Source organism: Triticum aestivum, chromosome 6D, assembly GCF_018294505.1.
Source record: "Triticum aestivum cultivar Chinese Spring chromosome 6D, IWGSC CS RefSeq v2.1, whole genome shotgun sequence".
NCBI classification, from domain to species: Eukaryota; Viridiplantae; Streptophyta; class Magnoliopsida; order Poales; family Poaceae; genus Triticum; species Triticum aestivum.
Window position 1 is genome coordinate 468,083,547 of NC_057811.1, and position 72,089 is coordinate 468,155,635.

Genomic DNA, 72,089 nt, shown 5'->3' on the forward strand with positions numbered 1-72,089 from the left:
CTTCTCAAATTTCCATTTTTCTTCTTGGATGAAGGCAGTCAGCATAGACTTTGGCCAGGAGTCAGCTTGAAGTCAGGCATAGGAGTGTTTGGGTCCTTGTGCCAGAGATCAATGTAATCGAGGATCAACTTTGGATCCAAAAGCAGAGGCACATTTGTGCCCTTGGCTCTAGCGGCCCTGACTTGCCTATCTCTGATGATTTCAGCAAGTTCTTCATCATCAGCTTCGTCTTCTTCAGACGGCACTTGGAAGGCGACCTGCTTCTTGTGAGGACTTGGGCGAGAGCCTCGTCCAGCAGTGGTCTTTGTCTTCAGCAGAGAGGGTCCTGTTGAAGAATTTGGTGCAGCTGAGGAACTAGCTGAAGCTCCTGAGGCAATAGAGATGCCTGTAGTCCGTTGGCACGTGGCAGGATGCACAGGTGCTGAGGATTTGGTTGGAGCAGCCGAGGACTTTGGAGGGGCAGGAGCAGCATGAGGAATTTGCCGTGAGGACATTGACGGTGAAGCACTTGGCTTACGCGCAGGCTTCTTTGCCATGGATTTCTTCGGCTTGACAGCAGAGGCCTCAGCAGAGGCAGCAGCAGCAGCAGAGTCCTCGTTGAATTTCCTCACTGCATCTTTTGCTTGTTTGGCCAACTTGGCCTGGCGCTTGGCCCATTCTTCAGGATAATCTTCACCACGCTTAAGGCTGGTGAGATCAGCTTCTTGGCCAGGTGCCAACAGAGGTCTTGAGCATGGAGGATTGAGTGCGAATTTCTTCATGTACTTGGGAGTCACATATCTGTACTCCCTCCACTCTCTTGCCCATCTCCTCTCTATCTTCTGAATGCACACCTTGCGCTGATTTTTATCTTCCTCAGGGGGTGTGCAGTACCCAGCATAGATGTCCTCAGGGATTTCAAATGCAGTGTTGATCTCAGGCCTCTTTCCTCCTTTCTGTGGCTTCTTTCCATCAGCCATTTTCTTCAGATGAGGAATTTGAACAATTGAATTTCTGAAGAAGTATGCAACTTTTCTTCGAGGAACGCTGCAAATGAGTTAAGTTGATGAGAACCTAGTGATTCAGCAGCGGACATGAGTACCTGTGAACAGAGTATAGTTGCGAGGAATTTGGAGAGGTCATATGCGTTCTCAGAAGGTTTTTCAAAAAGAACAAGTTTGAGGAATTTGACCAGATGAGTCTTGAAGAATTTCACTAAGCGTTCTTAGTCTTAGGTTCCAGAGTTGTATAGATCAGAAATCCGCACAATTGAGGAATCTTGAAGAAAAATTATGCTTAGAGAAATGAATCAAGAACAGATGACATGTGAGGTGTTTAGTGTGTGAAGAATTTGAAGAATAAACACCTTTTGAAGATTTTGTAGAAATCATTTGAATCAAAGAGGGCAGTAAAAGTAACTTTTAATTACCCTGAACGAAGAACACGACGAACTGTGAGGTGGAGAAGTGAAGTTCGTCTGTGCAGATCTTCCACGCCCTAACTCGGCGGAGGAAGACGGCTACGGCGGCGGCGGAGTGAAGATTTCCGCGGCCGGCGCGAGTACGGCGGCGACGAGGTCGAGGCAGTGAAGCTCTTCCTCACCGGCGACGATGAAGTAGCGGCGGCGCTAGGGTTTGAGAAGCTCGAGCTGGAGAGAGGTCGAGCGGAGTAAAGGAAGTGAGGAAGGGGAGAGGGGGTATTTATAGCCACGGTGAAAAACTGTTCGCCCGAAGAAATTGGACGAACGTGCCCCTGACCCTTCTCATTCGCTTGACATGTGTCACCCACGTACTGAGAAGTGGAGATCGTGTTAGATCGTGGGTGAATAGATAAGTATTTCGTGGGATGCGGAACGGTTTGAGCGGCAAAGCCGAAAATTTGGATAAGATAAGTTAAAAGTTCCGTTCGCAAATTCTTCAGCTGACAAGGACACAGTGAAGATTTTGAACGAGTTTCAAATAGAACGCACATGAAGAATTTGTGAATAGATTGGGTTGAGTATAGCATAGAGGGGGAAGGGTCCGATCACATTCACTTAGCAGAAAAAGCAACTTGAAGAATTAGCAATAAGTGAATGTTGTAGAGGACATAAACTCATATATATATATAGCCAATGAAGAAAAACGACGGAAACAGTGAAGATTTGCAAAGTTGAAGAATTTGAACAACTGAGGAATTTCAAAACTGAGGAAAAACTCAAATTGAAGATTTTCAACTTTTGGTGGTGGCGTGACCCACCGTATAAGAATGATGATTTCAGACACCGCGTACAATTGTCGTAGGGTTCTGAGAATCAAATTCTTCGTTAATTTCTTCACACTTAGAGTGTTATTCTTCATTGATTGAAGAAAAACGTTTCTTCATGTGTTGCACATCTAAGTCATCAATTTTGCATAAGTGTTAGGATGAGTGTCCTTTTCAAAGAACATTCGAAGATTCTAGGATATTTAGCTCACACCGCAACTTGCTAAATCTCTTCTCATCCAAGGGCTTTGTGAAGATATCGGCTAGCTGTTCTTCAGTCTTCACATGCTCAATAGAAATGTCGCCCTTCAACACATGATCGCGAAGAAAATGATGACGAATCTGAATGTGCTTTGTCTTCGAGTGCTGAACTGGGTTGTGAGCAATCTTGATGGCACTCTCATTGTCACAGAAGAGAGGCACATTCTTCACGTTGACGCCGTAGTCCTTGAGAGTTTGCTTCATCCACAGCAATTGAGCACAGCAAGAACCAGCAGCAATGTACTCAGCTTCAGCAGTAGACAGTGATACGCAGTTCTGTTTCTTCGAGGACCAACAGACCAAAGATCGTCCGAGGAAATGACATGTACCAGATGTTGACTTGCGGTCCACACGATCACCAGCATAGTCAGAGTCAGAATATCCAATGAGATCAAAAGCCGAGCCCTTGGGGTACCATAATCCAAGTGTTGGTGTGTGAGCTAGATATCGAAGAATATGTTTCACAGCCTTATGGTGTGATTCCTTCGGTGTAGCTTGAAATCGGGCACACATGCAAACACTAAGCATAATATCTGGCCTAGATGCACATAAATACAATAAAGAACCAATCATGGAGCGGTATACCTTTTGATCGAAGTCAATACCATTTTCATCAGTGCACAGATGGCCATTTGTGGGCATCGGAATTTTGACGCCTTTGCAATCTTGCATGCCGAATTTCCTCAGTACATCCTTGAGGTATTTCTCCTGAGATATGAATATGCCATTGCGCTGTTGACGAATTTGAAGACCTAAGAAGAATTTCAACTCTCCCATCATAGACATTTGATATTCTTCACTCATCATATAGGCAAATTCATCACTATAACGTTGGTCAGTACAGCCAAAGATAATATCATCAACATATATTTGGCACACAAACAATTCACCATCATAAGATTTAGTGAAAAGAGTAGGGTCGAGTGAACCGGGTTTGAAGCCTTTCTTCATGAGGAATTCCTTCAAAGTATCATACCATGCCCGAGGGGCCTGCTTGAGGCCATAGAGGGCCTTATTGAGTCTGAAGACTTTGTCAGGATGCTTTGGATCTTCAAAACCTGGGGGTTGAGCAACATATACTTCTTCCTCAAGCTTACCATTGAGGAATGCACTTTTCACATCCATTTGATATAAAGTGATATCATGATGGTTAGCATAAGCAAGTAATATGCGAATAGCTTCAAGTCTAGCAACAGGTGCAAAAGTTTCATCGAAATCAATTCCTTCAACCTGTGTGTAGCCTTGAGCTACAAGCCGTGCCTTATTCCTCACCACAAGGCCATTTTCATCTTGCTTGTTGCGGTAGATCCACTTTGTGCCAATGATATTGTGCTTGCGAGGATCTGGACGTTTAACCAGTTCCCAGACGTTGTTGAGTTCGAATTGATGTAATTCTTCTTGCATGGCCTGAATCCACTCAGGCTCCAGAAATGCTTCATCTACCTTAGTGGGCTCTGTGATAGAGACAAAAGCATAGTGCCCACAAAAGTTAGATAAATGTGAAGCTTTTGAGCGTGTGAGAGGACCTGGTGCTTCAATGTCATCGATGATCTTTTCAACTTGCACTTCTTTTGCAACGCGAGGATGAGTTGGTTGTCGTCGAGGAATTTGATCAGCATTTTCTTCAGCACCATTTCTTCATTTCTTCAGGTGCATTAGCTCGACGTTCTTCACGTTCTGGAATGAATTCTTCAGCAGATTCTTCGGTAGGAATGACATCCTCAGTAGCCTTGAACTTGATAGTTTCCTCAGGTGCTGGTTCATCTATCACAGAGGGTAGGTGCTCTCTTTGCGAGCCATTAGTTTCATCGAACCGCACATCTACAGTTTCAACAACCTTGTGAAGAACGTTGTTGAAGACTCTGTAGGTGTGCGAGTCCTTTCCGTAACCAAGCATAAAACCTTCATGTGCTTTCGGTGCAAATTTAGCATTGTGATGAGGATCTCTAATCCAACATTTAGCACCGAAGACTTTGAAATAACTCACATTGGGTTTCTTGTCAGTGAGGAGTTCATAGGCAGTCTTCTTGAAGAATTTGTGAAGATATACCCTGTTGATGATGTGGCACGCAGTATAAATTGCCTCAATCCAGAAGTGACGAGGCGTCTTGTACTCATCAAGCATAGTGCGAGCCATCTCAACAAGAGTTCTGTTCTTGCGCTCCACGACGCCATTCTGCTGAGGAGTGTAAGGAGCAGATAACTCATGAGTAATACCAAGTTCATCAAGATAGTCATCAAGACCAGAATTCTTGAACTCAGTTCCATTGTCACTTCTGATGTGCTTGATCTTCACACCAAAGTTGGTTGAAGCCCTCGAGGAAAATCGTTTGAAGACTTCCTGCACTTCATGTTTGTAAGTAACAATGTGTACCCATGTGTATCGAGAGTAATCATCAACAATAACAAAGCCATAGAGAGATGCGTCATTTGTGACTGCTGAGTAATGGTTAGGACCGAAGAGATCCATATGAAGCAATTCAAATGGTCGAGTAGTGGTCATGATAGTCTTCGCTGGATGCTTAGCCTTGGTCATCTTTCCAGCTTCACAAGCTCCACACAAGTGATCCTTGAGGAATTTGACATTCTCAATGCCAATGACATGCTTCTTCTTCGCAAGCGTGTGCAAATTCCTCATGCCTGCATGACCAAGTCGTCGATGCCATAGCCAGCCTTCTGAAGCTTTTGCAAGTAGGCACACGGCTGGTTGCGGTCCTGTAGAGAAATCAACAATATACAAGTCTCCTCTCCTAAAGCCTTCGAAGACTTTGGAATTGTCAGCTTCCATAACCACAACACAACGATACTTGCCAAAGACAACAACCATATCAAGATCACAAAGCATTGAGACAGACATGAGGTTGTATCCTAAGGACTCGACAAGCATGACTTTGTCCATGTGTCGATCCTTTGTGATCGCAACCTTACCTAGACCCAATACCTGACTTTTGCCTTTGTCAGCGAAGATGATATGCTTCAGATGCGATGGTGATAAGGGAGCATCCATCAATAGATTCTTGTCACCAGTCATGTGATTTGTACATCCACTATCGAGGACCCACTCAGTGGCTTTGGGTTGATCATCCTGCAGATGAATTAGTGCAGCTTACGAACTTCATATACTTCATCAGTGAAGAATATGACATCACAATTCATCAGACCAATTTCATCAAGCAATGCAACAGTTAAAACAGTATGAGGACGTGAGAAATGAAAGTTCATTTCTTCATGATTAGCCTGCGTCCTTTCAGGCACTTTTCAGGTCTCCAGCAAATTCTTCAGACGTTTAAGTACGTCTGGAGACCTGACCCTGCATAAAAGATTAGTTCTTTTTCTTCACCACCCACATCTGAAGGGGTGGCAAAGAGTTCATCACTCTGCGAGCTCCATACGAGAAAGGTGGCATAGAAGCCAATCCATTTCGTTTCACATAAGAGGAGTTAGGGTAAGCATATGAATAAGCAGAGAAATTCTTCGAGGACTTATGAACATAATGATTAGAAGAATAATGCTCATATTCATAGCCCTTAGCTCTTCCCTGCGAAACAGAGTTGTTAGCACGATGATGTTCATATGAGGACTTTGATCCTTTTGAGGAATTTGATCCACGTGAGGAATTTGGTCCGTATGAGGACTTGGATCCATATGAAGAATTTGGTCCATATGAAGAATTTGATCTGGGGTTCCTATTCTTCACAGGTGGTGTCATGAGGACATTCACCTGAAGACTTTCAAGGCACCTTTTGGGAACCCAGATTTTCTTCATAGGAGAACCGTTCCTGCAGTTAGTGCCAACATATCTAGCAAATACTTCACCATTCTGATTTTTAAACAGTTTATAGTTGGAGTCAAATGACTCATCAGAAGAATGAGAAGATTCACATGTAAAGCCAGATAAATTAGATGGATCAACTGGAGGTCCCTTTGCAGCAACCCATGAGGTTTTGGGGTACTGCTCAGGCTTCCAATATGTACCATCAGCATTGAGTTTCCTCTCAAAGGCAATACCCTCTTTCCTAGGGTTCCTGTTGAGGATCTGCTTTTTAAGCACATCACAAAGAGTCTGATGCCCTTTGAGGCTTTTGTACATGCCTGTCATGTACAATTCCTTCAGCCCTGCATCGTCAGTGATACTAGCAATGTCCTCAGATGAGGAATTAGTGATAGCAGAGACAGTTGAAGAATTTGTAGCATTAGAAGCATTTGAACATTCAGGTGAAGAATTAGCAGATTCACGTTCAATGCATTTCAAACATGGAGGAACAAATTCTTCCTGAGCAGCGCTGATTTGTTGAGCAAGTAATGAATCGCGCTCCTTCTGAAGATCTTCATAACTCACTCTTAGCTTCTCAAGATCTTGCTTTCTTTGAAGAAATTCATAAGAAAGCTTCTCATGATCAGATAAGAGAGTGTTATGTTGATCTTGAAGGGTGTCATACTTAGTATGAAGTCTCTGAAGACTTTCAGCCAAAGCTTTTGACTGATCCATTTCTTCACCCAACATATCATCGCTCTTATTTAGCATGTATTGAACTTTTTCCAAAGCTCTTTGTTGTTTAGTGGCAAGGGAAGCAAGTTTGACATAGCTGGGTCCAAATTCATCACCAGATTCATCATCACTTGACTCGGATAGGTAGCATTCAGTTACCTCAGCACTTTTTGCCATAAGGCATGATGAAGAGGATGATGATTCTGGTTCGAATGTCATCGCTTTGAGAGATTCCTTGAAGTCCTCAAACCAAGGATCATGACGGGTTCGATGACCTTCATAGACCTCAGAGAGACGGTCCCAGATAAGCTTCGCATGATTGAGATGCATGATGTTCCTGAACTGATTTTGAGACAGACAGGAGCAGATGACGTCCTTCGCCGTGAGGTTGAGAAGAGTGTACTTGCGAATGTCATCAGCTTCCGCCGTCTTGCACAGATCGGTAAGACCAATCTCAGTGACGGTCCACAGTTCGCTGTTCATCGCCATGAGGCGCTTCTTCATCATGGCCTTCCACTTGGGATACTCGTGACCGTCAAAGATGGGGCATGTCACTTTCTTCATACCTGCGGTCGACATAACTAAAACTCCAGGCGGTTAAACCAAAATCACACAGAACAAGGGAGTACCTTGCTCTGATACCAATTGAAAGTGCGTTATATCGACTAGAGGGGGGTGAATAGGCGATTTTTATGAATTCTTCACTGAGGAATTTGCCAGTGAGGAAATTCCTTAGCGAAGAACTACTTGCAGCGGAATAAGTACTCAAAAGTATGCATAGCAGAACACAAGCATGGTCATCATGATGAAATGAAGACAAGCACAGAGTACAGAAAGCGTAAACACAGGATAGCACAGGATGAAGACAAACAGACTGAAGAAATTGAACTGAGGAAATTGAGAAAGTCTTCAGTCAAAGTCTTCAAACACAGATATGAACAAGTGCACAACACAGTTATGAGGAAATGAAAGAGTTGAGGAAATAGAACCAGTAGGCTTGGTGAAGACAATGATTTGGTAGACCAGTTCCAACTGCTGTCTCAGTTGTACATCTGGTTGGAGCGGCTAGGTATTTAAACCTGAGGACACACAGTCCCGGACACACAGTCCTCACCGTATTCTCCTTGAGCTAAGGTCACACAGACCTCGCCCAATCACTCGTGGTAAGTCTTCAGGTGACTTCCGAACCTTCACAAACTCGGTCACTCGGCGATCCACAATTTCCTCTTGGATGCTCTAGACCATGACGCCTAACCGTCTGGAAGAAGCACAGTCTTCAAAGGTAACAAGCGTCGGATCCACGCAGGATCAATCTCTTCAGTGATGCTCAATCACTTTGGGTTTGTAGGTGTTTGGGTTTGGGTTTTCCTCACTTGATGATTTTCGCTCAAAGTCCTCGGAGGATGGGATGCTCTCAAATGACAAGTGTCAGTTTCTCTCGGAGCAGCCAACCAGCTAGTGGTTGTAGGGGGCGGCTATTTATAGCCTAGGGAGCAGCCCGACATGATAAGACATAAATGCCCTTCAATGATATGACCGTTAGGTGGGTAGATATTTTGGGACAGCTGGCGCATAGCACAGCAACGGTCGGAAATTTGAGTATCAAATTCCTCAGGGCTATCATGTTCCTCACTGTGTAGGCAATCCGCACTGGCGAATTCCTAACTCCTCAGTCAGAACAAATTCCTCAGAGACCAGAAGAACTTCGTCTCTGTCACTGAAGAATATGACTGAACTGTATGAGATTTCCAATGGCTTCACTCGAAGGGATTGGTAGGTGTAGGATTTTGAGTTGAGCATCACATGGAAATTTTTCCTTAGTATTTCCTCGACCCCCTTTAACAGTACGGTGTTTCCTATGACTCAAGAAAGAGAAAATGAAACTACGAAAACAAAAGTCTTCACGCTTCATGTTCCTCAAATGAATACCAAGTCTTCAAGGTCACACCAATTTCTTCACTTTCAAAGTCTTCAGAAAGTCTTCAGAAATCCAAAGTCTTCATTCGAAGAACTTCATTTTTAGGGGTCGACTTTCTCTGTAAATATCAAACTCCTCATAGACTTATAGACCTGTGTACACTCATAAACACATTAGTTCCTTAACCTATAAGTCTTCAATACACCAAAATCACTAAGGGGCACTAGATGCACTTACACCTAGCCATAGACATGAGTTGTCATTTGATTAACGGGATCACATCATTAGAGAATGATGTGATTGACTTGACCCATTCCGTTAGCTTAGCATTTGATAGTTTAGTATATTGCTATTGTTTTCTTCATGACTTATACATGTTCCTATGACTATGAGATTATGCAACTCCCGAATACCGGAGGAACACTTTGTGTGCTACCAAACGTCACAACATAACTGGGTGATTATAAAGGTGCTCTACAGGTGTCTCCGATGGTACTTGTTGAGTTGGCATAGATCAAGATTAGGATTTGTCACTTCGATTGTCGGAGAGGTATCTCTGGGCCCTCTCGGTAATGCACATCACTATAATCCTTGCAAGCAATGTAACTAATGAGTTAGTTGCGGGATGATGCATTACGGAACGAGTAAAGAGACTTGACGGTAACGAGATTGAACTAGGTGTTGAGATACCGACAATCGAATCTCGGGCAAGTAACATACCGATGACAAAGGGAACAACGTATGTTGTTATGTGGTTTGACCGATAAAGATCTTCGTAGAATATGTAGGAACCAATATGAGCATCCAGGTTCCGCTATTGGTTATTGACCGGAGATGAGTCTCGGTCATGTCTGCATAGTTCTCGAACCCGTAGGGTCCACACACTTAACGTTCGGTGACGATTGGTAATATGAGTTTATGTGTTTTGATGAACCGAAGGTAGTTCGGAGTCCCGAATATGATCACGGACATGACGAGGAGTCTCGAAATGGTCGAGACATAAAGATCGATATATTGGATGACTATGTTTGGACTTCGGAAGGGTTCCGGGTAAGTTCGGACAAATACCGGAGTACCGGGGGGTTACCGGAACCCCCCAGGGAGTGCAATGGGCCTCATGAGCCTTGGTGGAGAAGAGGAGGGGCGGCCAGGGCAGGCTGCGCGCCCCCTCCCCCTCTAGTCTGAATTGGATAAGGAGGGGGGCGGCGCCCCCCTTTTTCCTTCCCCCTCTCTCCTCCTTCCTTCCTGTTTAATGAAAATGAGATGTAACTCAGTGAATGAATCAAGTGTAATCTTTCCATTGATCAATTGGATTTATATACAAGTTGAAGAGGCGCCTCGAGAGGGCACCAACATGGGGAAGAGGTGCCCATACGGACACAGACGTCTGTACGGGCAAAGGGACGCGACCATACGGACATATGCGTCCGTACGGTGCTTGGACACTATAGCCTATTTCTAACACTCCCCCTTGTACGACGCCGTCTTGTATAAAGAATCATCGATCTTCGAAAAGTCCATTGTTTATAATTGATCATCTTGTATGACTCCTCCAAAAACCCTGTGGGAAAAATATGAGGAGACTAGTGTGTATGATATGCTGCTAAAACTCCTTCAAACCCAGTGGGAAAAATAAGGAGAAAATGATGCAACATATATTGGTTGTTGCCTCTTTCAACTCAACATGAGAAAAAACCCATAGAGTTCAGAGGACAATAAATATGTCGTATATACTTTCCCAAAAACCCCGGTGGGGAAAACAGAAAGTATGACATATGATCTCATGTTGATATTACCTCATTAAAAACCTTTATGAGAACCTGTATAGTAAACTCATGAAGGGAAAAAGAGTATAATATGATGCGTTGAACAAGAACAATTTAGGAAGATACTCCCCCTGATTCTTGCATATTCCGAAGTCGTCATATACCAATTCCATGTACACATTCCTGGAATGTAAAAGTTGGTAGAGGCTTGGTGAACAAATCAGTTGCATGATTTGACTTGCAAGATATGCAATATAGTGATATTGCTTATTATGTAACATGTTTGCATCCAGGCAACACAAGAAACATTATCGTTGAGATAATGGTTGGTGGATGTAGCCATGAGGTCTGTTTCGAAGACTCTTCATGAGAGGGCTACCACACCTAATAGGAACACTAAGCTTGTCTACGATCTGACATAGTGGAGATCTGATCGATATATCCAATGATATCGGTGTTCACATTTTTGTGAAACTGAAAAACCAGGACAAGATGTTTGATGCCTTGGAGATATCGAAAGATATTCTTGAGTACCAACCCATTATGTTTGGTGGATCCAATGGCATTAAGGAACGTTGAGTCCCAATATTTCATTTCCATCATCTCTTGGTCTAAATAGATCTTTCTCTACGTATAGAGAATGAACCACCATGAGAGTTATGGATGTATAAGACTTGTCCACAATGAATTTCTCCAATATATTTTGGATATAGACAACATAGTGTACCAAAATGTATGAGTGAAGGTGCTCAAGTTGTAGTAATGAGCGGTATCTTGGTTTTACCCAAATCCTTCATTTAAACTCCGTCGTTTAGATGATTACATGTATCGTCATTGCAGGAGTAATCACTGTGTATGACAGGCAAACATGGATAACCATCATTGTAGGAGTAATCCTTGTGGAAAGGAACTCACTAAGTCGATTGTACCAAATGAACCGACAACAATAAGTCATATGGTGACTTACTGATTTTTACACAATGTATGTTGCATTTTGTATTTTAATTCAGAATTGAGATTCCATTGAAAATCAATCATATATGTCTGAATCTAGTGAGCCACATGGATATGTGATCACTACATCTATCAAATGCAGAGATAGATAGTTTTGTACTGCCAATGATATAACTTATCGGAATGAGATTCCACCTCTGGAGAATAGTTAGGTATCTGTGTAAACCCTTGTGCTACAATACTTGCTCTTTGTTTCACCACCTCGTTGTTCTCAATTCTGTTTCCAGAAGAAAACTGGTGTAGGTATTGGTTATGAATACCTTCCCATTATTGAGCAAGATCATTTCTACCTAGATTATATCCTTTGCTTGAGTTCAGTCCGAGTGTTGTTCACACTTTGCCATGGCCATGGTCTTTGGATCTGAATCATTTGAAAGGTTTTTGCAATCTAGTTGAGAAATGTATGTCGACAATTGTAGACTTCCGGCTATATGATTCTCCAGAATATATATATATCAATATATAGTTGATGGAAATATCGTTACCCATGATGACTGCTCGCGATTTCCCAATGCAATTGAGTCGGGTATTCCGATGTCCCGGTCATTGTGTGCACTATGACCTGGGTTGGTGGAGGTTTCCCGTCCACTTGGTGTATACTACCCATCAGTTGTCTGCCAACGTGAAGTTGACTTGCATTTATTGGTTCACAGGCCTTGATATCCTTACTTGCGAGAAGCTGAATCCTGATGTACTTCTGCCATAGATCTCCCCCTGTTGCTTTGAACGGGGAGTGGAGTGGATTTTGTTGGTACCTCCACTCTTTCAGGCGTACTTTTGCAGGATTGTAGGATTGTGTGACACCTTTATAGTTAGTAAATGAATCTGGCAGGTTATTTGCAGTATGTTGCAAATCTTCTGAACGCATGGTTCAGCTCTTTGAGTACGTGGATATGAGGCAGAAATGTGTTGAACATTCCACTAATTTCCTGGCATTCTTTATGGTACTTGAATTCTCCCCCTAATGCATGGAAATATTCCTCATTGCATTAACATACTAGCCTTGAATAACTCCCCATGTGAGGGGCTTGAGGTATTGACGGTAATACAATTATTCCTCACATAGATCCCAACTATATGTTGAGGGGCCAATGATGTATGTCGGGGTGATGATATCGGTGTGTAACCGAATTACCGCAGATAGGAAATACTTGGTAGATTTCCACGTATCAAAGATAGAGGGGAATAATATTATGCAGTTTGGTCATGAGCGTGTAAAACTGCATGACTCCAACGTAAAGTTGGTAAGTTGCAATTCCAAAGTAAAGATAATGCAATGAGCTTAACTCTTTGGATAAAGGATTCTACCAAACCATTTTGAGTCTAGACATTAGGGCAAATCGCTAAACTTCAATCCGAGGGCCATAGGAAGGCACTTAAGAAGAATTCTGCAATGTTATCCATTCGATTTGCTTGAAATTGATGTCAGGATAATGAGTCAATGGTTTCGTGTGGATAAACCACACTTGAGACCATCATATAGATGTGTCTTTTAGAACCATGGAACACCTGAATAGTCTAGTCAATGGATGGGATGAACCACTTACCTCAACTTGATGCATTCAAGGAGTCTGAGTGGTTCAGCGTAGACTTTAAGGTGCGTGAGCCTTAAAATTAGCTTCCCTGTGTCACATGTAGTGCACACAAAATCCAAATATTGTTAGAATTTAGCATCATAATAATCATAAACTATTGGAATTGCTGATAGTTCCAGTTTCAACCCAGTGTCTCGATGACCAAGGCGAGTATGCCAAGTTTTTCATGTACAAGACATTTCGGAAAACTATCTTGGGCGCAACATGTGCTACGGGTTTTGTAGTATGTGTAGTACAATGCAGATGATACATAGAGAATGTGCTTGCCATATCCGTTGCATATGGTAAAGAGAATGTATTCCTCTTTCTTGTCAGCATAAGTTTCGCTATGGAAACCATTTTGACGGATATCTCTATAGCTTAGTAGGGTACGAGTTAAACATGGAAAGCAATAAAACATCCCGACGTTACTCAAGTACCCACAGGGACAGTAAATATGACTCGAGTTGAGCCAACAAATACCTCATCGCATCTAGCGATTTTAGAAAATCTCTCCTTTCTCTCAACGAGAGTGGAAACATTTCACTTCCCTGAGTATAGAGTTCGTGGTGCATATGTCCACATGGCACAAATCATCTTTCATCAGATTGACCCCCGTAGAAATCTATATATAGACATGAACATTTTCAATATGAAAATCACTGTCAGATATATAGAATACATACAAATGTATTTGTACCAAAGTGCTGATACAACATATTGTGATATACAATATATGATGACAACAATACTTACGTTGTTGTTACAACATCGTAAATGGACATTAATTATATTGACGACTCAGGAGATTGAAATACTATTCATAGTCTTCAAACATGTCGGTTGAGGCATATTCAACCATCACATTCTCCGTGCTCGTAGGGTCCCGTCACAGCTGGTGATGTCGGATTGAAGGTTGAAGTAAGACTCAAACATTTGCCCTTGAGGTTCATTGTATCCCAGGAATTGTTGATACAGAATAACCAGATGCCAAGATCTGAATCTAATGCCTTATGATTTATAAGACACCATTTTTCTGTTAGCGGTGTGATCCTGACCAGAGGTGAATCCGGAATTGCACACATTATCCCACGAGACACAAGAGCGATCATGATGTCCATGGCCCAGATAGGGCAGTGGTGGCCATTGAGGGCGAATGCCTCAAATTCTATAGCCATATGTTACCTCTATGGGTAAACCAGAGATAATTAATTTACAACCAGTAAATTAAGGTCCATCATGGTTGATGTTGTAATGAACTTAGCAAAATCAATGGGTATTTCAAGAAGTTATCTTAAAACCATTAGTGTGAACCTCAAATTGCTAAATATGACACCTTGAAGATAATCTTCAAAATGGAGTAGATCTCGCAGCACTAGAGAGTATAATATGATGAAATCAGTAGATACTCACTCGTAATGCCTTATGTCATGATTTAGTAAAATGTGTGGGAGAGCACTTCGTAAAGCAATTATAATGTCAAAATGACAAAATATAGGCTTTAACAGTAGTCATTGATATTCTGCGAAGGCAGTAGATCTATATGACTACCTTGTGATCGCAAGCATCAATTTGAAGAAATCACTAAGAATTTTGCATATCAATTCTTGGTCGTATTAAGCCAAAAAGGCTCAAGATGAATTGATTTGTATTTGCAAGAAATTAAAATAAATCTCAATTGAAAATAGTGGATGTATAATTTCAACATGTAAAACATGGAAATATATTACATCATAGATAGATTCTGGAATACATATGGTACTCAACAGAAAAACACTACTAATGTAGTGAATAATAATGATGTTGTAAACTTGATGCTCAAGTGAAAAACTTGACTTGTATAGACCTCAAATTAAATGAAATGATTTTGTATCAAGTTGCAAGATAATTCAGCAGGGTGAATTAATATTTTGCGAGAGAAAATTAATCTCAATCGCAATGAGATTGTTTTGCGAGAGAAAAAGAAATATATTTCTCAATCGCAAATCGATATTGTTGTGCGAGAAAACTTAATCTCAATCGCAAAACAATGTCATTGTATCGGTAAAGAACATGTCTGGCATTAACAACCATGTATTTCCGGAATTTTAAAATGCAACAGAAAATGATTTAAATGCAGATCTGGCCTAAACATGACAAATGCTAATAAATAGCACTGAAAATACAAGCAATTAAGCAACTAATGCAAATTAAGGAGCTGTCGGTGCCTCGGGGACTCAACGACATGCAAATAGGCCACGTAGAGCAGCCCAGCCAAGACCAGCCTGGTCTAACTAAACGGATAAGGGAGAGTAGCCAGGAAGCGCGCCAGCAGCATCTCGCTGGCGCCTGAGGGTGTCGGTGCCGACCGCCGCAGGCGCGCGTGGAGACGGGCTGGGCGCCGCCGAGACGTGAGCGTTCGTGGCCATTGGTCGCCGCTTCAGTCGGCCGCCGGAAGTTCAGTCGCGCAGGGGCCGAGCCGCGCGCAGCCGCCGTGGATGCCTTAGGCGCTCGTGCCACAGGGCCGCGGGAAGCCGCGCTAGTGGAGCCGCTGCGTCGCGGCCGGCCCGCTGATGCGTCAAGTGCTCGAGGCCTCCTTGCTGGTGCATGGCTGAGGGCAGCCGATGCGTGCGCTCCAGTGGCGACTGGCGAGAGCCCAAGGTACTAATCATGATAGCGAGCATGTATATACTATATATAGGAAAAGAAGCACCTTAATCATGCAGCAATTAGATCAATTCTTTGGTGTCTGCGTGATGGGCACAGTTAGAATGCTGTCCAGGGTGATTGATTTGCCCATCGGACTTGTTCTTGTTGATCTTGTGTCGTCACCGATTATTTCTTCTCCTTCTATCCAAAAATTTCTTCCGGTTCCTGTTTCCGCAGAGATCAATCGATCTGGACATGCTCACAAGCGATTCCTTATGCATAATTGAGAATCAATTATTAGATCACAGGAAGGCAAAATTATATAGATCTCCTGATCGATGAAGTTCTCCTATGCAGGGATGTATCCATGCCCATGTGGAGCGGCGCGCTGTGCCGTGAGCGGCCATTACCGTGGCCGGCCGCATCTGGGGTAGAGCGGACGCAAGAGCCGTTCGTGGGGATAACGACAGGCCCGATGTCATCGCTTCGGAGGGCCGGCCAGGGGCATGGCCTCGAGCGCCGCCGATCTGCATGGATGCAAGACGAGGGCCGCGTCGACCACCAGGGAGCAGCGCTGAAGGAGTGGTCGTCGCCGTCGCTGCTCTTTGCGTCGTCTCCGGCCTTTGTTCTCCGTGTCGCGCCGTGAGGCCGATAGGATCGCTCCGCCGGGAGCGTGGTGATAACGTGTTTAATGAAAACGAGATGTAACTCAGTGAATGAATCAAGTGTAATCTTTCCATTGATCAATTGGATTTACCCAAATTCTTCCTGGTGCACGCGCCGCAAAACGGGCGGCCGGTCTTGCCCATAGTCTAGTTGCATACACATTGATGTTTAGTTGGCATGACACTAGTTGCACACACATATGCGCAATTGACGCAGTAATGTAGTCTAGTTGCAGACACATTGATGTTTAGTTGACAGGATTATTGGCACACACATATGCTCAGTTGGCTTGTAATGTAGTCTAGTTGCACACACATTGATATTTAGTTGGCAGGACACTAGTTGCACACACATATGCTCAGTTGGCGCGGCAATCTAGTCTAGTTGCACACACATTGATGTTTAATTGGCAGGACTATTGGCACACACATATGCTCAGTTGACACGGCAATGTAGTCTAGTTGCACACCCATTGATGTTTAGTTGGCAGAAAGACTAGTTCGTCGAAATATCCCCATGCGGGATCTACTTTTGAAGAGCACGTCGCGAGGGTTTCAACGGTGAAAACGGATCTGAATTTCGACACACGGTTTAGAAGATATGTCTTTTATAATTTTGAAAACCAAAAATTAATGCACGAGGGACAAACATGAGGAACATTAATACTGCGGCATGCAGTCATCCATCACGTGAGAAGAGACCACATAGGGGATGATTAATTAGCAGTGTTTTTTTAGCACTTTTGGATTACAGTAATTTTAGAATCGGGTTTCCTAATCGGGACGAAGGGACTGTAAGTTTCCTAAAAAGCAGGCCGCCCATAAGCACTAGCGGGCGCCCAGACGCCCGCTAGACGAGTCTTTGGATTTATATACAAGTTGAAGAGGCGCCTCGAGAGGGCACCAACATGGGGAAGAGGTGCCCGTACGGACACATACGTCTGTACGGGCAAAGGGACGCGACCATACGGACACATGTGTCCGTACGGCGGTTGGACACTATAGCCTATTTCTAACACTTCCCTTCTACTCCTACTCTTGGAAGGGGTGGAATCCTACTCCCGATGGGAGTAGGACTCCCCTTGGGGCGCGCCTAGGAGTCCGGCCCCCTTCCCCTCCTTCACTCCTTTATATACCGGGGAGGGGGGCACCCCATAGACACACAAGTTGATCATTGATCTTTTAGCCGTGTGCGGTGTCTCCCTTCATCATAATCCACCTCGGTCATATTGTAGCGTTGCTTAGGCGAAGCCCTGCGTCGGTAGCATCATCATCACCATCATCACGCCGTCGTGCTGACGGTACTCTTCCTCGAAGCTCTACTGGATCGTGAGTTCATGGGACATCACCGAGCTGAAAGTGTGCAGATCGCGGAGGTGCCGTACGTTCGGTACGAGGATCGGTCGATCGTGGAGACATACGACTACATCAACCGCGTTGTCATAACGCTTCCGCTTACGGTCTATGAGGGTACGTGGACGACACTCTCACCTCTCGTTGCTATGCATCACCATGATCTTGTGTGTGCGCAGGATTTTTTTTTGAAATTACTACGTTCCCCAACAGTGTGGGCAAATGAGGTCTTTGAAGTAAGGCAGATCCCACAAGCATTTCTTGTGAGTCCAGGCGTGTTCCGAATTATACCCCTTGAAATACCCTGGACGCTCTGGATCTGGCTCGAGAGCGTTTAACTGATCCAGGGTCTCTTGGCCTGTCAATGGAGGTGGTGCAGAGTTTTTGAAAACTCTACCTTTGATGAAGTTCTGCTTGTCTTTCCTGAACTTATGGCGAGGATCCAGGAACTGTCTTTGCAAGTCGAAGCAAGAAAACTTGCGACCGGCCTGAAGCCAACGAAACTGAAGAGCTCCCTTGCATGTGGATTAAAGCCAAGTTTTGAAACTTCAAACAACCAAACCGACTTGAGTCCGTTTCGGTGTTTCAAGTTTCAACACTTGGTTTTTAATCGTCATCGCAGAGGCTGCAAGACAAATTCGCATAGGTGTTCGACCGCCATCGACCCCGATAACTGTTGCTGTGGGACGGCAGACACCGGCGTCACTTGTGGGACGTGGATGTAGTGTTCGACACCGACGGCCGCATGTATCTCGCACCGACGATACTTGCTATTTAGGGCTCCATCGATATCGAGGAACCCCCTAACCCGCTCATCCCCGGGCGCCCTCTGGTATGGCGACGCATGGTCGACGGGTCAGCACTCGGACCGAGGGATTCTCGGCATGGGCAACGGCGTCGATACCGATGGGACCCACTGGCTCCACAATCTATCCCCTCGGCGACCGGCGATCCACAACCCTCTTCCTTTTTCCTCTTCTTCTACTTATTCTTCTTTTTTTCATCTTTCTTCTTCTTCTAATTATCTAAACCTAAACCTAGCACTAACCTAATCCTACCACTAACCTAAACCTATTAATAACACCTAATTAAACATAAGCAACAAAGAATAGTAGAAAAAAACAAAAAAAACTTCACCTTGGCTCCGGCTGTGGAGGAGGAGGCGGCGGGGTGGGGCGGGGTGCCGGGGCGGCGGGGCCAGCTGGGGTGGTGGGGGTCGGGGCCGGCAGCGGCGGCGCGGGTGAGGTGAGGGAAGAGAGAGGGAGAGGGGAGAGAGAGAGGGGTGGGGCGCGGGCACTCGCCCCTTTTTAGTTAGGTCACAGCTCTTTGCCGTCTACTAGCAGACGGCAAAGAGCTTAGCTAGTGGGGTGGGGCCGAGGGGAAACGGTCGTTAAAACGGCCGCTTTCTTTGTCGTCTGCTAGCAGACGGCAAAGAAAGTGGCCGTTAGGTCGTTCTCGTTAGTGGACCACCCATCCTCTACGCCGTCAGCTAGCAGACGGCAAAGAGCAGGCTGACGGCAAACAACCTCTTTGTCGTCCGCTCTTTCTTTACCGTCAGCTTTCTGTAAGCTGATGGCAAAGGCCTTCTTTGCTGTCAGCTAGCAGACGGCAAAGAGCTGGCTGTCGGCAAAGATCCTGATTCCTGTAGTGATGGAGGAGCATACTCTTGCCGCTCTCGGCGGGCGGCAGCTACTTCCTAAGAGTGTGCCGTGGTCCGACCATTGCAAAAACAAGGTGGATGGCCCATGGGTTTTTAAACAGTACATCTTGCTTCATTATGCACTTCATAATATGTCCAGTTTCAATATAATTCAGGTTATGCCATTGAACCGGTGAACTGGCGCATATGGTTCATGCAGTATGTTGCAGGTTTATAAATTACTAGGGGTTGGGGCACCACCTTGTGGCGCCTCCTAAGAGGAAGCTAGGCGGTGTCGGGTTGGCATCCGCCCCTTCCACTTGCCATGTTGGTATCTGGCAACACATGGACATGTCATCTAATGAAGAAGTTGGAGTACAAATTTCAAAAGTGCTAAATAAATGATACTCCAATAAAAGGAGATTAGGGCATATGAAACACAAAACACTAGAAGGCATGAGATAGAATAACACAGAGGGAGAGAGCCTACAGATACTCATGAAGCAATGAATCGATATATATGTTGCAAGTTTCTGCAGTGGTAAGAATTCAACATTCAATTGTGACATGAAGTGCTACATCAAAACAATAAGAACACATCGACTGGAAGTTTAAAGGGGCTTCAAGCTGAATGCTCAAATTGTAAAATCACCCAGTTCCACTGAGATCTTTGGCTACCAATTCTTGGGATGGTGGATTCGGAGACATGCCCTGCAAAGTACGAGAGGAAGACACTCTTCAGGATGTCTCCTCTGAACATAGAAACCACCATGGGTAGTCGTATCCGTAGTCGTCCGTGTCTTGCAAAAGCAATGTATGGTGCCTTTCTCAAGATCATGTGGCTCAAGTCCCAAGCTTGTGAGCTCACCTTACTACTTAAGGGGATTCAAACGCGGAAATTAATGAATGTACATGTAAACAGGAAATGAAACAGAAGTAACAAAGTATACTGCTGCATGTAAACAAGAACATAAACAGAACTAACATGCCCATCGGGCTATCTCGTGGAACATCTGACACAGCTTGGGACAATAATCATGTTAACTCAAGTGCCTCCAGCAATAAATTAAAAGGCTCCAAGCATAAATGAAGTGGCACATGAAACAGACATAAATATCGTGCTACTAAGAAAAAATAGATGATAAATTTATAAATAACTGAAATGAATATTATAAATTGTTTGGACCTAAGGCTCAATATTATACAAAACTGGACGCAAGCTCCAAACCTATCCTCGAGAAAAGACATCAAGCTAAGTAATTAAGCTAAGGATCATTCTTCAACAGAAGATCAGTGCAAGACCATAGCAGATTGGAAAATTGTACCATTGCTCCTTGTAACTCCTAAGCATGGGAACACACAAAGCTTCAGACCAGCACTGACATTGGAAACCATGTCAGAGAGCCCTAATCACAGGAATCAGTAAAATCAGCAAACAAACAGTTTATTAAGTTTGAGCCTTAGGAGTTAGTTGGAGGAATTAGTATAATCAGAAAGCAAACAATCTCATTATTAATGGCCAATCTTACAAATCTTATAAATTAAAGACCCTTTATACATCAAAGGTGAAAAGAACAATAAAATCAAGCAATTTCTTTATACCTCAACATAAAAATATCAACACAGATAGACAGTGTCCAGAATACATACCCTAGTTCATCTAATGGTTGATTATTTCCCTTTATAGTATAATAACAATGGCATAGACAATCAGCTGTAGGTAAATGTGCTACAATATGGTGTGATGCACTACTTATTTTTTATAACAAAGACACATGCTACTTATTGGATGACTGAATTTAAGTGTAGCATAATGAAATGGAGAATGAAGGTACGCACAACAAATCAAACAAAATATGTTTTCTTTCAGATTTGAACAATAGAAGGTAAAAAAAAGTTGGCATAAGATGTATTCACCGTGGTGATTCGGTGACCAAATGTGTCATTCTAATTATTGACTATTGCAAGCAGCTGAGCTTTGCTCCTAGTGGACTGTTTCATGTGATAACATAATCCAGTATAAGGGAAAACATTCAATAAAAGAAATATTTCACAATCCAGAACCAGAAACACTAGATACACACAACATCCAACCCACCCAAACTAATAACTACAGTCATAATCCATTAATCCATTTTCCTTCTATCTTTCCCCACCAAAATTCATAGGGTGACATCCCAAAAATGTCTAACACAAGCACTGCCCTTGAAGGAGGAGAGTAACTAAAAAAACCACCAGACTTATGATTTAGAACACATATACAGAGTTACCAAAGCACGTTGAAATATCAAGTTATCTAGGAACTGGTGAATTCCGCATGCCTCTACATATGTGTGCAAGCTCAAATATATACAGCTAACCATGCACATGACGTGCATAGAGAAACTAATATCAGGCATCGACCATACTTAAAATTGCATGGAAATATTTCATTAGGCAGGAGGAATATGGGAATACTCTGAAACAATTAATATTAAGCTTATATAATCATATCTATCTATTTTCTTTCAGGTTGGTTGTTGGTCTTTTGATCCGTGCAGGATCAAACCCCAACTTAAGAAAACACAACTTTCTTTCGTCGATGATTATGAACATGGGGATGTTGAGCACAAGTCATTTTCTGTCGGCGCAATCTCCTCTGGCCTCAACGCCTCCATGTCTGATTTGTACCATCGCATACTTGAAAACATCACATAAGCTTCTTATACATTTCTGTAAATCATATAACTCTTTTCTAATGCGACTCACCATTCCGATTTTCATGTGGGAGGATGCTGAGTACCACCACCAAGAGACCCCAAGAATCACGAGCTCACCTTCAAGTCTGGCTTGATATTCTTTGTTGCTTATTTGTGAATGACAGATCCAAATTTGACTCTTTCTTCCAGTTCTGCGAGGATAGGAGATGTTAGAGTACGTAATGAACCTAATGGCCTGGGCTGGCGGTATAGCCCGTAAGTCTTAGGGTTAACTAGAGATAAGGGTCGCTTGTTTAGGGGTCAAGTAAGCCTTGTTTGGGAGTCAAGTAAACCTCTCTATATAAAGAGAGGAGATGTATCAATCTAATCAAGCAAGAATTAAGAAGGAAATCCCATCCCTCTTGCCCGGCCGTGGGCAAAAAGCCCCCGGCCGGCCCTGTCGCGCCCTCCTTCTAGCAGCGCCATAACAATTTGGTATCAGCTAGCTTCGGTTCGATCATGCCTTCACCGCCGCCCAACCCGTCTCTTCCGCTGCCGGGATCCTCCGTCGCGCCAGCCTCCGCCGTCCTCACCCCGGAGGTGTCCGGGGCACTGAGGGAACTAACCCAGGCGGTCCAGGAGATCCGCCTGTTCTTGGCCGGGTCCTATGGGCCGCACCCGGCTGCGCCGCCCATCGCCGCCACCGCGCCGCTGTGGCTGCCGTGGCAGCCGCTGCACCAAGCGGCCTCCGCCGTGCTCGCCGGGCCGCTGCAGCTGCCATCCACCGCCCCGCCCTGGCTGCAGTGGCAGCCGCCGCTCCTGGCGGCCTTCGCCGCGCCTGGCGCTCCGCCGCAGCAGCCGCTGCCGCTGCCCCAGGGCGTCCCCGCCGCGCTCGCCGGGCCGCTGCAGCTACCATCCACTGCCACCATCGCCGCGCCCTGGCTACAGTGGCAGCCGCCGCCCCAGGCGGCCTCCGCCGCGCCCGGCGCTCCGCTGCAGCAGCCACCGCCGGTCAGCTCCGGCCCCGCATCGACCGCGCCGGCGGGAGTCCCGATCGACCAGATCAAGTTCCCGCCGTCGCCATTACCGCTTCCCCAGGGCGTCCCCATCCAGCAGATCAAGTTCCCGCCGTCACCGCTTCCGGCTTGGATTACTACCCGCCACGTGTCAGCGGCGGTGAGGCTGCAGGCTGCTGCGCGCGGCCTCCTAGCGCATCGGCGTGTGCGGGAGATGCGTGGTCTGCAGCTGCCGCTCCTCCCAGCTGTGCTTCGCTGTGCAAAGGACCTCGATTTCGTCCGCTGCGTCGGGGATCTTGGGCATGCTGTTTTTCCCGTGGGCAGCGACCTCAAAGTCTGCGACATCGGCGGTTGGGGGTGCGCAACCCTCCTCGTCATTCTCCATCGCAAGCCCTCCACTCTTCTCTGTGCGGTGCAGACCAACAGCCGTCCGGCGGGGAGAAGGCAGGGTGTCACCAACAGGAGCGCACCGCGTAGCACCACTGCATTCCGCCGCCGGCCGCCGCGAGGGCGCCTCTGCTGGTCGCTCTTGCGACCACTTCCCGGTGGCCATACACATGCACTCCTTTTGTCCAGATGGTGTCCATGGGATCCAGGTGGCTGTACACGTGCACGTCCGACGTGCGGATGCCGGATGGTGTCCACTTTATGTTCAGGGGTCCAAAATAAAGCGTCATAGTCCATTTCAGGTTGAGAGTAATAAAACAAGCCGAGATGTAAAAGGCTTGTTTTTAGGTGTTAGGTTTGTGTTGCGTCGAGTCATGGTTATAAGTTGGTTAGGTTGCAGCTCGAGGACAAGCTGCATGTCTAGGTGGGGTGTAGTGTTAGAGTACGTAATGGGCCTAATGGCCTGGGCTGGCGGTATAGCCCGTAAGTCTTAGGGTTAATTAGAGATAAGGGTCGCTTGCTTAGGGGTCAAGTAAGCCTTGCTTGGGAGTCAAGTAAACCTCTCTATATAAAGAGAGGAGATGTATCAATCTAATCAAGCAAGAATTAAGAAGGAAATCCCTTCCCTCTTGCCCGGCCGTGGGCAAAAAGGCCCCCGGCCGGCCCTCTCGCGCCCTCCTTCTAGCAGCGCCATAACAGGAAAAGAGGTTAGTTCCCTGTTTTTTGCCTTTTAGGTTGCCATAGTAAACATGCAGTTCTCCTATTCCGTAGATGATATCTATCCTTTCAGCTTACCTGGCGGAAACCACCAGGGCTTGTTTTTTTTATCTTACAACAAGCACCTCAGCTCATCACCGTTGTTGGTTCTCCCTCCTCCGTTGGTGGCGGGTTCTGTCATTGTACCTAGGCCTGTCTGATGCTCTCTGTGGCACAGGCTACACCCTTCTGTGCCTCTCGTGAGACCTCTGAACAATCTCTCAATTCACAAAAGGCTCAGCTGCAAATTCAAATGGACGAAAGAACATGAGCACATTACTTCTAAAGAATGAGCAGCTCAGCTGCAAAATCAAATATTTATGAGGGTAATCTAAAATACCTAGTTTAATCCAAATATATTGAAATACTATATAGGCTAGACAGGAAAAGATAATAGCCGTGAATGCATCATATAACAACTTCACCCTACCGAAGTGCAGAATCAAAAGATATTGACATACTATACAAGCTGAACAGTTAAAGATAGTAGTTGTGATTGGTACTGTTCGACAACTTCACCATTCTAAAGCGCAGAACCAAATAATAGAGATTTACTTCAAGTCCGTAAAAAACTAAAACAGGTTACTGCCAACACCGATTTAGTACACAAATAATTGCAATCCTTCAGCAGAGCCCACAATAAAGGTACACAAAGTTTCTGTAATAGCCACCTTTCAATTCAGTTAAATTTGTTCAATGGTAATCTTGACTATGATGTTTACATCTCTGCTGATTATATATAAAGGACAAACGCCGCCGCTGTTGATTATATATATATTGTAATTAAACGCAATGTATCATAGAAAAAGCAAGCCAGGGCCCTCTTCCTCTTGTTCTTATCCGCCATCATCTTGGAAACAGGCCTTGACTCCATTCTCCAAACGGAATACTGAAAAAAAATCATGGGCATAACATCTAAAAAAAATCATGGGCATAACCAAAGCAAACTAAATCTGTGAATGTGATTATGTGAATAAGCTGAATGAACATAACAAAAAATCAATCTAATTAACTGTTTGCAAGTGAATCACCAGCAATGTCTATTAACCAACTGAAATAACTGAATTAGGGGGGGCTCAGTGAACAGTTGGCTTGCAGGAATTTCATCAAACACATAAGTTGCAGAAAACATGGATCGGCTTAACGCTAGCACTCCTTATAGATTTGTGGGGGCTGATGAGGCTCCTCTGGCACTCACCTCTGATTCCCTCATAGGCATGACTTGCTGCTTCAAGTCCAAGTAGCTCCCAGATCCTGCATGTGCTGCTGCATCACAGGAGAAATGGAGAAGAGGCAAAGGGGAAAAGAAACAAATGGGATGCAGGGGGTCTGTTACCTGATGGTGATAAGGAGAGGGGGATTTGGCGGCAATGGGCGACGGAGAAGAGGCGAGGGCGACCATGGCAGCACCAGTCTCGTGCTCAATCCGTCATCTGGATGGGACAGCGCTGTGCTGCGGCTCAGGAGCGAGGGAGATGTTGCTTGCAGGGGCTCTACGTCTTAGTTCTCCCACGGACACCCGCTTCGCCTTGCTCGACCTCACGCGACAGCCGTGAACGTGGAGGATGGAGATGCGGTAGATGTTTTCCTCTCCTCAACCCCCGCCTCCTTCGATGAGAACCACCTCCACTGCATCTTCGCGTGCACAAAAAGAGATGAGAGGGGAATAGGAGCTGCTGGTGGAGTGGGAGCCGGATGCGGCGCTGGCGGCAGCAACCCTAGCCGCCACTGTGGGGAGGAAAAACGAAAAGGGGAAGAAGGATTCATGTGAGAACAGGAAAAGGATACGCTGATGTCTCTCTCTCTTGGGCAATGGCGAGTGGGCACGTGGATAGCCCCAGTTAGCGCCCCTTGTGCGTAGCTTATTGTTTTGGATAATTGAGATAGACGTTGAATATTTAGAGGCATCACGTGTTACTCTACAAAGTTGACCGTAGGAATATCCGGAAGCAAATCTTACCATGGGAACTAGGTCTTCTGGCTGCAGGAGATAGATTTTGAAGCGAGGGGGTGTTCTGTAGCGGCGTCCACTGTGAAGCAGGTGTCTCTAGTTGATCTGCTAACTTTGCCCTTTTTGTGGAAGCTTGCCTCGCCGCCGATGACACCCCCTTCAATGCAGCTGATCTTGCTAACATATTGACCCCTGGGGGCTCGCCACGAGAATAAACTCGTGGACTAGCTCTTTACAACAATGTAAACAACCATGGGTCAGAATTCTGTTAAGAATTATCATATAAGTAGACTAATCTTTATCATAGAAAGAAGACGAGTTGGATAACTAGTCTGAAAGATGAAGAGCATTTCCAACTTGTAGAGGAATACTACTAGTATATGCCAAGATTCAGATGTACTAAAGTGCACAATCTGATAGCAGGTTAAATGACTGGATATGTCAAATAAGTAAAGTAAAACATTGCCCTTTCGTACCTTGCAAGGTTTAGCTTCCTTTGCAGCAACCTCCTTTGCCTTGCGAACATTTTCCGCCTTCAATTTAGCATCATCCTCAATCAGATTTTTCCGCCTTGCAAGGCGGTGGTGTGGTGTCCATGGGGTAGGTGGACGGTTGCGCTAGGCCGGCCATGAGAAGGTGGACCGCAGCGCTAGGCGGCGGCTTACCCTAGCATACCGCGGCGGCGCTGCAGGATTGGAGGAACGAGGAAGGAAGAGGGGCACGATCGAACGATGTGGGCTCTGTGTCGTCCGTGGGTTATCCCACTTCTCATAGCCCAAGTTACGTGGCCGTCCACGAACATGAATTATGTGGGCTTTTAAGTGACCGCCGTGGACAGCCTGTGTCCACTTACAGCCTGAGCTAGGTGGCATCTTCTAGTTGGAGATCCCCGAAATCAGGGGGAGAGAAAAAAATTAACGTTAAGGGGTCCGTAATCAGCCCGTCTTTGTCCGTGTGTTTAGCATTTTCGGTAATTTACGCATGTCTTGATGGCCGATCGCCCATGTAATTTCCCAACGCCTAGCCGTACGTGTCGCGCAGAGTCGGGGCCGCCCGCTCTCTGCTGCTACATTGCTTCCGGCGCAGGCCGTTTACCTGCACTTTGCCAATTCGATGTACAGTACTTTTCCCCCGGCTTATTATTACGGGTCGCGCTCGCGTCCTACCTGGACCAACCAAGCTCGTATCCGTCCGGAGACAGTGGAAAACCGTACGCAGCCATGGGTATTGCCTGCCCGGCCAGGTGTCACCGAACTTCTCCCGGTTCCGAGACTTCCAGAATAATTCCCGGCCGAGTGACTGTGCCGTGACTCGATCGTGCCCTGGTGCTCTGGCAAGACAGAGTCCCTGAAGCGAGTGTCGTGTCTCTGGCAAGAGAGTAGAGAGACCAACCTTCGTTCCGAAGCGCCAAGTCCAACTATGCCTCCGACCTCCGACGGAGCCCGGCGCGATCGGGCATCCGTTCTGCTGACCTGCTCGACCGTCGTTGACGCTGACGCTCCAGAGCCTCTTCTGGTCAACAAATGCCCGTTGAATATTTGACGAGTTTGTTGTGGGTCGTTGTAGTGCCAAAAAGCAACTACGCAGATATTCAAAAAGTTCGTTAATTAAACTAGTAGTACTAGTATATTCCACCCTCAGCAACTCCACTTGGGATTGGGAGGTAGCTGTTTCAACGTTTGGAAAGGGCACTAATATTTTTCGCTCGTTGAGAAAAAGGGAGTAGCACAACTGATCAAAGAAAGAAGAAGAAACCCTAACAAGAAGCTGGCCAGCTGCGCGCGCGCCCACCGTTCTCCCAGGAAAAAAATCTGGTACGACCGGGTCGCACGAGGCCAAACGGGAGACCACCTCGCGCGCATGACATCTGGCGTACGAATCTCAACACAGCGTTCGCCTGACTTCCAGCCCACCACTTCCGTTTCCCACGCTCCACGCCCCACGCCCCGTCCTTTCAGCTTCTAATCTGTTTCATCTTCCAAAACAAAAAAACCCATCTCCGTCTCTTCCATCTCGCCGGCGACGGCGTGCCAAGATGGCGCAGCCCGACGAGGGCAACGAGGCACTGGATCGGGAGACCACCTCTCTGCCCACGGCTACTCCAATCAGGGTAAGTTCAATAATCAGTACACATGCCACACCAAGCACAATCCTCTCTTCCTGAAGCCTCTTTTGATTGATTCAATTACCTTGCAGCAATTTCCAACGATTTCGATAACTGGCCAGCCCTCGATGAGCAGCACACCGGCGGCCTCTGCATCAGAATCCTCTCTGCCCACAGCTACTCCAACCATGGTAAGTTCAGTAACCAGTACACATGCAACAGCTAGCACGATCCTCTCTTCCTGAAGCATCTCTTGATTGATTCAATTACCTTGCAGCAATTGCCAAGAACTGAGACTAATGGCCAGCCGAGAATGAGCAACACACCAGTGAATAATCAAGACATACAAGATGCAGATAATGTTCCAAGAGTTGGGAAGTGCTTTCAGTCTGAAGAAGAGGCGTACCAATTTTACAATTCTTATGCTCAAACCAAGGGATTTAGCATTAGGAAGTGCCGCTTGAAGTTTAAGGCAGATGGGACTTTAAGTTCCAGATATTTTGTTTGTAGCAAGGCAGGTGTGAAAAATGCTAATCCAACACATGTGGCCAAGAAAGAACAAGCTATTTCGAGGACTAATTGTATGGCTCGAGTTCAATTCAGCATCAATCAAGAGGGAATTTGGACTGCTCAGAAAGTTACGCTCGACCACAATCACCAGCTTGTAAGTCCAGATAAGAGGCACATGCTTAGATCGCAGCGTCAACTCTTACATGCCGATCGCCACATGATTAAGCAAATGAGGACATCGGGAATTAGACAAGCCGAAATTTATGATTTTTGCGAGCTTTGGTATGGTAAAGATGCTATACCCTTCTTGCAAATGGATTGCAACAATTATTTGCGAAGTGAGCGCTCAAAGTATATGGAAACCAAAGATGCACAAACATTAATGGAGTATCTAAAGAACAAGCAAGCTGAGGACCCTTCGTTTTTCTATGCCATGCAGTTAGATGATGATGATGGTACAATAATGAACATCTTTTGGACTGATGGACAAGCTATCATGGACTATTCTGTCTTTGGAGATGCCCTTTCCTTTGACACCACATTTTCAACAATGATGCCATTTAGAGCTCCTGAACGAATAAAAGGTTCAAAGCAAAAAAAGATCAAAAGATGTGCTAGAGGGAGCAAAGAAAGGCAAAAAAAAAAGGTACCTTTGCTTGTTCTGTGTGAATAAGTAGCAATGTTTCATTTCTATTTCTTATATCTACATACAATTTGCAGGAAAAGGTACAAACTATCCGGCAAAGGAGTCCGTGTTTGTGCCGTCCGTAGCTGGCCCTTCCGAATATGATTTTGGTGGTACTATAAATCCATCAATATCCATGGCATTTGGAGAGTATCCATCATTTTTAGGTCAACCTATCCAAGGAGAATTCACAAGACTATTGGTTGAAGCTCATGGAGATGGCACAACACCGCCGGCGCTCGTCAACTGGATTTCAGCGGTGGTGCTAGTACATCAAGGTTTCAGCCATGACGAGCCCGATCGTGCGTTGATGCATAATGTCTTGTTGGTTCCTCAATGCTAGTTAGCTGGGCATGTCAGCTATATGGTTTATGTATTTGGTTTACATAAAACTGGAGCTATCCTTTTATTTTGCTGCTATGTGTGTGTCACCTGACAATGCTGAACATCTGTTATCAAACATATATTCTATTAAACTGAAGTTATCATTTTCTTCTACTGCTATGTGCTAGTGTTTCACCTGAAGCTATCATTTTCTTCTGCTGCTATGTGTGGACAAGAACAACTATACATTGCAAATTCCACAAGCTTTCATTCACACAGAAATTCGTTTACAACATAGGCCAGTCTTGTAAGAGAATAAAATTCAGAAAGGAAAATACAGAATAGTTGCCTTTGTTCAGGCTTTTACAGCTCAAATCACACACAAAAATCTACAGGAACTTGTTAGTTGATGCTGTTTGGCGTGGCGCCGCGAGCTTGGCCGCCGGAAAACATGGTGGGTGCCGGCGGGGATGGAGAGCCACGAGCAGGCCGGCGTCGAGGAGCATGCCGACGAGCAGCTACGAGCCTACGACGGTGCCGCGACCTGGGCCGCCAACGAACGCGGTCGTGCCCGCGGGAATGGAGGACGTCGAGCAGGGGAGTTGGGTCCAGCGTCGAGGAGCACACCGGCGGCGATGTGGCGAGCAGCCGGAGCGGATCACGCCGGCGGCCGGAATTGGGGGCGTTGGAGGAGTTGGGCTAGGGATTTGATGCACGCTCGACCTGGTCTTCGGTTCGGGATAAGGTGACTCTGCGCTGAGATTCGTGCTGCCAGATGTCATGCGCGCGAGGTGGTCTTCCGTTTGGCCTCGTGCGACCCGGTCGTACCAGATTTTTTTCCGTTCTCCCAACATCATCTTCTTGTGCAAGTTCAAGAGTTGGAGGCTTGGACAACAAAAATATGACGGGAGCAAGCGACGGCGAGACGCCACTGAGGAGCTTATCCAAAATCGAAAGAGGGGCGCGCGTCCACACTCCAGAAACAGAAACATAAACGAAAGCAGAAAGTTGTTGCGGCAAACAAATCATCCATGGATGGATAAGCTGGTTCACTAGCGGCGCCGCCAGCTCTGGGTCGGTACATTGCCTCTGGCGCATGGCTTTTACCGACGGTTTACCGATTCTGAACTTTTTTCCCCGGCCGGTCTACCGGTCGCCCTCGCGTCCTACCTGGACACTGGAAAAACGCAGTATGTAGCCATGGATTGCCTGCCCGGTCAGGTGCCTGGCAGATCTTCCAGCCCGGGTGACTCTGCACTGACCCGATCATATATATGCCCTGGTGCGCGGGCAAGAGAGTTCCCTCCGCTCGCGTCAGTGGCATTTGTGCGTCCGCACGCGCGACCGAGCCCGGCGTCTGAAAATGGTCAGCGCGGGCATGTTAGCGACGCTGACGATTCTGAATATCTGGTTAGCAAATGGATATTTTTACGAGTTGGTTACAATGTACTACCAACTCGTCAGATATTCAACGAGTACTTTATTCCACCGTGAGCGAACCCACTTGGTTTGTTTGCTTAGCAGCTACTACATGCCCAACGCATCCAGTGTAGAGTACGTACACACAGACAAACGGTTTTCAGCAGAAGATCCAAGTACAATGTATGATCAGTAATCGGATCGTTAAGCAAAAGAAACACCGTATTTGATAGAGAGATGAGATGGGAGGTGTGCCGAGCAACTCATTTCCGGCCTAGAAACGGAACTGATTAAGTATGGCCTTCAACACTAAACAAGAAGCTCGCCACCTCTGCGAGTGCGAGCCCACCATCATCTTCTTGCGCAAGTTCAGGAGTTGGAGGGGGAATCCCAACCGCTACGCCGTCGCTCGCGCCAACAGTAAAGTATCAGGACAGGGAAGAAGAAATATCTCAGTTCATTCATCGATTTGATCTTGAAAATTCTACACAAATCTCGTCAGAATCGCCCCGTGCGTGTTTGGCCTCGCCTGATCCGTTCGGCCGCGGCACGCACGGGTACGGCGTGACGGGAGCAGGCGACGGCGAGACGCCATGATCTCTTTGCAGAGCTTATCCGAAACCGAAACAGGGGCGAGACGCATCCACACTCCAGAAACTGAAACTGAATTAGCAGCACAAAGTTGTTGCGGCAAACAAATCATCCATGGACGGATAAGCCACCCGTCACGGGTCAAAGATGAGATGCATGAACCATGTGTCTGAATTTATAACTCATGTAGTTATATCCAAAACCAAGGGCGTCCGTTTTACACCACGGAGAGCAGAGGACGAGCTCACTGCATGTACAGATTACACAAGAGAGGAGGAAGAGGCTCACTCCACCTACTGCTACGGGCTAGCTAAACTGACCAGGTCCGAGTCAAATTGGGTCAAAACTCAAAAGCATCTAACTGTAGTATCTTGCTATGGCATGTCGACGTTGATTTGTTTACTGGTAGTTGTCGCTGGGACGCTCGCCGGCCACGGAAACGGTGGAGAGACGGCTGGGCCTGGGGCGGAACCCGCCCGCGCGCCTCCGCTGCTGCGACTGCTGCGCGGCGGGGGACGGCGCGAGGGCCCGGCGGGCACACTGAGTGCTGTCCATGCGCTTCGAGCCTAGACTGCAGGCGCGGCGGATGGATGGAGGAGAAGCCGGTTTGCTGCTCCCGGCGGGGGCCGCCTCCTGCTTGCGCTCCTTGTGGAGGCTGCAACGGAACGAGCCCGGGTGGTTCGTCGAGGAGCACATGCAGGACCGCCGGCTCCTAGTGGACGACGGGGAGGAGACGCTGACGGACTTGCTCCGCGAGCGGGTGGCGCCGTTGGCGTTGCCGCCGGCGAGCTTGACGCGGGTGGGCGAGGCGGAGCGGTAGCTGGGTATGGAGAGCACCGGGCCGCTGGGTGGACTTGTGGTTGCTGTCGCCATGAGAGAGAGAGAGAGAGAGAGAGAGAGAGAGAGAGAGAGAGAGAGAGAGAGAGAGAGAGAGAGAGAGAGAGAGAGAGAGAGAGAGAGAGAGAGAGAGAGAGAGAGAGAGAGATCGAGGAGCGCGAGCAGTTGGAATCGGGTGCGTGGAGGAGATGGAATCGGGAGTAAACCTGAGAGAAGCGGGCTGGGTGCAATTTATAGAGAACTCCGAGCTTCAGTGGGTGGGGATTACGGGTGGGCGCTGTGGGTGGCTGTGCCGTGGGCCCGGACGGCAGCATACCGGAATCGGTCTCGGATTCAAGACAGGTAGGTCCTCAGAAATGCTAGACATATAAAGATTTACATGCTTTTACAGGCTTGCCAGCTTGCTTGGGATATTTTGTGTCAAAATGCTGGCCAATTTCTTGCACCACAAACGAGTACTCTTTTTTTTTTTAATGGACACGTACCAGTATTCTGATTAGTAGCATATCGCTAGTCTTCATACTCCAGAAAAAGCTTAACATACGAACGGTTTCCCGTGTGAACATCACTGATGCGTGGGTTTCTGTTCAGAAAAGGCTGGAATTGAGCAGTGCCGATCCGAATCGTGCGTGCGGACCCACCTCATCTTTTTTTCGTCATTTGCATGCTGCTGTCAGTGTCAATCAAACCGGGGCCTAAACCTGTCCTGGCACAGTGAAACAAGGGTCCCAGAAGAAGAGCAAGTCACCCTCCAACGTTCAGAGCGATGCAGGACCAGAGGACGTGACGCGCCAGCGACCGGACCCCAGCCGCCGGCCGTGGGATCGCCTCCGCTTTGCTTGAAACCAGGCCGACTTCCGAACGACACACGAGCATCACTCGTGGTTGCTGGTGATCAGATGGCCTACTGATTAAAGACGAGCGACGGGCCGGAGGCGTCCCGGCCCTTTTGTTGTTGTTGGAGAAAGCAGGGCGGGGCCAGACCCTCCTAAAATTTACTTCCGATCATGCGAGCTCCGTCGTATAGTTGTGGATCTCCAATATACAGTATTTGTCCATATGCTCACATAATTGAAGTACATGTTTTTTTAGAAAGCATATAATTGAAGAGTTGGTGATTTTAATTGCAGATTGAACCCTAGATGGCCGCCGCCGCCGACGGCGATCCCACTCGCCTCCACTCCCTCCCGCTCGCCTCCACCTTGCTCCTATCCCCAAGCTCGACTTGGTACGCTTCCCCATCGCCCCGCCGGCCATGGCCTCACACCTCCGACTTGACCACCACCAGCACCTCCATCGCCTCCACCTCCCACCTCCTGTAGTCCTGTCTCCGGCGTCCTCTCTACGTCCCCATGTCCTCTACTACGCCACGGCCCCGGTCGGGGTTGGGGGCGTAGAGGTGTACTCGGACCATCGAACAACGAGGATGAGGTGTTGGGATATCCTCCTCAAGTGGCCTGTGAGGAGCTGACCATTTGAGGCCTTTTAGGCAGCCCAAAGAGGTGCAGAAGCCCACTACCCATTAGGGTTATGACCTAGGGTCATTTTGGACTTTACACATGAGTGGATGGGGATGCTTTACCCCCCATCCAGCAGCCACCACCAAGAGTGACGAAAATCAGTTCATCCTCCAAGAGAGAAGAAGAGAGAAAACCAAGAGAGCAAAGGAAGAAGAGGAAGATTGAAGGAAGAAGCAAAGGGAGCTCCTCCCCAAGGTTGTGATGGTCCAGATCCACTACCTTGTCTCCTTCAAGCTTCGGTTCCACCATCTTTGGTGAGATTGTTCCAATCCCTAGTTCTTGAGCCCCAAATCTTGTTGTGTTCATCCAAGATTCAGAAATCTTGATGTATGAGATCCTCTAGTGATGTCTAGAGAAAAACTTGTTATATCCCACATTTGATAATAGTGGAAGAGGATTTGGGTGGCTTCGGCCCGTGGTTTTTCCCCTCAAGTTGAGGGGTTTTCCACGTAAAAATCTGGTGTCTCTTTGTTGATGCTTGGTGCTGTCCAGAAACTTACTCCTACCACAAGACACTAGGCTGAGGAGTGTCTTGCCTGCTGAGTAACATTTTCTGCCTCCATATATGCTGTTGCATATGTTTCCTTCCGTGCTAAGCAACGATCCTTGAGTTAGTGCATGATGTGGTGCTGAGATTACTTGTTTCCGCTGTAGTTTTCAGTTAACCGCAAGTGCATTTGTGTGCTAATTTCCCAACAGAGTGGCATCAGAGCCTTGGTTGCTTAGAAGGTTGCAAATCCCAGTTGCTTGATTGTTGCTGGAAGTGCTGCTCACAATGGCTTTGGAAGAACGTGCTACTACAAGTGGCATGATAAAACCTGATTCTTCCAATTACTCATTATGGAAGCCCATGATGGAAGACATCCTTTATTGCAAGGATTTGTATGAGCCAATTGTGAAAGACAAGATACCCACAGGTGTCACGGAAGAAGAATGGAGAGTGTTGAACAGAAAGGCAGTAGGTATGATTCGGTTGTACATCAACCACAATATTTTCCACCATGTTGCAAACGACACAAATGCTTATGAGATGTGGCAGAAGTTGGAGTCTATGTATGAGAGAAAGACATCAATGAACAAGGCCTCGGTGATCAAAAGACTTGCAAAGCTTGAGTACCGAGATGGCACAAGTGTGATTGAGCACTTAAATGTCTTTCAATGCCATATAAATCAACTTTCAGCCATGAAGATCAACTTTGAGGATGAGGTGCAACCATTGTTGCTGCTGAGTTCCATGCCTGATAGTTGGAAGACGCTTGCTGTGTCACTTAGCAATTCAGCTCCGGATGGGAAGTTGACCTTGGAGATGGTGAAGAACAGTATGCTGAATGAAGAAGCCAGAAAGAAGGAAAAGGGTGATGCCTCTTCTTCTGATGCGTATGTGGCTGAAACCCATGGGAAGAATGAGGACCGTGGACGCAGCAATACAAGATTTCAGCAAGGCAAAAGCAAATCCAGGGGGAGATCAAAGTCAAAACAGAGAAAAAATATTACTTGCTTTCATTGTGGCAATCCGGGACACATAAAGAGCGAGTGCAGGAAGTACAAAAGAGAGCTTGCAGAGGGGAAACTCACAAAGAAAACCGAGCAAAAGGCTGAGAGCAGTTCAGCCATGACCGCAACAGATGAGGACTACCTAGTCATTGAAGATGAAGATTGCTATAGTGTTGTTCGTGATGATGCCATGAGTTGGGTTGTGGATTCAGGTGCGTCCTTCCACATCACATCACACAAGGAGTATTTCACATCTTACACTAGTGGTGTTACTGGCCAAGTGAGGATGGAAAATAGTGGTTCGTCAGCAATTGTTGGCAATGGCTCTATATGCATTGAAACAAACACAAATTGGAGATTGGTGTTTGATGATGCGAGGCATGTTCCCGACATAAGGCTGAATTTGTTGTTAGTGGGCAAGCTTGATGATATCAAACATCCTAGTTATTTTGGTGAAGGAAAATGGAAGCTCACCAAAGGCTCTTTGATTGTGGCTCGAGGAAGTAAGCAAGGTAATCTCTACGTGACTAAAACCAAGTTATGCAATGAGGTGTTGAACATTGCTGAAAAAGACACTTCGATTAAATTGTGGCACAAGAGGCTTGGGCATATGAGTGAGAAGGGCATGCACACTCTTGATCGCATGGAGTACCTCCCTGAGTTGAAAGGTATATCCTTGAAGCCCTGTGCACATTGTTTTGCTGGCAAACAACATAGGGCTGCATTTCGTACACTCCCTCCACATCGTGCAGAAAATGTTCTTGATATTGTGCACACTGACGTTTGCTCCATGACTGAAAAATCTCATGGTGGAGCATTATACTTTGTGACTTTTATTGATGACCATTCCAGAAAGGTTTTTGTGTATGTGCTGAAACACAAATACCAGACGCTTGAAGCCTTCAAGGAGTTCCATGCCAAGGTTGAAAGAGAAACTGGCAGGAAATTGAAGTGCGTGAGATCAGACAATGGTGGTGAATACAGAGGTCCTTTTGAAAGGTATTGCAGAAATGTTGGTATTAGGCTTGAGAAGAGTCCATCAAAGACACCTCAGCTCAATGGTCATGCAAAGAGAATGAACAGGACACTCACAGAGAGGGTCACAGCTATGCTCTCTCATGCTCATTTACCTAATTCATTTTGGGATGAAGCATTGATGAATGCTATGTATGTTGTTAACCTATCTCCCTCAGATCCTCTTGCAAGTGATATTCCTCAGAGAGTTTGGTCAGGGAAGGAGGTATCATACAAGCACTTGAAGGTCTTTGGTTGCAGGGCATTTGTACATGTTCCAAGGGACGAGAGATCCAAGCTTGATAGCAAGACAAAGCAATGCATCTACCTCAGCCAACCAAGTGAAGAGTTTGGCTACAAGTTGTGGGATCCAGCCAATAGGAAGATTGTGAGAAGCCGAGATGTGGTGTCCATTGAAGATGAAACAATAAAAGATATTAGGAAACCAGAGAAGCCAATGACCAACACACCTCAGGTTGACATGGATCCAATCTGTCCTCCTCTCGTGCATGACAATCATGGGGGAGATGATGACACTAAATACAGTGGAGATGCAACTAATCAAGGCAGTACAAGTCAAAGTGGGCAGCAGCCATCAAGTGATGAAGTTGGTAATGATGATGCCAACGAAAATCCACCTGATTCACCACCAGTGCAGCAGCAAAGAAGAAGTGAAAGAGGTCACATTCCTTCTTCCAAGTATCCACCACATCAATATGTGTTGATGATACATGCAGGTGAGCCCTCATGCTGTGAGGAGGCAATGTCTGATGAGAACAAAGAAGAATGGTCAGAAGCCATGCAAGATGAGATGAATTCCTTGTATGAGAATGATACTTTTGAATTGGTGAATCTGCCAAAAGGCAAGAAAGAACTCAAGAACAAGTGGTTATACAGAGTGAAGACTGAAGAAAACACCTCACATCCAAGGTACAAGGCCAGATTGGTTGTGAAAGGATTCAGTCAGAAAAATGGCATTGATTATGATGAGATATTCTCTCCGGTGGTCAAGATGTCTTCGATCCGAGTTGTGCTTGGCATGGATGCCACCATGGACATGGAAATTGAACAACTTGATGTGAAGACTGCATTCTTACATGGTGACCTAGAGGAGGAGATATACATGGAGCAGCCAGAGGGATTCATGGTTGCAGGCAAGGAGAACTTAGTTTGCAAATTTAAGAAGAGCTTGTATGGCTTGAAGCAAGCTCCTCGGCAGTGGTACAAGAACTTTGAGTCTTTTATGACTGGGCTTGGTTACCATAAAGCACAACCTGACCATTGTGTCTTTATGAAGAGGTACGCCGAGGGGACTTCATTATTCTCTTGTTGTATGTTGATGATATGCTGATTGTTGGAAATGACACAAAGAGGATTGCTCTCCTCAAGAAGGCATTGAGTAAATCATTTGCCATGAAGGATTTAGGATCAGCTAAGCAAATACTTGGCATGAAGATCTCCCATGATAGATCAAAGAAACTACTTTGGCTCTCACAGGAAAGATACATTAAGAAGGTACTTGAAAGGTTCAATATGAAAGATGCAAAATCTGTTATCTCTCCACTTGCAGGCCATCACAAACTAAATTCTAAGCAATGTCCTACAAGAAAGAAGGAGAAAGAAGAAATGAGGAAAGTACCTTACCAATCGGCTGTGGGCAGTTTGATGTATGCCATGGTATGCACTAGGCCTGACATTGCCTATGCAGTTGGAGTTGTTAGCCGGTTCATGACAAATCCAGGTAAATCTCACTGGGAAGCAGTGAAGTGGATTCTCAGGTATCTCAAGGGTACTTCTATATCTTGTTTATGCTTTGGAAGCGGTGATCCTGTATTGCAGGGCTATACAGATGCAGATTACGCAGGTGACAAGGATCGTAGGAAGTCCACATCCGGATACCTGATGACTTATGCAGGGGGAGCAGTGTCATGGCAATCAAGATTGCAGAAATGTGTTTCTACATCAACTACAGAAGCTGAGTACATTGCAGCAGTTGATGCTGGCAAGGAAGTTTTGTGGATGAAGAACTTCTTGCAAGAGCTCGGCATGAAGCAAGAGAAGTTGTCCTTTTGTGACAGTCAGAGTGCTATTCATCTTGCCAAGAATTCAAGCTATCACTCTCGAACCAAGCACATTGATGTGAGGTACCATTGGATTCGAGATGTTGTGAGTTCCAAGTTGCTGAAACTTGAGAAGATCCATACCGACGACAATGGTTCGGATATGATGACCAAGATATTGCCAAATGAGAAGCTACAAGCATGTTGCAAGGTAGCGGGCATGGCGGTGCCCCCCTCATGAGTTGGAGGGGGAGATTTGTTGGGATATCCTCCTCATGTGGGCTGTGAGGAGATGACCATTTGAGGCCTTTTAGGCAGCCCAAAGAGGTGCAGAAGCCCACTACCCATTAGGGTTATGACCTAGGGTCATTTTGGACTTTGCACATGAGTGGATGGGGATGCTTTACCCTCCATCCAACTGCCACCACCAAGAGTGACGAAAATCAGTTCATCCTCCAAGAGAGAAGAAGAGAGAAAACCAAGAGAGCAAGGGAAGAAGAGGAAGATTGAAGGAAGAAGAAAAGGGAGCTCCTCCCCAAGGTTGTGATGGTCCAGATCCACTACCTTGTCTCCTTCAAGCTTCGGTTCCACCATCTTTGGTGAGATTGTTCCAATCCCTAGTTCTTGAGCCCCAAATCTTGTTGTGTTCATCCAAGATTCAGAAATCTTGATGTATGAGATCCTCTAGTGCTGTCTAGAGAAGAACTTGTTATATCCCACATTTGATAATAGTGGAAGAGGATTTGGGTGGCTTCGGCCTGTGGTTTTTCCCCTCAAGTTGAGGGGTTTTCCACGTAAAAATCTGGTGTCTCTTTGTTGATGCTTGGTGCTGTCCAGAAACTTACTCCTACCACAAGACACTAGGCTGAGGAGTGTCTTGCCTGCTGAGTAACATTTTCTGCCTCCATATATGTTGTTGCATATGTTTCCTTCCGTGCTAAGCAATGATCCTTGAGTTATTACATGATGTGGTGCTGAGATTACTTGTTTCCGCTGCAGTTTTTAGTTAACCACAAGTGCATTTGTGTGCTAATTTCCCAACATGAGGTGGAAGGGTATGCCGGTGGGGGCCTCGTTGGGGGTGGTGGAGCAGGAGGCCTTGTCGAGGTTCTCGATTCGTCCACTCTAGCTGCTACATCTCGTCACCATACAGCTCCCTCATGGAACCAAGTCGAGGATGCGCTACCTCTCCATGCATATGGTTGTCGTGGTCTGTCGCACCGATTGCAGCATGTTCTACGACTGATGGGCGTGTGGCTGCGCCCGCACGAGAGCTGATGGACGGAGCTCCTCAACGGTGCGATGAGGGGGGGGGGGAGCTAGACGGGTGAGGTGGAGGGAGCACACAACGGCCGTCGTCCTCGCGGCCGACACTGACACCAGCATGCCACTGAAGATCGTGTTGGGGATGTAGTATTTCCACAGGCGGGTGAGGTGGAGGGAGCACTCTATTTGATTTGTGATCAACTATTCGAGGTATGAATCCCTTTTTATGTACCACCACCTCAAGATGGTAGGATTTGGCATTTACTTTGGTGTCTACCTCGTGTAGGAGATGACTTTGTCGTAGATGACGTGCAGAAAGGCAATGGTGTCGACATTGAAGCTCGAAGAGTTCATGAGGAATTCTTGCTAGCATCTAGAGTTGGATGCCCTCAAGAAGGCTATTGTGAGTCAATTTCATGACTGGTTTGCTCATTTCCTCTCACTGATAATATGACATATTGCTTCTTAATTCAACACTTATTGCTACGTAGTAATAAGAGGACATATGGGACTTTGTTTCTCCAATTGACACTCAATAGTAGAAGGGGTTCATACCTCGAATAGTTGATCACAAAATTGCCGTATCATGGCTTCTAGCTTATATGTTACAGGGCAAGTGAGCAGCTTCTATTTTCCGCCTCTAATCTCTATTTTCTAGCTTTGATTAGCGAAAAAAGGCTGATTCTGGTAAATAACTAAATATTCATTGGCGCAAAAACTAGAAGCTCAATGATATTTTTTTCTTACCGCACATATGAAGGATTGTACAGACACAGCTTGCAGCGCTGGAATCAACATCTGGTTGGTTCACATCTTTGTCAAGGATTTGAGAACATCGCATTGACATTTAGATATAGTATATTTTTAGGATTTTCAAGGTCTTGACTTAGTTTCTTGTGGGGTCCACCCCGTATTTTTTTTGCGGAAAACTGTCGATCTATTCATCTTCAATCATGATAGTACAACGAACACTAGAAATAATAAAAATTACATCCAGATTCGTAGACTACCTAGCGACGACTACAAGCACGGAAGCGAGCCGAAGGCTCGCCACCGTACTGCCCCTCCCTCGCCGGAGCCGGGCACAACTTGTTGTAGTAGACAGTCGGAAAGTCGTCGTGCTAAGGTCCCGTAGGACCAACGCCCCAGAACAACAACCGTTGCCGATGAAGAGAAGTTTAGATCGGAAGGGTCCACCCTGTATTCCTGTTGTATAAATCTCGTATCCAGGAATTGTAGCCGGAAACAAGAATCTTGTGGGGTCCACATGCACGAATCTACAAGCAGGGACGGATGGTGGATTTCTCACCGCTAGATACCAGCACCGGTAAATTTACTTATTGGATGAAAGGTACCTAAACTAATTAACCTATGGCACGAAATGCGCTTCCGCAAAAAAAAAATGGCTGTTTAAAATTAGAAATATTGCAGTTGATTAATCCATTGGTATAGTTTACACGCCAAAAGATGTCTACCTCAGAGAAAATATACCCACCAGATGATGATGATCTGATCCTGATAGCTTGGGTTTAAGTCGACCAAGCAATTGGTTACTGCTGGAAATCTACGCGTGTGCCCGTTGCATTCAGCGGCTGTATATGTTACTCGAACATTTAGTCGCCTGGGAGTGTCATGTAACGTTAAGGAGGTGTTTGTTTCGTCAAAATCAGCCCGTCACCTGTTTACGGTGTAAACGGATATCGTTACGTGCGTTTGGTGACACACCTCTGTAATCACGTCCCTCTGTAATCAGTTCCAGGCCAGCTATATATCGATCGATCGATACCCCCCACCCCCCATTGGTAAAGGTTTCCTTAGCGCTCCCGACTCCGGTCCTCCCCTGTGACTCACTCATCCCCTCGATCTCGCCCCGCCGCCACCTCCCCTCGCCCCCCTTCCGTCCTCCCCTCCTGGTCCAGCCACTGAGATCGACCTCGCCACATCAGTCGCCGGAGATAGACGGAGGAAATAGCTGTTATGCAATCGTGTTGATTATGGACAGAGGTTAAAGGGTACAAATAGCCTGGTCACAACGACTCCCACAGCGAGGGGCACGCAAGCCAGTGCGGGGAGTGGACCTGGCGATCCTAAAGACTAGGAGATCGTTACAACACGTTACAAGTCATACATACATGCGGATACATACACAGATACGTTAACACCCCCCCCCCCCCCGCGCAGTCGGAACTCCACCTAGGTGGATGTTGAGACTGGACCGAAAATCTGTAAAAACTGCCGAAGGAAGTCCCTTGGTGAAGACATCAGCATATTGGGAACCTGAAGGAACATGAAGAACACGCGTGTCGCCCAACGGAACACGATCCCGGACGAAGTGAAGGTCGATTTCGACGTGTTTTGTCCGTTGATGCTGCACGGGGTTCGAGGAGAGGTACGTGGCGCTGATGATATCACAGTAGACGATGGTCACCTGTGTGGGAGGTCGGTGTAGTTCCTGAAGGAGCTGGCGGAGCCACGTCGTTTCGGCGACGCAATTTGCAACGGCGCGGTATTCGGCTTTCGCACTCGAGCGGGAAACGGTATGCTGGCGTTTGGGCGACCAAGATATCAAGTTGGGCCCGAGGAAGACGCTAAAGCCGGACGTGGACTTCCGCCTATCCGGACACCCGACCCAATCAGCATCAGAATAGGCAATGAGATCATCTGCCGAGGAGGTATAGAGCTGAAGGCCGAAGTGGGAGGTGCCGTGGAGGTAACGGAGGATGCGTTTCACAAGCTGGAAGTGAGATGTGCGTGGAGCATGCATGAAGAGACAAGCTTGTTGAACCACATAGGAGATGTCGGGGCGGGTGAGAGTGAGGTATTGTAGAGCGCCGGCTATACTACGATAGTGTGTAGGATGAGGAAAAGGATCACCATCAGTGGCAGAGAGCTTGGACTTGGTGTCGACCGGCGTAGATATGGGTTTGCAATTCAGCATGTTGGCCCGCTCCAAGATTTCTAGCACATATTGCTGCTGCGATAGAAAGAGGCCGGAGGAGTTGCGTGTCACATTGACTCCAAGGAAATGGTGGATGTCTCCTAGATCGGTCATGGCAAACTCAGTGTTAAGGGATAAGATGATATGGTGTAAGGTGGAAGCATTTTTGGCAGTGAGAATGATGTCGTCTACATAAAGTAACAAGTATGCAAGAGATGACCCATGGCGATAGATGAACAATGACGTGTCACATTTGGAAGCGACAAACCCTAAGGAGAGTATATAGGATTGGAAGCGGAAGAACCAAGTGCGAGGGGCTTGTTTTAAACCATAAAGTGACTTGTGGAGGAGACAAACATGATTGGGACGGGTGGAGTCAATGAAGCCAGCGGGTTGGGAGCAATATACCGTTTCACCGAGGTCACCGTGCAAAAAGGCGTTCTTAACGTCCAGTTGATGGATCGGGAAGAGCGTGCCGTGGCGAGGCTGAGGACGACCTGCACAGTAGCCGGTTTGACAACCGGGCTGAAAGTCTCGGAGTAATCAACACCCGCTTGTTGAGTGAAGCCACGCAGAACCCACCGGGCCTTGTACCGAGCAAGAGACCCATCGGGATGTAGTTTGTGACGAAAAATCCACTTGCCGGTGACCACGTTCGTACCTGCAGGTTTAGGAACCAAACTCCAAGTTTTGTTCTTAAGCAAAGCATTATATTCGTCAAGCATAGCATCATGCCAATGTGGGTCTTTTAGAGCACTTTTATAAGAGGAGGGGATGGGGGAGATAGAGGAAGAAGCAGTGAGGGAAAAGAGGCGACGCGGTTGAGCGAAGCCACACTTAGCGCGCGTCTGCATGGCATGCGAATTAATGGGAGGGGAACATGCTGAACGGGATGATGTGGAGGCGAGGGAGTGGTCGGCAGGGGCTGCGAGGTTGATGCGGTGGGCTCCAGGACGGGTGCAGCTGGCGATGTGGGCGCGGGAAGAGCGGGCGATCCGAGGTGGTCGGGTGGGGACGAGCGATCACTGGGGGCGGGCGATCCAAGGGGAGGCGATACGGGCGGGATGCGGGAAGCGGGCGTGTGGGGGTTTGACAGGTGGCGCGGTCTAGACGGAGGGCCTGACCCGGTCGGCTCGGTGGGGGAGTGGGGGTCACGTGGCGAGCGGGGGTGGGTGGATCGCTGGCCGAGGTAGATTGCGTGGGAGTGGGGCTGTCCGAGGAAGGTGGGGCAGCGATCCCGGGGAGGATCGGGCGCAGAGGGGCGGGATCCGGTGCGGACGGTGCAGCTGGCGGAGGTGGTGCGGCTGGCGTATATGGAATGGTTTCGTCCAAGATTACGTGACAGGACACGATCACACGCCGGGAGAGAAGATCGATACGGCGGTATCCTTTATGCTCAAGAGGGTAACCAAGAAACACACAGCGAGTAGACCGGGGCGCAAGTTTGTGAGGGGAAGTGGCGTATAAGTTGGGAAAACATAAGCAGCCGAAGACGCGGAGGTGATCGTAGCAAGGTTGGACGCCGGTAAGCAGGAAGTAGGGTGTGTGGGGCGTCGTTTTGGTAGAGGGGCGGCGGTTGAGAAGATGTGTAGCGGTGTGGAGGGCTTCTAGCCAAAAGGAGGGTGGGAGGTGAGCATGGAGAAGAAGTGTGCGAACGACGTCGTTGGTTGTGCGAAGCATGAGTTCGGCCTTGCCGTTTTGGGGAGAGGTGTGGGGGCATGAGAGACGGTAGACGACGCCGTTGTTGGAGAAGAAGGTGCGAAGGGACGTGTTAATGAACTCACCGTCGTTGTCACATTGCATGCACTTAATAATGGTGTTGAATTGGGTGTGGATATAGGTGAAGAAGCGGAGAAGAGTGGGGGACGTCTCAGATTTGTGGCGTAAAGGAAATGACCAAGAGTAATGTGAAAAATCATCAAGTACTATGAGATAGTATTTATAACCGGAGAAGCTTACAATGGGAGAAGTCCAAAGATCACAATGGATAATTTGAAATGGGGCACTTGTACAATTATTGGAAGAGGAAAAAGCTAAGCGAGGTTGACGCCCGAGTTGGCATGCAGTACAAGGGGTGCGTGCTACATTATTACAATCAAGAAGAAAGTCTCTGAAGCTTTGCCCGGATGGCCGAGTCGTTGGTGCCACAAGTCGCCCGAGATGGTGAAGCAAGCCACGCCGGATGAAGAGGAGGCTCCATAAAACGGGTAGAGCGGACCGGGACTACTGGACGTCATGAGTGTTGTCCTGGTTGGAAGAGCCTTCACAGAAAAACCATGGGGGTTAAACTCAACAACAACAGAATTATCAGTATAGTTTGCGAACAGAAATAAGGTCTTTGACAATGTCAGGGCAGACTACAACATCGTTGAGAGAGAGGTTGGTGGGAGGGAGTTTGGTGGAGCCAGTGCCAAGAATGGGAAGATGATCGCCATTGCCAACAATGATGCTTGAAGAAAAATGCTTTGGGAAAGGACGAAACGAGGAGAGGTTACCTGCATTACCGGTGACGTGAGTGGCCGCGCCGGAGTCGAGGATCCAGTCGGTGCCGTGCGCGGGGAGGCCATGCTGGCTGTAGGCCTGGTTGAAGAGGGCGGCGTGGTCCCAAGAAGACGCGCCGAAGTGGTACGGTGAGGAAGCCGGTGGTGCAGGCAGAGAGGCGGGCGGCCCAGGGAGCATCATGGTGTAGGCCTGAGAGTGCACACCCGGACGAGGACCGAGGACCCCGGCGGCGTTGGGAGGAGTCCAACCAGGGCGCGGAGCAGGCAACGCGATATCGTAGGGGGCGAAGTAGCCGGTCCATGGCGACGGTGGTGGTGGGGGTTGAAAGCTGCGCCCGCGACCACGGCCGCGCTCACCGCCACCGTTGCCCCGCGGGCCACCAGAGCCGCGACCAGGAGCAGGGGCGCGGTCACCGCGATCGTTGGCGGAGTCGGGGCCGCCGGAGATGGTGAGCGCCGCGGAGCCCGCCTCCGCAGCTCGGAGGTTGAGGTTGTACTCCGCCAGATCCAGGCGGGAGCAGACGACGGCGAAAGGAGGGAGCGGAACCGTGTCGCCGAGGAGAGTGCGGATGGTGTCGAGGCGGGCGTCGAGGCCGTGCAGAAGCTGCATCGTCAGATCGTGCTCCTTGACGGGGTTGCCCGTGTCGGCGAGGCCATCCGCGAGGGCCTTCAGGCACCGGGCGTAGTCGGAGACGGTTAGGGCCCCCTGCTTGAGGTTGCGGAATTGGCGCGTGAGGTGAAGGTAGCGAGCCCCCCTGGTTGGACTGATAGTAGTCACGGACGCGAGTCCACGCCGTGTACGCGTCGTTGGCGCCCCCCATGATGAGCTCGAGGAGGGAGTCAGCCAGGGTGAAGAGGATCCAAAGGGTCAGCCGTTGATCCACGACGAGCCAGGCGACGTCGGGCTTGGCAGGGGGAGGGTGAAGGACATGGTGCTGGACGCGGTGCTGGAGAAGAACGAAGTTGAAGAAGGTGCGCCACTTGATGTAGTTGTTCACCGAGGGATCAAGTTTGAACTTGATGTGATTTGAGATGTGGTCTTGATGGAAGTTCAGAAGAGATTGAGGGTCATGGGGTGGGTGGGGAGGTGGTGTGACCATGGTGGAGAGGGCAGAAGAGGCAGCAGGAATGGAACCAGGAGGGGAGGACGTGGCGGTCGGGAGAGCGGTGGCGTCGGCGGCAGCGGCGGCATTAGCATAGGAAGGTAGGTCGCAGAAGATGTCCTCGAAAGCCATGGTTTCTGATACCAAGATAGACGGAGAAAATAGCTGTTATGCGATCGTGTTGATTATGGACAGAGGTTACAAGGTACAAATAGCCTGGTCACAACGATTCCCGCAGCGAGGGGCACGCAGGCGAGTGCGGGGAGTGGACCTGGCGATCCTAAAGACTAAAAGATCGTTACAACACGTTACAAGTCATACGTACATGCAGATACATACACAGATACGTTAACAGCCGGGAACGACCTCGCTAGCCGCCTCCGACGCCGATGAGGATGGACCATTGAAGCTGCCTACGAGGAGCAGCAAGGCCCGTCTGCCCATCTCCAGATCGATCTCTTCCTCCTCCATCACCCTCCTACTGCAGATCTCAAGGTTAGGGTTACTAATCCATCTGTTCTTGATTTTCAAGTAAAAAAATGTGTTCTTGATCTGTTTCCTTTACACTGTAGAACCAAACAAAATGAGGTTTGTCCAGTCCGATGCTGTTACAGTGCGTAATCAGTTCCATTTACGTTTAAGTAACCACTGAACGAAACAAACACCTCCTAAGAGTAATAGGTTTTGGCCAACCACATGCCTGAATCAAATATCAAAATTAATTAAGCCACTGGTCGACTAGGACGTATCACTCGTCTAGTCTAATCAAGCATGTCGACGCAACATGTAGCAGGATATTTCGGGTATATGCCCACATGACGCGCCATGCACAGGGTTCCTTCCTTGCATTCTCTCATCTGACTGTACATAGACACACGACGGCGAGATGCATGCAGATGTGTTTTCTCGTGGCTTTCCTCATGAGATTCCACGCAAGCAGCCCAATCATGGAGCACGTACTGCACTGCCACACGCAGGAAGGTACGTATGTACGTACATACTTCATCCGTCTGAAAAAGCTTGTCTCTTAAATAGATGTATCTAGCACAAAGTTAGTGCTAGATACATCCATTCAAAAAACAAGCTTGGGACAAGCTTTTTCGAACCAAGGGAGTAGGACGAGGGCCAGTCTAGCTCTCAATTAGGATGGGCCCCACCACTTAGAATCAGGGAGGGCCAATTAGATTACAGCACGTCCTTCACCCCGTGAAAGCCCGTTGAAACTTGCGCGTGAATGTAGTATTATCGCTCAATTGGCATGTCGACCAGTCGCTATCTTGCCTCCCAGCAAATTGTCGTCAGTATTTTTTTCTTCGGGTGAGTCGTCGGTGATTCACACACGTCCTGATGGCCGATCGCCCGCGTGATTTCCCAGCGCCTAGCCGTACGTGTCGTTGTTAGGCTGTGCATCTATGTCGTCGTTGCCGCGATTAAATATCTACTACATATTTCACTGAACTGTTTAGTTGCCGTCCCTCCCCACGTCCACTCTGAGTGAGCTAGCGGTCGATCGATGGGGCTTTCGTTGCTGAACATGGAAAAAAAATTGTACTCCCTCCTATCTAACTACTTCACTAAAGTACTAGTAATTGATATACACTTAAGTTGTATTAAATGTGCGTCAATTAATACTAATAGTTATATTAAATATGCGCCAATTAAATATTGCAACGTCTACCTATACATTGTGGTATGATACAGCAGGGATACATAGCTCGTACATTTACATTGTATAGTTGGGAGGCGCCATGCACGTATTGCTGCCGAGCACATGCAGCCGCGCAAAGCAACAGATGGGATGAACATGGGTGCCATGCCAGCTCGATCGGTCCACATCCGCAAGAAATTTAAGAAGGCTACCTGGCGATTACGTGGAGAACTAGCTTTACTGATTGAGAAGCGCACCCTTCGTTTTTATTTACTTTGCATATTAGATTTGGCCAAAATCAAACTTTGTAAACTTTGACAAAGTTTATAGACAAAAATATTAATAATATATATATAATAACAAATCAATGCCATTCATTATTGATTAAACTTTCCCATCATTTAGATTTGCTATTGTAAATGTTCATATTGTTTTCTATAAACTTGGTCAAATTTTATAAAGTTTGACTTCAGTCAAATCTAATATGTAGAGTGAATAAAAACGGAGGGAGTACGTCACATCTCTTCGGTTTGCGTAGCTATTGGAAGCTATGAAGCACCGATACGACGACACTGATTATAGTGCTACAGGATAGGACAATTTCTAGAAACAACTATACGGCGATACGACAGGTATATATAAATAATAATAAAATGAGATGTAACAAAAACTAACATAATAAAGTATGTGCGATCTGCGATGGGATCGAAATGCCATCCATTGGTTGCGTGATTGCTTCCATGCCTCTTTTCTTTTCTAGTCTTGAATGATCCCCAACTCCTCACGGTGTATGCAAAACAGAAAATACATGGCATGACGTTAGACTTGATAATATGAGATAAACAAGCATGAGAAAGTGAAAAGCAGTAAACAAGTCGGCTTATAGCATACCAAATGAATATATACTTCCTTGTTCCAAACTTCCAAGTTCCAACTAGTTTCAATTCTGAATTCCCAATGGCCAAATAAGGAAAAAGTCCACTAAGATAACGTTATAATTAGTAAGATCCATAGTCAAACAACGCATAATCATGCATTACAACACAACAACAGGTAGATACGGAGTACAAGGCTCAGGTGGCCGTAGACCCATAGTCAAACAGTATAATTATGCGTTGTTTGACTATAAAATAAAGAGGACAGATCAAGTGAGAGCATCCATGGTCATCAAGTGTGGACTCTGGACTGCCACCTGGCTGCACATGGCCAGGGTCACCTGACAAGACTTGCCTGCTCCCTTTCCATGCTCCCATCCGTGCTCCCGCATACGTGGCTTGATTTGATTGGAAGAAAATAAGGCCCAGCCCCATTCTCTGAAAATCAGGGAAGATGATTAGATTAGAAAAGAAAAAGAAAAAAGAACAGCCGTAGGATAAAGTGGGAGTACGGATGAGAGCATGAAGAGGGAGCAGACAAGCCGTATCCAGGGTCACCGCAGCAGCACACTGGTGGACTTAAAGCATGTCGTGATTAAAATCTGTGAGGATTAACCAAGGCTCCGAGGACGGCACTGGGCAGTGCACAGTAAATTGCGCCCATGCACACAAAGACAGAAAAAAGAAAGCGGCAGAGAAACTGGTGGCAGTGAAAGAGATGGCCACGTCCGATCGTTCGGTCGACCAGAATCGAGCCAGATGGCAGATGGAGAGCAGGAGCAACAAAAGCGGCCGGATCACGACGCGCTCGGGCACCATCGCCGGCTCCACTCCATGCTCCCTTCCTTCCCGCGGACTCCACGAACACCGATGCTCCCCCGCATTTCAGAGGTCGGCCGGTTTCCAAGCAAAGCTGAGGCGATCCAACGGCCCGCGGCTGTCTGCTCGCGCGTCACGTCGTTCAGGTCCTAGTCGTCCAACCTGATCATCCCATACTCATCTCTATAAAAATCCCGCCCACTGAAGCTCGTCTCGATAAATCCCGCCCAACCCTCTTCCCTCAGGTTTACAACTCTCAGAATCTCCCAAACCATCGCAACTCGCAGGTGATACCAAAACCTCCACCCCCTTCACAGGCCTAGTCAATTAGCTAAGCCATTTAGCTGTACATAGAGTGAGCCCTCTTCTTCCTCTCCGGCCCGGCGTGTTTAACGCCCCTGGTTTTGGATATAGATGAACATGAGTGACGAATTGGAGACACATGGTACATGCGTCTGATATATTGATCCGTCCATGGATGATTTGCCGCAACAGCTTTCTGCATCTGCATCTGTTTCTTTTTGTGTTTCTGAGTGTGGGTCGTCTCGCCCCTTTTCCGGTTTTCGATAAGCTCCTCAGTGGCGTCTCGCCGTCGCTCGCTCCCGTCATGCGGCACCCGTGTTCCCAGCCTCCCGGATCACGGGAGAAATCCCCCGATTCCGACGAGATTTCTGTTTAATTTCATGATTATGAGCGAAGTGATCGAGTGTCGAGACTGGGTCGAGGATTTTTGTTTTCCTGCTCGTGATACTTTTAGTGTTGGCGCGACGAACGGCTGAGCGGGTTGGGTTAACCTCTCCAGCTGGCCTGCTTTCTTAGCAGTTGCGGAAGGCGTTCCGTTTCTTCGCTAGGAATCAGTCGGCTCATATCTCTCGATCATATACAGTGCCTGTGGTGCTCCTTTCTGTCGACGAACGAACAATATCAGTGCCCTTTTCTGATCAACGAACTGAAAATATCCTTGCCGGGCAGTTTATGCAGTACTCCCTTAGTTTAAAAATACTTGTCGAAGAAATTGATAAAAAATGATATATCTAGAACTAAAGTATGTCTAAATACATCATTTTTTTCGACAAATATTTACGAAAAGGTAGCTCCAAGTGGAGTTGCTGACTATACTGAGAGTGGAATACATATACTCTGTTGAGTATATTAGCAATATTTCAATCAATTTAATCCACGAATAAATCACTAGCATGGCATTGCCAGAAATAAACACATGCTGATATTTGATCATACAAGCATATATTATGCTAACAACAGATACCTCAACGTATAACACTAGTACGGTTAAAATAGAAATAAACCAGAGCGGGATCAACGAGTTATATCATCCAATAGGTCAGACAAAAGCTGCAGTGGCGGCCTTCTTCTCAGCTTCGAGTTTCTCACTGGCGGCACGGTCTGCGTCGTTATCTGTGGATACGGTGATGATGAAGATGTGTCAGACGTAGACGATGCAGTGGACGTGGACGAACGGCGGCAAGTAGGAGGCACTCCCCAAAAACCTAATCGTCCGTCTCTTGTACAGGATCCGGAGAGGGGCAGTGGATGGGACGTGATCATCGGCAAAATTAAGTGCATAGGTGTGAGCTCGGCTCGGCTCATTCTCGCAACCCACGTCGCGGCGAGGCGTGTCGAGGCGGGAGGCGGAGGAGGAGCGCGCGGGAACCACTTATCTTCTCAAGCTCCAATAGCATATGAAAGAGAATTTCTTATAAAGAGGCCCAACTCCCCTCCAACTAGCAATATGGGACTAAACTTCCCACCACACCCATTGCCACAAAACCCACATGTCCCCTTAGAGATTTTTCAGAAATTGTTAGATGGGCCCAAGGCCCACCCCTTATTTCAACATACTCAAAGTAGTAGTTTAACTAACGAACTTGTTAAATATGTGAGTAGTTGGTATATAGTACTACCTCTGTCCCCACAATATAAGATCGTTTTTCAAGCTAAGAATCTTATATTGTGGGACGGATGGAGTATTTGGCACTACAACTAACCACCCACAACAAACTCATAGAAATGGGTTAACCAGACGAAGCTTTGGAACGTCAGCATCAACACAACGCATGACCTGTCATAGTTGGACTTGGTGCTTTCGAAGGAAGGTCCGTATCTCTTGCCAATGAAACGGCACTCGCTGAGGGGACTCTCTTGCCCGAGCGCCAGGGCATGATCGAGCCACCACACAATCACTTGACCTGGAATTATTCCGAAGTCATCATGGAACCTGGAGAAGTTTGGTGACACCTGACCGGACAGGCAACCCATGGCTGCGTACGATTCTCCGTTGTCACTACACAGTCACTCGACCTTCGCTGGTGCAGGTAGGGCACGAGCGCTACAGGTAATAATAAGCCGGGGAATAAGTACATTGAATTGGTAAAGCGGAGGTAAAACGGCCTACGCCGGATGCAATGTAGCAGCAGAGAGTGGGCACCGCCACCGCGGAGCCCCATATATGCACATGGGAGAAAGCCTTATGCTGGAGATGGAACAGTACATTCCGATATGTAGTTGCTTAAAATTCGTTTCTGATCCCGTGCTCAGATGGACCCGTTATCAGGCTCGTCCGTTGTCCTCGCGATGTGGGCCTCCTGCCGTATTTCTTAGCCGTATCTCCCGTGTATGTTGTTAAATCAGTTAAATCGCCTACCGCATTTATTACTATCTGTTGAGGAGATCGCCGTCCAGGTCCTTCAACAATACCAACGGAACGGAGACTTTTCTGAGCCTACCTGGTCTGTCGCGAACGACGGATCCATCAAACATGATCTTAGCATACCACATCTCCTACCTCTGCCCCTCACTCCTTCCTTTTGTTCTCCAGATCACCTTTCTCCTCCGAATAGCCATGTACGCGCGGCCAAAACATCAGATGTCGGCATCCTCAACCGCGCATCATCAGGAACTCCTCCCCATCGCCTGCTGGTTGTGTGGAGATAGGCTCGACACATCCATCACTAGGCGGCTGCAGGAGCAATTCATTACCCAGATGTCTGCTAGTTCTACATGCAAGCCGCCACTTGACCATACACATTGGGCACCATCAGAGACCAAATCAAATGATAGATAAAACCGCAAGTTATCACATAGCCCTCGTGGTATTACAAAGATAAGTCCAAGCATCCCACTAATTGAACACGTACAATCAAATACAGACTACAACCTGGAGTTGTCCAGTACAACACCGTTTCTAGAAAATTCATGTGGATTCAATCGACTGTGCCGGCGAGGTACTCTTCCGTCTTTCCATGTTCTCCTCCCCGCCGTAGGTCCGCGGCTGGATAGCCGCACGGCGAAGTATATCTTATGAAATCAAACGTCCTCCCCCCCCCCCCCCCCCCCCCCCCCCACCCAAAAAAAAAAACAGCTCAATCAAGCCTATTCTGTGCCGCGGGCTGGAATCTAACACACAACGGCATTCCGTCGGGGAATCGAAACCAACGCCATGCCTACGCTCTGGACCCACCGTATCCGCACTGTTCTCTACCCCTGCCATGAATACGCTCACTTTTTACAGCTCGCTCTGCACCTGCCAGCCCCTATTTTCATCAATCCCCATGCCTGGACCTATGGACATGATTTCAGGTCCAGCTGAGCTCGGGCGCTGAAACACCCTGTCCCTTTTTACGTGGAATATTTAAGCTTGCATCGCTGCCAAGGGATGAAGCTAAAAGTAAGTATTCCATTTATCTTTAAAGGGAAAAGCATTGAGCTATTGGATGATTCTCGCTCATGGAACTAGAACCGACTGAAACTGGAATTCCATAATAAAATTTATCCTATGCATCTGGTTCACTGTGATTGGAATTATATTTTTAACTTTTGATCTCGTGAAGAAGAAAGATCATTCAAGCTTGGAAGTGGCTTAAAGACCGAATGCTCAAATGCCCCATTCATGAGCTCTCAAGAGAAATTTTTGTTCACAATTTTTATGCTAGTCTTTCTCTTTGCAACAAGAAAGCGATTGATTCATCTTTTGCGGGTTCTTTCTCAAATAGACCAACTGATTTTAACCGAGATCTTATTGGAACAATTACACAATTCTGAAAATTGAGATGTCGACAAAGGTAAAGAATCAAGTATATATCTTGAATACGAATATGTTAAGTAATTTGTAGCAGCGAATGTTTAACATGAGCTTAGTGCAAAATGTGGACTTGATTATGAGATAGTAGTTAATCTTTGTAAATCTGTTGCTGTTAGTGTTGATCTCACTAAATAAAAATGACTTAAATATCATGAACCCATTAAAGATATTTGTGAAAACCAATTGTTGCTAATAGAGAGATACATGCCTATTCTGCCAATCCTGTTGTGTCTACTGCCTATATTGAGAAGCCCCATTTTTTCTATTAGAATTAAGGAACACTCTAAGGCTAGAACTATGATTCATCAAAGTTATATTCAAAACACATCAATTTTCTAAACAAATTAAGTGTAGAACCTCAAATTGAAATGGTCAAAGTTCTCTCAGTTGAAAATGTTGATAGTCATATTATCTATTTCTGTGAAGATGCTACTGCTACTAGAATTTCTAAACTTGTTAGAAATGAGCATGCTAAAATAGATCTCTACTCCTAATGGAGCAGTTGATAGGATCGCATCCATGTTTTTTTTTCGTTCCCCCACTTTCGTCTAGTTATTTTGATTGGTTTTTTCGTGCCCCTCCAACCACCACACTGGTTTATTCTCGTGTCACCTCTCACACAACGAAAATCTGAACGGGTCAGTACTTTCAAGACAGTCGCAAGTTATTTAGTCATGTCTTTACGTGAAATAATCAATCACGATCAATCTGTAAAGATCAAATCTAAATAGATTGACCTTACCATCAATCGCTCAATCACATTAATTAATCTTTCCATAGTGGCAAAATTATGTTTTTTACATGAAGGCAGAATCTCTACTCCGAGTCTACAAACGTGATGGCGCGTCGACATCGTTTCTTTCTTTCGTAGCCACGTTCGCCCGTATCCCTAGTCCTACTACATGCCACCGATTTTTCTCTCCAGATCGATACTCCGGTTTTTTAATCTCTTGTGTCCTGCCGGTTCTCCCAGCTCCCTACACCCCCACTATCTTCCTCGCGCCCATATAGGGTTTCATCCGCCCACCCAATCTCCTGGCCCTCCACCGCCGAAGCCTCGTGGGGATCTTCGATAGCCTGTGTGTGCTCGCATACAACACAATTCATGGAAGGGCTAAACGTAGAAACAAGGGAGGGGGAGAACCGGTGACGCGTTGCCACCAACCTGCTGGACGATGCGCATCGCGGCCCTGCCATCAAGCCGCCCCTCCCCATTGGCAGCATCGTTTAGCCAGGTTTGCACAAGCCACGATGGCCTGTTGTGTTCCGCTTCCTGGACTGGCTCCGCATCTAGCAGGGGCAGCAGTTGGGCGTGCTTGATTGTTGTTATGCTCAAGGTGGATAGGTCCTGCCGGGAGCCCTCCTCCACGCCTGCGGGCCTACCCTCCCCCGAGCTCGCTCGCATGGGCGCAGCTTCCTCCGATCTCACCCGTCGCCGAAGCTCTCCTCCACTCCCGCTGCGCACTCAAACCTTCATGTTGAAATCCTGAAGAGCTACTACCTTGAATCACAATCCCTCATGGAAGGTGCTCCATGTAGGTCTTTGACTACTGCTGCTGCACTGGAAGGTCTGTAGCAACTGCTTGCAATGGATTTATTTTGTGGCTATACAATTTATTTTGGTATAGATTTGATATTTTTGTTCTGTCCACTTAACTCAGTCTGTAGCAGCAACTTTTTATGTCGTTTCCTCACCAACCAATGTCATAATTTATCACGTGTGCAAACGATTTTTTTATTGTACTTCGTGTTATGTCGTATAACAACAACACATGCTATGTATCGAAGTTTTGACTCATTGGTTTTGTTGCTCTGGAAGTTTGAGACAGAGAAGAATGACCTTCATGCTCGAGGTACAAAGAGGCACAAATGTATTATCGGGGTGCTAGAGTGGAGGTACAAAGAAACATAATTGCCTCGACTGTGTTTAGCGGCATTGCCATGACATGTCCTATTGCTTCTAATTAGATACAATAGCTTTTTTTTTATTGTACAACTGAGATCTTTACATTACAACTTTATGTTTTGCTTATTTGTTATTGGAATTGGTGTTCTCTCTCTAGGTTAATGGATCATCCTGGGGACGATTTTAGGGCATTATGCTAGTTGCTTTGATGGCAATGGCTTATGTAATGGCAAACTAACAAGGCACATCACACATTGCAATAAATGTGCTGATATGTTGCATTTCAGGGCAGTTTCACTCATAAAAACTACAAATTAAAGAATAAATATTGGGTTTTCTTGATGATTATAAATTGCATTTGTGGGGGAAATATAGAAGTGAAATTTACTGTAAATTTAACTTACAGGTTTCATTGAGAAGTTTTATGAAATTATAAGAGATGATTGGATGAAAGAGATATCTCCACTTTTCGGGTGTTGCATCAAGGCATTGATATTGGACTAGAATACATATGTTTTATATGAAAAAAGATAAACGTCATGCATTTGTTTTGATTGCAACTTTTTTTTGCAGACCAGTGTGTTCACTAGTAGAAAAAGGGTGAAATGTCAAGCACATTAGTGCCGGTTTGCTTTTGAGCCGGCACTAATGTGTGCATTAGTGCCGGTTCCAACGGCTAGCCGGCCGCTTTCATTAGTACCGGTTCGTGGCCGACCTTTAGCACCGGTTCGTGCCACGGACCGGTACTAAAGTGAGTGGTGGCAGGATGTTGTCAGTCCGGGGCCCCTCCAGCACCTTTAGTACCGGTTCGTGGCACGAACCGGTGCTAAAGGTCGTCCTACATAAACCCTTCGTCCACCCGAGCTCGCTCTGTTCTTCCCCTTTCCCCTCTCCTCTCTGTTCTTCCCCTCTTCCTCTCGAGCTCATCACACATTTTGCCCAAAATTTGTCAAGATTTGAAGGCCCCCATCCATTCAAATGATCACAAAGGTTAGCAACTTTGTCCTTTCATCTCTCATTGCTAGATTAGCTCTTGCAATGCTTTGTATAGTGATTAATTTATGAGTTTAGTAATTTGGGAGGAAATATATGTGCTATTATTTGATTTATATGCAATTTGAGGTCAAAAATGACACTTAGTTTGCATATGTAGGTGTGGTTTACTTAGTGCCTTCTAAATCTCCGTCGTAACCACAGTCGATCGCCCGCACCGTTCCGTCGCCGGCACCACCTTGTGGTGAGCCTCTTGTTCATGAATGTTTTACATTACCAAATTAATGTTTGTGTGATTTGGATATATAGTTACTCGTATAATTATCTTACCCGTACGTTGTTTGTTATACATAGTGCCATGGTTTTGATATCCGTCCCCGTCGGCCCTCGTCCTTGTTATGATTCGGATGTGGTATATTCTCTTTTAAAACTAGTTGTTGCATTTCGTGTTTATGACAAATTATGCCCATCAAGTTGACATAGATATTTTTGTCTAGGAGGTTTGTGAACCGGAAATTCCAACCGACCCTATTGTCGAGAGGTTAAATTTAGTTGAAAGAGAAAACGAGTATTTGAAAGAAAAATTGAAAAGAATTGAGGGGGAGAAGATGGAATTGGAGTTGCATGTTGCCGATGTCGTCAATGATCACAAGATCAAGATGAAGAAAATGCGCTTGAAGATTAGAAAGATTAGAAAATATGCCTTTGATAGTGAGGCTTGGTATCATTATGCTGTTGGATCAATTGTTACCTTAGTTGCGATCTTGATCGCATTTGTTGTTGCATTTAAATGCTTTAGTTAGAGAGTTATTTGTTTGTTGCATTTAAGTCTTGTATGAACTTTATGTATGAACTTTATGTATGAACTTGTATTAATTTGGTCTTTTCGGTGTTGTGTAATGAAGATGAACCGACAATGAATGTACGATGACCGATGCTCTCCCGAGTTCATTAATGGCGTGCAAACTTTTCTGCTTGCGGCTGAGGCAAACAAGCGGGCGGATGGTTTTATGCCTTGTCCATGTTTAGTCTGTAAGAATGATCACAATTACTCTACGTCAAGAACCATTCACGTCCACCTGTTTAAGTCCGGTTTCATGCCCCACTATAATGTTTGGACCAAGCACGGAGAAAGAGGGGTTATGATGGAAGACAATGAAGAAGAAGAGGACGACGACAGCTATCCTGGCCATGGGTTCCCTGAATACGATGATACAACAATGGGGGAAGAAGCTGAGCCGGCAATGCGGGAAGAAGCTGAAGAAGAGGCATCAGATGAGCCCGCTGATGATCTAGGTCGGGCCATTGCCGATGCAAAGAGAAACTGTGCAAGTGATTTGGAGAAGAAGAAGTTGCAGCGCATGTTAGAGGATCACAAGAAATTGTTTTACCCGAATTGCGAAGCTGACAAGAAAAAGTTGGGCACCACACTGGAATTGCTGCAATGGAAGGCAAAGAATGGTGTATCTGACAAGGGATTTGGAAAATTGCTGGTAATGATAAAGAATATGCTTCCAAAGGACAACGAATTGCCCGAGAGTACGTACGAAGCAAAGAAGGCTGTCTGCCCTCTAGGGTTAGAGGTGCAGAAGATACATGCATGCCCTAATGACTGCATCCTCTACCGCGGTGAGTACGAGGATTTGAACGCTTGCCCGGTATGCGGTGCATTGCGCTATAAGATCAGGCGCGATGACCCTGGTGATGTCGAGGGCGAGCGCCCCAGGAAGAAGATTCCTGCCAAGGTGATGTGGTATGCTCCTATAATACCACGGTTGCAACGTCTGTTCCAAAACAAAGAGCATGCCAAGGCGATGTGATGGCACAGAGAAGACCGTAAGAAAGACGGAAAGTTGAGAGTACCCGCTGACGGGTCGCAGTGGAGAAAAATCGAGAGAAAGTACGGTAAGGAGTTTGCAGATGACGCAAGGAACAGATGGTTTGGTCTAAGCGCAGATGGCATTAATCCTTTTGGGGAGCAGAGCAGCAACCATAGCACCAGGCCTGTGACTCTATGTTTGTATAACCTTCCTCCTTGGTTGTGCATGAAGCGGAAGTTCATTATGATGCCAGTGCTCATCCAAGGCCCTAAGCAACCCGGCAACGACATTGATGTGTACCTAAGGCCATTAGTTGAAGAACTCTTACAGCTGTGGAATGGAACAGGTGTACATGCGTGGGCACATGGGGGAAGAATTTGACCTAATGGCCTTGCTGTTCGTGACCATCAATGATTGGCCTGCTCTCAGTAACCTTTCAGGACAGACAAACAAGGGATACCGCGCATGCACGCACTGTTTGGATGATACTGACAGTATATATTTGGACAATTGTAGGAAGAATGTGTACCTGGGACATCGTCGATTTCTTCCGAGCAGGCATCCCGTAAGAAAGAAAGGAAAGCATTTCAAAGGTGAGGCGGATCACCGGACGAAGCCTCGCCACCGTACTGGTGCCGATGTACATGATATGGTCAAGGATTTGAAGGTAGTCTTTGGAAAGGGTCCTGGCGGACAACCTGTTCTGAATGACGCTGACGGACGCGCACCCATGTGGAAGAAGAAATCTATATTTTGGGACCTGCCCTATTGGAAAGACCTAGAGGTCCGCTCTGCAATCAACGTGATGCACGTGACGAAGAATCTTTGCGTGACCCTGCTTGGCTTCTTGGGCGTGTATGGGAAGACAAAAGATACACCTGAGGCACGGGAGGACCAGCAATGTATGCATGGAAAAGACAGCATACATCAGGGTCATGCCAGCTACACTCTTACCAAAGAAGAGAAGGAAATCTTCTTTGAATGCCTGCTCAGTATTAAGGTACCATCTGGCTTCTCGTCGAATATAAAGGGAATAATAAACATGGCAGAGAAAAAGTTCCAGAACCTAAAGTCTCATGACTGCCACGTGATTATGACGCAACTGCTTCCGGTTGCATTGAGGGGGCTTCTACCGGATAACGTTCGATTAGCCATTGTGAAGCTATGTGCATTCCTCAATGCAATCTCTCAGAAGGTAATCGATCCAAAAATCATACCAAGGTTAGAGAATCACTAGTAGAAAAGAGGGCTTTGGTTCAGGCCGGGTCAGCCCATTAGTCCCGGTTCAGTCCAAAACCGGGACCAATGGGGGCACTGGTCCCGGTTCGTGAGGCCAGGGACCTGCCGGGCCTCGTGGGGGCATTGGTGCCGGTTCGTCTGGCCCCTTTGGTCCCGGTTGGTGGGACGAACCGGGACCAATGGGCCTCGCTCCTGGCCCACCACCATTGGTCCCGGTTCGTGGCATGAACCGGGACTAAAGGGCAGCCTGTGGTCCCGGTCCCAGTGCTATGTTTTTTCCTGGCTGGCGAGGGGAGGGCTTTGTGGTGCTCTAGCTCACCTCCTATGCACATGAGGTGTTCAATGAAATGCCCGAGCCACACTAGTTAAGCTTTCTCCTCTCGAAGTTCGACCTCAAAGCTCCATTTTCCTCGAGATTTGTCTAGGTTTAGCGGCCCGTCACGTCCCATTCCCGTCTTCACCGCCGTCGATCGTCCGCGCCGATCTCGTCGCCGGCACCACCGTGGTGAGCCGCTTGCTCTTATCTTCTTTCTGAAAGAAAAAAAATTCTTACTTTAGATAGATACTTGTCTAATTTTCTTACTATTTTATTGCTTGTTATTATATAGTGCGATGGTTTTCGTATCCGCCCCCGTCGGCCCTCGTCCTGTCTATGATTCGGATGTGGTATATATTATCTTTATAACTATTGGTTCATTTATTGTTTATGAAAATTATGCCGACCAACGTGACATAGATTTTATTTATCTAGGAGGTATGTGAACCGGAAATTCCAACCGACCCTATTGTCGAGAGGTTAAATTTAGTTGAAGAAGAAAACAATTTCTTGAAGGAAAAAATAAAAAAAATTGAGGAGGAGAAGATGATATTGGAGTTGCATGTTGCGGATGTCGTCGATGATCACAAGATCAAGATGGATGCAATGCGCTTGAAGATTAGAAAGATTAGAAAATATGCCATTCATACCGAGGCTTGGTATCATTATGCCGTTGGATCAATTGTTACCTTGGTTGCGATTATGATCGCATTTGTTTTCGCATTGAAATGTTTTACATAGTTTCAATGTATGGTTTAATTAATTAGATGCTCTGGAGAGCTATATGTTGTTAGATGAGTACTATGTATGTACTTTGGTTTTAATGTGATGATGAACTTCTATTAATTTGGTCACTTAATTATCTATTCATGATGTTCTGTAATGGTTTTTGACACACTTAATTATATATAATGCTCGCAGATGAACCGGCAATGGATGTACGGTGACAGACACACCTCCGAGTACATTAAGGGCGTGCATGATTTTCTCGAAGTGGCTGAGGCAAACAAGCATAATGGTTTTATGTGTTGTCCATGTCGTAAATGTGGGAATACGAAGTCTTACTCTGACCGGAAAATCCTTCACACCCACCTGCTTTACAAGGGTTTCATGCCACACTATAATGTTTGGACGAGGCACGGAGAAATAAGGGTTATGATGGAAGACGACGAAGAAGAAGAGGACGATGACAACTATGTGCCCCCTGAATACGGTGATGCTGCAACGAGGGAAGCTGCTGAAGATCAAGAGGAACCAGACGATGTGCCCAATGATGCTGCAACGGGGGAAGCTGCTGAAGATCAAGAGGAACCAGTGCCCGATGATGATGATCTCCGCCGGGTCATTGTCGATGCAAGGACGCAATGCGAAAGTCAAAAGGAGAAGCTGAAGTTCGATCGCATGTTAGAGGATCACAAAAAGGGTTGTACCCCAATTGCGAAGATGGCAACACAAAGCTCGGTACCGTACTGGAATTGCTGCAGTGGAAGGCAGAGAATGCTGTGCCTGACAAAGGATTTGAGAAGCTATTGAAAATATTGAAGAAGCTTCCAAAGGATAACGAATTGCCCGCCAGTACATACGCAGCAAAGAAGGTCGTATGCCCTCTAGGATTGGAGGTGCAGAAGATACATGCATGCCCTAATGACTGCATCCTCTACCGCGGTGCGTACAAGGATCTGAACGCATGCCCGGTATGCGGTGCATTGCGGTATAAGATCAGACGAGATGACCCTGGTGATGTTGACGGCGAGCCCCCCAGGAAGAGGGTTCCTGCGAAGGTGATGTGGTATGCTCCTATAATACCACGGTTGAAACGTCTGTTCAGAAATGAAGAGCATGCCAAGTTGATGCGATGGCACAGTGAGGACCGTAAGAAAGACGGGAAGTTGAGAGCACCCACTGACGGGTCGCAGTGGAGAAAAATCGAGAGAAAGTACTGGGCTGAGTTTGCAGCTGACCCAAGGAACGTATGGTTTGGTTTAAGCGCGGATGGCATTAATCCTTTCGGGGAGCAGAGCAGCAATCACAGCACCTGGCCCGTGACTCTATGTATGTATAACCTTCCTCCTTGGATGTCCATGAAGCGGAAGTTCATTATGATGCCAGTTCTCATCCAAGGCCCTAAGCAACCCGGCAACGACATTGATGTGTACCTAAGGCCATTAGTTGAAGAACTTTTACAGCTGTGGAATGAAAACGGTGTACATGCGTGGGATGAGCACAAACAGGAGGAATTTAACCTGCACGCGTTGCTGTTTGTAACCATCAACGATTGGCCCGCTCTCAGTAACCTTTCAGGACAGACAAACAAAGGATACCACGCATGCACGCGCTGTTTAGATGACACTGAAAGTATATACCTGGACAAATGCAGGAAGAATGTGTACCTGGGCCATCGTCGATTTCTTCCGACCAACCATCAATGTCGAAAGAAAGGCAAGCATTTCAAAGGCGAGGCAGATCACCGGAAGAAGCCCACCATGCGTACCGGTGATCACGTATTTGCTATGGTCAATGATTTACACGCAATCTTTGGAAAGGGTCCCGGCGGACTAGCTGTTCCGAATGACGCTGAGGGACACGCACCCATGTGGAAGAAGAAATCTATATTTTGGGACCTACCCTACTGGAAAGACCTAGAGGTCCGCTCTTCAATCGACGTGATGCACGTGATGAAGAACCTTTGCGTGAACCTGCTAGGCTTCTTGGGCGTGTATGGGAAGACAAAAGATACACCTGAGGCATGGGAGGACCTGCAACGTTTGCACGAAAAAGACGGCATGCCTCCGAAGCAGTATGAAGGTCGTGCCAGCTACGCTCTTACGAAAGAAGAGAAAGAAATCTTCTTTGAATGCCTGCTCAGTATGAAGGTCCCGACTGGGTTCTCGTCGAATATAAAGGGAATAATAAATATGCCAGAGAAAAAGTTCCAGAACCTAAAGTCTCATGACTGCCACGTGATTATGACGCAACTGCTTCCGGTTGCATTGAGGGGGCTTCTACCAAAAACGTCCGATTAGCCATTGTGAAGCTATGTGCATTCCTCAATGCAATCTCTCAGAAGGTGATCGATCCAGAAATCATACCAAGGCTAAGGAGTGATGTGGCGCAATGTCTTATCAGTTTCGAGCTGGTGTTCCCACCATCCTTCTTCAATATCATGACCCACGTCCTAGTTCATCTAGTCGACGAGATTGTCATTCTGGGGCCCGTATTTCTACACAATATGTTCCCCTTTGAGAGGTTCATGGGAGTCCTAAAGAAATATGTCCGTAACCGCGCTAGGCCAGAAGGAAGCATCTCCATGGGCCATCAAACAGATGATGTAATTGGGTTTTGTGTTGACTTCATTCCTGGCCTTAAGAAGATAGGTCTCCCTAAATCGCGGTATGAGGGGAGACTGACTGGAAAAGGCACTCTAGGAGCGGACTCAATAATATGCAGGGACGGGCATTCTTGGTCTCAAGCACACTATACAGTTCTACAGAACTCAACCTTGGTGACCCCGTATGTCGATGAACACAAGAACAGTCTGCGCTCCAAACACCCGGAGCAGTGCGACGACTGGATTACATGTGAACACATCAGGACTTTCAGCAGTTGGTTGGAAACACGTCTCAGAGGTGACAACACTGTTTGTGATGAGCTGTACTCGTTGTCCAGGGGACCATCTTTGGCTGTATTGACTTACAAAGGATACGAGATAAATGGGAATACATTTTACACGATCGCCCAAGATCAAAAGAGCACCAACCAAAACAGCGGTGTCCGCTTTGATGCAGCAACCGAGAGGGGAAACGACACATATTATGGTTACATAGTGGACATATGGGAACTTGACTACGGACAAGATTTTAAGGTCCCTTTGTTTAAGTGCAAATGGGTCAATCTGCCAGGAGGCGGGGTACAGGTAGACCAACAGTACGGAATGACAACAGTGGATCTGAAAAATCTTGGGTACACTGACGAACCGTTCGTCCTAGCCAATGATGTGGCACAAGTTATCTATGTGAAGGACATGTCTACCAAACCTAGAAAAACAAAAGATAAGGAAGCGAATACATCATACGATGAGCCAAAGCGCCACATAGTTCTTTCAGGAAAAAGGGACATCGTGGGAGTGGAGGGCAAGACAGACATGTCTGAAGATTATGAAAAGTTTCATGAAATTCCTCCCTTCAAAGTCAAGGCTGACCCAAGCATCCTGATAAACGATGAAGATTATCCATGGTTACGATGCAATAAGCAAATAACACAAGCGAAGAAAAAGTGAAGACTTTCTCCCGCAACTATTATGATGATACCATGCCAACTTTGTAACAGACGAGTATGATACCATTGTCCGTTTTGTACACGAAGTGCATCCAGTTTTTCCCGTAACCCTCTCAACTTTCTTGCACATGCTATGTGGATGAAATGATGATACCATGCCAACTTTCAACCTTTTCAGAGTTCATTTGAAATGCTTTTCAATTTTAGGGTCTTATAGCTCAAAATAATCAGTAAATGCATGAAAAATGGTGCATGAAATATAATAAATAAGTAATTAGAAACAAAATAATATAAACTTTAATAAAATATATAAGTACAACAAAATAAAATAAACTTTAATAACATAAAGAAAATTTATGAAACTAAAATTATCAAAGTATTTTCTGTTCAAAACATTATAAGCAACCTCTAGTATTATTGAAACTAAAATTATATAAAATTGATGCTACTAAAATTATCGAAGTATTTTCTGTTCAAAATCACTAAAAGCAAAAAGAATTTTCATAAAGAACTTTTTTTGTTAGAAACTTTAATAGCAAAAAGAATTATCATAACGTAAAATAAATAAGTAATTAGAAACAAAATAAAATAAAATAAATAACTTTTTTGTTGTAAGTAGAAACAAAACAAAATAAATAAAGCAAAAAAGAAAACAAAAAATAGGCAAAAAATAAAAAATATGCCACCTACTGGGCCACCACGGCCTGAATACGACTGGAAACCAATCAATGGGCCAGGATTCAGGCCCGGAGAAGGCCTAGTAGGCCCATCAGGCATAGCAGTGACAATTAGGCCCGTAAGCCTGCAATGGAGAGGAGCTCGAGAGGGGAGCGACAGTGGTGCTTATAAACCACTGCGCGCCCCTCTCAACTAGCGAGGTGGGACTAAACTTTCGACGCGGGCGCAGCAGCACAAGGCCTTTGGTCCCGGTTGGTGGCTGTTGGGGAACGTAGCAGAAATTTAAAATTTTCTACGTATCACCAAGATCAATCTATGGAGTCATCTAGCAACGAGAGAGAGGGGAGTGCATCTACATACCCTTGTAGATGGCGCGTGGAAGCGTTCAAGAGAACGGGGTTGATGGAGTCGTACTCGTCGTGATCCAAATCACCGATGATCCTAGCGCCGAACGGACGGCACCTCCGCGTTCAACACACGTACGGAGCGGGGACGTCTCCTCCTTCTTGATCCAGCAAGGGGGGAGGAGAATTTGATGGAGATCCAGCAGCACGACGGCGTGGTGGTGGAAGTAGCGGGATCCCGGCAGGGCTTCGCCAAGCGCAAGCGGGGAGGAAGAGGTGTCACGGGAGGGAGGGAGGCGCCAGGGCTTGGGGTGATGCTCCCATGCGCCTTCCCACTATATATAGGGGTGGAGGGGGCTGGTTTCTTGCCCTCCAAGTCCATTGGGGCGTTGGCAAAGGTGGGGGAAAGAAATCCCATCATTTCCCTTCCCCACTGATTGTTATCCCCCCTTTTTAGGGATCTTGATCTTATCCCTTCGGGATATGATCTTATTCCTTCTAAGGTGGGACCTTGATGTCGAGGATTCAATCAATCCCGTATACAATTCCCTTTGTCAATCGGTATGTTACTTGCCCGAGATTCGATCGTCGGTATCCCAATACCTTGTTCAATCTCGTTACCGGCAGGTCACTTTACTCGTACCGTAATGCATGATCCCGTGACCAAACACTTGGTCACATTGAGCTCATTATGATGATGCATTACCGAGTGGGCCCAGAGATACCTCTTCGTCATACGGAGTGACAAATCCCAGTCTCGATTCGTGCCAACCCAACAGACACTTTCGGAGATACCTGTAGTGCACCTTTATAGCCACCCAGTTACGTTGTGACGTTTGGCACACCCAAAGCATTCCTACGGTATCCGGGAGTTGCACAATCTCATGGTCTAAGGAAATGATACTTGACATTAGAAAAGCTCTAGCAAACGAACTACACGATCTTGTGCTATGCTTAGGATTGGGTCTTGTCCATCACATCATTCTCCTAATGATGTGATCCCGTTACCAATGACATCCAATGTCCATGGCCAGGAAACCATAACCATCTATTGATCAACGAGCTAGTCAACTAGAGGCTTACTAGGGACATGTTGTGGTCTATGTATTCACACATGTATTACGGTTTCCAGTTAATACAATTATAGCATGAACAACAGACAATTATCATGAACAAGGAAATACAATAATAACCATTTTATTATTGCCTCTAGGGCATATTTCCAACAGTCTTCCACTTGCACTAGAGTCAATAATCTAGTTCACATCACCATGTGATTAACACTCAAAGTTCACATCGCCATGTGACTAATACCCAAGAGTTTACTAGAGTCAATAATCTAGTTCACATCACCATGTGATTAACACTCAATGAGTTCTAGGGTTTGATCATGTTATGCTTACGAGAGAGGTTTTAGTCAACGGGTCTGCAACATTCAGATCCGTGTGTGCTTTACAAATCTCTATGTCATCTTGTAGATGCAGCTACCACGCGCTACTTGGAGCTATTCCAAATAACTGCTCTACTATATGAATCCGGTTTACTACTCAGAGTCATCCGGATTAGTGTCAAAGTTTGCATCGACGTAACCCTTTACGACGAACCCCCTTTCCACCTCCATAATCGAGAAAATTCCTTAGTCCACTAGATACTAAGGATAAGTTCGACCGCTGTCATGTGATCCCTTCCTGGATCACTATTGTACCCCTTGACTAACTCATGGCAAGGCACACTTCAGGTGCGGTACACAGCATAGCATATTGTAGAGCCTACGTCTAAAGCATAGGGGACGGCCTTCGTCCTTTCTCTTTCTTCTGCCGCGGTCAGGTCTTGAGTCTTACTCAATACTCACACCTTGTAACACAGCCAATACCTCCATCTTTGCTGATCTATTTTGAACTCCTTCAAAATCTTGTCACGGTATGTATTCATTTGAAAGTACTATTAAGCGTTTTTGATCTATCCTTATAGATCTTGATGCTCAATGTTCAAGTAGCTTAATCCAGGTTTTCCATTAAAAACACTTTTCAAATAACCCTGGATGCTTTCCAGAAATTCTACATCATTTCTGATCAACAATATGTTAACAACATATACTCATCAAAAATTCTATAGTGCTCCCACTCACTTCTTTGGAAAATACAAGTTTCTCATGAACTTTGTATAAACCCAAAATCTTTGATCATCTCATCAAAGCGTTCATTCCAACTCCGAGATGCTTACTCCAATCCTTAGAAGGATTGCTGGAGCTTTGCATACTTGTTAGCATCTTTCAGGATTGACAAAACCTTCTGGTTGTATCACATACAACCTTTCCTCAAGAAAATCGTCGAGGAAACAATGTTTTGACATCCTATCTGCAAGATTTCATAAATAATGCAGTAACTGCTAATATAATTCTAACAGACTCTTAGCATCGCTATGAGTGAGAAAGTCTCATCGCAGTCAACTCCTTGAACTTGCCGGAAAAAATCTTAACGACAAGTCGAGCTTTCTTAATGGTGACACTTACCATCATTTTCTGTCTTCCCTTTAAAATCCACCTATACCCAACAGCCTTACGACCATCAAGTAGTTCTTTCAAAGTCTATACTTTGTTTTCATACATGGATCCTCTCGGATTTTATGGCCTCGAGCCATTCGTCGGAATCCGGGCCCACCATCGTTTCTCCATAGCTCGTAGGTTCATTGTTGTCTAGCAACATGACTTCCAAGACAGGATTACGTACCACTCTGAAGTAGTACGCATCCTTGTCGTCCTATGAGGTTTGGTAGTGACTTGATCTGAAGTTTCATGATCACTATCATAAGCTTCCACTTCAATTGGTGTAGGTGCCACAGGAACAACTTCCTGTGCCCTGCTACACATTAGTTGAAGTGACGGTTCAATGACCTCATCAAGTCTCCACCATCCTCCCACTCAATTCTTTCGAGAGAAACTTTTCCTCGAGAAAGGACCCATTTCTAGAAACAATCACTTTTGCTTCCAGATCTGAAATAGGAGGTATACCCAACTGTTCTGGGTATTCTATGAAGATGCATTTATCCGCTTTGGGTTCGAGCTTATCAGCCTGAAACTTTTTCACATAAACGTCGCAGCCCCAAACTTTTAAGAAACGACAGCTTAGGTTTGTCTAAACCATAGTTCATACGGTGTCGTCTCAACGGAATTGCGTGGTGCCCTATTTAAAGTGAATGCGGTTGTCTCTAATGCCTAACCCATAAACGATAGTTGTAATTCGATAAGAGACATCATGGTATGCACCATATCCAATAGGGTGCAGTTATGATGTTAGGACACACCATCACAATATGGTGTTCCAGGCGGTATTAGTCGTGAAACAATTTCCACAATTTCTTAATTGTGTGCCAAACTCGTAACTCAGATATTCATCTCTATGATCATATCACAGACATTTTATCCTCTTGTCACGACGATCTTCAACTTCACTCTGAAATTACTTGAACCTTTCAATAATTCAGACTTGTGTTTCATCAAGTAAATATTCTCAGCATCTACTCAAATCATCTGTGAAGTAAGAACGTAACGATATCCACTGCGTGCCTCAGCACTCATTGGACTGCACACATCAAATGTATTACTTCCAACAAGTTGCTCTCTTGTTCCATCTTACTGAAAACGAGGCCTTTCAGTCATCTTGCCCATGTGGTATGATTTGCATGTCTCAAGTGATTCAAAATCAAGTGAGTCCAAATGATCCATCTGTATGGACTTTCTTCATGCATATATACTAATAGACATGGTTCGCATGTCTCAATCTTTTCAAAAACGAGTGAGTCCAAAGATCCATCAACATGGAGTTTCTTCATGTGTTTTATACCAATATGACTCAAGTGGCAGTGCCACAAGTATGTGGTACTATCATTACTATCTTATATCTTTTGGCATGAACATGTGTATCACTACGATCGAGATTCAATAAACCATTCATTTTAGGTGCAAGACCATTGAAGGTATTATTCAAATAGACAGAGTAACCATTATTCTCCTTTAATGAATAACCGTATTGCGATAAACATAATCCAATCATGTCTATGCTCAACGCAAACACCAAATAATAATTATTCAGGTTTAACCCCAATCTCGATGGTAGAGGGAGCATGCGATGCTTGATCACATCAACCTTGGAAACACTTCCAACACATATCGTCATCTCACCTTTAGCTAGTCTCCGTTTATTCCACAGCTTTTATTTCGAGTTACTAACACTTAGCAACCGAACCGGTATCTAATACCCTGGTGCTACTAGGAGTACTAGTAAAGTACACATTAATATAATGTATATCCAATATACTTCTGTCGACCTTGCCAGCCTTCTCATCTACGAAGTATCTAGGGTAGTTCTGCTTCAGTGACCGTTCCCCTCATTTCAGAAGCACTTAGTCTCGGGTTTGGGTTCAACCTTGGGTTTCTTCACTAGAGCAGCAACTGATTTGCCGTTTCATGAAGTATCCCTTCTTGCCCTTGCCCTTCTAGAAACTAGTGGTTTTACTAACCATCAACAATTGATGCTCCTTCTTGATTTCTACTTTCGCGGTGTCAAACATCGCGAGTTGCTCAAGGATCATCATGTCTATCCCTGATATGTTATAGTTCATCACGAAGCTCTAATAGCTTGGTGGCAGTGACTATGGAGAACCATCACTATCTCATCTGGAAGATTAACTCCCACTCGATTCAAGTGATTGTAGTACTCAGACAATCTGAGCACATGCTCAACGATTGATCTTTTCTCCCTTAGTTTGCAGGCTTAAGAAACTTGTCAGAGGTCTCATACCTCTTGACGTGGGCATTAGTCTGAAATCCCAATTTCAGTCTTTGGAACATCTCATATGTTCTGCGACGTTTCAAAACCGTCTTTGGTGCCACAATTTTAAACCGTTAGCATCAAATACTGAACTATCACGTAGTCATCAAAACGTGTATGTCAGATGTTCGCAACATCCACAAACGACGCTCGAGGTTCAGCACACCGAGCGGTGCATTAAGGACATAAGCCTTCTGTGCAGCAATGAGGACAATCCTCAGTTTACGGACCCAGTCCGCATAATTGCTACTATCAACTTTCAACTTAATTTTCTCTAGGAACATATCTTAGTAGAACTAAAGCGTAAGCTACGACATTATTTGCAAAGACCTTTTGACTATGTTCATGATAATTAAGTTCATCTGATTATTTAATGAACTCCCACTTAGATAGGCATCCCTCTAGTCATCTAAGTGATACATGATCCGAATCGACTAGGCTGTGTCCGATCATCACGTGAGACGGACTAGTCATCATCGGTGAACATCTCCATGTTGATCGTATCTACTATACGACTCATGTTCGACCTTTCGGTCTCTTGTGTTCCGAGGCCATGTCTGTACATGCTAGGCTCGTCAAGTCAACCTAAGTGTTTTGCTTGTGTTCCGAGGCCATGTCTGTACATGCTAGGCTCGTCAACACCCGTTGTATGCGAACGTTAGAATCTATCACACCCGATCATCACGTGGTGCTTCGAAACAACGAACCTTCGCAACGGTGCACAGTTAGAGGGAACACATCTCTTGAAATTTTAGTGAGGGATCATCTTATTTATGCTACCGTCGTTCTAAGCAAATAAGATGTAAACATGACAAACATCACATGCAAATCATAAAGTGACATGATATGGCCAATATCATCTTGCGCCTTTTGATCTCCATCTTCGAGGCGCGGCATGATCACCTTCGTCACCGACATGACACCATGATCTCCATCATCATGATCTCCATCATCGTGTCTTCATGAAGTTGTCTCGCCAACTATTACTTCTACTACTATGGCTAACGGTTAGCAATAAAGTAAAGTAATTACATGGCGTTTTTCATTGACACGCAGGTCATACAATAAATTAAGACAACTCCTATGGCTCCTGCCGGTTGTCATACTCATCGACATGCAAGTCGTGATTCCTATTACAAGAACATGATCAATCTCATACATCACATATATCATTCATCACATCCTTTTGGCCATATCACATCACATAGCATACCCTGCAAAAACAAGTTAGACGTCCTCTAATTGTTGTTGCATGTTTTACGTGGCTGCAATGGGTTTCTAGGAAGAACGTTTCTTACCTACGCAAAAGCCACAACGGTGATATGCCAATTGCTATTTACCCTTCATAAGGACCCTTTTCATCGAATCCGATCCGACTAAAGTGGGAGAGACAGACACCCGCTAGCCACCTTATGCATCAAGTGCATGTCAGTCGGTGGAACCTGTCTCACGTAAGAGTACGTGTAAGGTCGGTCCGGGCCACTTCATCCCACAATGCCGTCGAATCAAGATAAGACTAGTAACGGTAAGCAAATTGAACAAATCATCGCCCACAACTACTTTG

General features: G+C 46.2%; 2 protein-coding genes and 1 long non-coding RNA gene across 3 annotated transcripts; 2 read left to right on the plus strand and 1 right to left on the minus strand.

The window, feature by feature from the left end:
* The first annotated feature begins 15,504 nt into the window (after window positions 1–15,504).
* On the plus strand, window positions 15,505–16,620 carry LOC123142043 (uncharacterized). The gene is made up of 2 exons (XR_006470504.1): window positions 15,505–15,885; window positions 16,231–16,620. It is a non-coding gene; the product is annotated as an uncharacterized lncRNA (long non-coding RNA).
* Window positions 16,621–28,239: 11,619 nt separating this feature from the next.
* LOC123142045 (protein FAR1-RELATED SEQUENCE 7) lies at window positions 28,240–30,048 on the plus strand. Its single transcript, XM_044561072.1, has 4 exons — window positions 28,240–28,428; window positions 28,515–28,613; window positions 28,700–29,578; window positions 29,653–30,048. The coding sequence occupies exons 1-4, from the start codon at window positions 28,354–28,356 to the stop codon at window positions 29,701–29,703; spliced, it is 1,104 nt and encodes a 367-aa protein (XP_044417007.1). The 5' UTR covers window positions 28,240–28,353; the 3' UTR covers window positions 29,704–30,048.
* A 2,060-nt stretch (window positions 30,049–32,108) lies between these two features.
* LOC123142046 (uncharacterized) lies at window positions 32,109–32,970 on the minus strand. Its single transcript, XM_044561073.1, has one exon. The coding sequence runs from the start codon at window positions 32,822–32,824 to the stop codon at window positions 32,351–32,353; it is 474 nt and encodes a 157-aa protein (XP_044417008.1). The 5' UTR covers window positions 32,825–32,970; the 3' UTR covers window positions 32,109–32,350.
* Between the last annotated feature and the right edge of the window lie 39,119 nt (window positions 32,971–72,089).

Excerpts from the sequence above, each read along its gene's own strand:
- LOC123142046 (XM_044561073.1), bottom strand. The coding sequence starts at position 32,824 with ATGGCGACAGCAACCACAAGTCCACCCAGCGGCCCGGTGCTCTCCATA.
- LOC123142045 (XM_044561072.1), top strand. The coding sequence starts at position 28,354 with ATGGCGCAGCCCGACGAGGGCAACGAGGCACTGGATCGGGAGACCACC. Across the intron at positions 28,429-28,514 it reads CCACGGCTACTCCAATCAGG|CAATTTCCAACGATTTCGAT; the intron begins GTAAGTTCAATA and ends ATTACCTTGCAG. Across the intron at positions 28,614-28,699 it reads CCACAGCTACTCCAACCATG|CAATTGCCAAGAACTGAGAC; the intron begins GTAAGTTCAGTA and ends ATTACCTTGCAG.